This window comes from Nannospalax galili, unplaced genomic scaffold, assembly GCF_000622305.1.
Source record: "Nannospalax galili isolate Female #2095 unplaced genomic scaffold, S.galili_v1.0 scaffold809, whole genome shotgun sequence".
Taxonomy (NCBI): domain Eukaryota; kingdom Metazoa; phylum Chordata; class Mammalia; order Rodentia; family Spalacidae; genus Nannospalax; species Nannospalax galili.
In genome coordinates, this window is record NW_008360015.1 from 2682216 (window position 1) to 2734535 (window position 52320).

Sequence of the window (52320 nt, forward strand, 5' to 3'; positions counted from 1 at the left end):
CTTTCATTTTTCCGTGGGTATACGTTTAAAAATTTTATTTGTCCTTTGAAAATTTCATACATGTATACAATGTATTTTGATTATATCCAGTCTTTACTCCATTGTCCAACTGTCTCCAGAATCCCCATCACATCTCCCTCCCAAGTTCATGTCCTCCTTTAAAAGAACTATATTATTTATTATTTTTATGTTGTTCATGAGTGTATTGCCTGCATGTGTGTAAGTTCACTTGTGTCATGCAATGACCATGGAGGTCAGAAGAGAGTGTCAGATCACCTGGAACTGGAGTTAGGATGGGTTTTAGCCATCATGTGGGTGCTGGGAATGGAACCCGGGTCCTCTGCAAGAGCAGTGAGTATTCTTAACCGCTGAGCCATCTCTCCAGCCCTTTTATCTTTCTTTTTCTCTTTCTTTCTTTCTTTCTTTCTTTCTTTCTTTCTTTCTTTCTTTCTTTCTTTCTTTCTTTCTTTCTTTCTTTCCTTCCTTCCTTCTCCCTCCCTGCTCAAGCTGGCCTTGAATTACCTAATCCTCCTGTCTCAGCCTCCCTAATGCTGGGTTTTAAGCATGAGCCACCACACTCCCTCCATCCCTCCCTCCCTTTCTTTTCTTTCACCTTTCTTTCATTCACCCAGTTAGTGCTGCTCATATGTGCATGGGTGTGGGGTCATTCACTGGGGCATGAGGAACCTACAAGTGGTCATACTCCTAAAACAATGACTCCCCCCACCCCCAGAAGCCATCAGTTGCCAATAGTTCCTCACTCATAGGACAGCAATCTACATCTGGTTGACCTGATGTTTCCTGGTGATTTAGGTCAGTGGTTAAAGTCTGTACTTCAGTATATTCCCATTAATTTTGAGCATGCATGTGTTTTCGGCTACAAGGTGTTATGAAACTCAGCTTGGGCTTCCCAGGCTTGTAATCTGCTTTTTCCTTAGAGAGCCTGGGCTCCCACAATGAAAAATGGTATCCATAGGCCAAGAACTAGTTGTGCTTATTTCTGGTAGAACATCACTGTTGGGTAATAGGAATGTTTTTTCTCTCTCTCTCTTCTCTCCTCTCCACCCTCTGACATTTTCATTGACTACCTATTTAGAAGCACATGACTTTACACTGAAATACCCCATTCTACCCTGACTTCATAGAGGTTCATTCCAGTTTCTTCCTTTCTGAATTTGACTCCTTTTACTATGTAAAAGTCAGAAGCTGGGCTTCCACTGTTCTTTATTATTATTATTATTATTATTATTATCATCATCATCATCATCATCATCATCATCATTATTTTTGGTCTTGTGTATGAGCATATTGCCTGCATGTATGTAAGTGCATCAATGTTATGCAGTGCCAGCAGAGGTCAGAAGAAGGTGTTGGATCCCATGGAACTGGAGTTACAGATGGTTGTTAGCTGCCATATGAGTGCTAGGAATTGAACCTGGGTCTTCTGCAAGAGCGACTAGTGCTGTTAACTGCTGGGCCATCACTCTAGCCCCCACTATTCTTTTTTAAAAAATATTTTATTCATTTTTGTTTTGTTTTATTCATTTTAGTTGCTGTGATAAGAACACTGACCAATGCAACTTATAGAAGGGAGAGTTTATTTAGCTTACACTTCCAGAGGGTTAGAGTCCATCATCTGAAGAAGGAGTAGAAAGCTGTGGGATCACATATTCAAGCAGATACAGGAAGGAGAGAGACAGACAATCTGGCAAGCCTTAAAGAACTCTAAAAGGCCACCCCTAGTAATGTGCTTCCTCCAGCATGGCCAAAACCCCTAAAAGTTCCATGACCCTGCCCAAACAGTGCCAAAAACCATGGACCAAGTGTTCAAAGCCCGGACTATGGGGGAACATTCTCATTTAAACCACCACAATGTGTATGAATGGTTTGCCTGCGTATATGTAAGTGTGCCTCATGCCAGCAACACCTGCAGAGGCCAGAAGAGGGCATCCCTGGAACTGGAGTTAAGAACAGTTATTAGCTGCCGTATGAGTACTGGGAACTGAACCCAGGTCCTCTGCAAGAGTGGCTGGTGTTCTTAACCATTGAGCCATCTCTTCAGCCCCTGATCAGTTCTTTTTTTTCCCCACTGAATATACTCATTGCACTTAGTACTGGGTTTCTTAGGAATATGAAGTATATAACATACTTTGATCATGCTTCCTCTCATACCTTCCCCCTGTTCATAGCTCCCCTTCTTTTATTATCAATTCTTTTTTAAAAAAGATTTATTTTATTCTTATTTACGTGTGTGTGTGTGTGTGTGTGTGTGTGTGTGTGTGTGCATGCATGCAGCTGTGGGGGCCAGAAGAGGGTGTTGGCTCCTCTGGAGCTGGAGTTGTATGGGGTCGTGAACTGTCTGATGTGGATGCTGGGAACTGAAGTGCAGCAAGTGTGCCTAACCACTAAGCCATCTTGCCAGCCCTCTTTTTGAAAGTAATATTTTTTATTTATTCTGTGAAAATTTCAAACATGTATGCAGTGTCTTCTGATCATTTTTTAAGTTATTATTTTTATTTTGTGTGTATGAGTGTATTTCCTGCATGTATGTGAATGTACCCATGTCATGCAATGCTGCGGAGGTCAGAGAGGACATGGGATCCCCTGGAACTGGAGTTAAGGACGGTTCGTAGCCACCATGTGGGTGCTGGGAATCAAACCCAGGTCCTCTGCAAGAGCAGTCAGTGCTCTTTACCACTAAGACATCTCTCCAGCCCCTCTTCTGATCATTTTTATAGATCCAACTTCCCCCACCTCTTCCCACTCACAGATGCTTTCTCACTTAACCTGGGTTCTCGACACCTCACTGCAGCAAAAGCTGTTTGAGTAAGGACATCCCTCGTGTAGGCCAGGCCCCATCTCTAGACACCTTCTCCAACCTACTGAGTCTCACTTGGAGCCACCACGATTCCCTCTTCTACAATATGTGGCCATCTTGATGTGTTCTATCCAATGGTTTTAGACTCAGTGACTCAGGAAGGGAATGGAAGGATAGAATCTGAAAAGGAAGAACCCTGTGAAGCTTCTGATAGCAAAAGAAACTGCCTAACACTTCTAACTTGGCTGCTCAAGTAACTTATGACTCAATTATTTTTCCGTTTTCTGTTTTAGAACAGCAGAGCGTTCAAGATGGATTTTGTCTTAATTTCTTTTCCTGTTGTTGGGATAAAATATCCTGAAAGAAGGAATTGAAGGGAGAATGGGATTATTCTGGCTCAAACAAAGGGTACAGTCCATCATGGAGGGGGAGTCAAGGCAGCAAGAGCTTGAAGCAGCTGGTCACATGACATCCGCAGTCAGGAACAGAGGTCAATGAATGGTGCTGCCCAGCTCCCTTCTCCATGTACACAGCTCAGGGTCCCAGCCAGGGAATGGTGCCCCCACAGTGGGTAAGTCTTCCCACCTCAGTTAACCTAATGAAGAAAATTCTTCATAGGCATGCCGAGAGGCCTATCTACCAGGAGATTTTTACATTCTGTGAAGTTGACAATTAACACTAACCATCACAGATTCCAAAGAAGTGTAAGAAAACATGGCCGTCCAGAAATGTAAGGGGAGGGGAAGAAGATGATTGATCAAACCTAATAATAAGAATATTAGCACCTCACTTGAGTTATATTTAAAAATGTCTCAAAAGTGACAGAATTAAACTCTGAGTTTCTCAGGCAATGTGCCAAAGTGGATCAAAATCATCAAACTGTGACAATCAAATGGAGATCAAAATAGGCTTACACCAAAAGTGAATACAGTGATCAGATGGAGAGATGGTTCAGTGGGTTTGTTTTTACAGATACAGTATTTTAGTATTTACCTCCATGAATGTGTGTAAAGACATCATAAATTTCCAGAAAGATATATTTATTAATATTCTCAATATCATAAAATATCACAAAGAACGACTGGAGAGATGGCTCAGCAGTTAAGAGCACTGACTGCTTTTGCAGAGGACCTGGGTTCGATTCCCAGCACCCACATGACAGCTACGAACCATCCTTAACTCCAGTTCCAGGGGAATCCAAAGCCCTCTTTGGACCTCCTTGGCATTGCATGACACGTGCACTCACCTACATATAGGCAATACACTCACACACATGAAATAAAAATAATAAATAAAATATTTAAAAATATCATAAAGAACACATAGATAAACACTTACTATCAGAGTCACCACAGTTCTTCCCATTTTATTAACAATGACTGATAAAATTACAGAGAAATGCTTACTACAGTCAGAGCTCAGAACTGATGAAGCGAACCGGAATGAATGGAGATGATATCTTGAGAGGAAAAGAAGATGACTCTCCATATCTGCCATTGACTTCATCATTTTTTTTTGGTCTTTTTGAGACAGGGTCTCCCTGTAGCCCCAGCTGGCTTGGAACTCACTATGTAGACCAGGCTGGCCTTGAACTCACGAATTCACAAAGAACCGCCTGCCTCTGCCTCCCAAGTGCTGGGATTAAAGGCATGTGCCACCACGCCTGGCCATCATTCTTTTAAATCAACAGTAGAGGCTAGTCTGCACAGATACTGAGCAAGCTCAATAAATTACTGAGTACCTGATCATACATCAAAGGCAGTTGGTTAGGTGTATTCTATCTTGATTTCATTAAAAAGCAAATTGAGCCCGGCGTGGTGGCGCACGCCTTTAATCCCAGCACTTGGGAGGCAGAGGCAGGCGGTTCTTTGTGAATTCGTGAGTTCAAGGCCAGCCTGGTCTACATAGTGAGTTCCAGGACAGCTGGGGCTACAAGGAGACCCTATCTCAAAAAGACCAAAAGAAAAAAAAAAGCAAATAGAATTCTCTGGTGTTCAGTGACACAGCCTCCTTGGAGAACACAGCAGAAATCCTGAGGGGATATTCATGCTCCATTTGTGGTTTTATCTCTTGACAGCATGTTTAGGATGATGGGATTTTCTGGCTGCAAAAGTGGTTGGCTGCTTAATTTCAGGGGAATCTGCAGGAGAGGAACAAGCACAGTGAAAAACAATAAATATACTGCCAGCAATCACAGAGACAAAGCAGAAGAGACACATTAAGGACAAAGATGCCTTACAAACATGAACTATATCACATATTCGTGTCCTATATCTTGAATTCTTTATATGTATATATTCATTGAGACTGTATAGTGAAAACATCCCTTTATCTGTATATTCAATAAAATAGTTATTGAATATCTTTTGTATATAGAGCCCAAGAAAAAAAATCTCATTTAATTATGTTCTTTATTGATTCAAAATTTAATTGGAAAGTTTGAGTTTTTAATTTTTAGACCACATTTTGGGTATATGGAAAACCATTTTTGAAGGCTATAGGAAATTAATTTTATGTTCATTGAAACTTGCAAGGTAATCCTGAGTAGGTAGCTCTCACACATCTACTGGGAGGACTCCGCTTCTAAGGTACCTGGACACCATCCAGTTTAATGATGGGGAAATGCCTTTAGGAAGCACTGTGTGTTGTTCCCTTCCATCGTCTCTTAGCTTCCAAGGATGGTGAAAATGGGAAACTTTTGAGTCACTCTGTTTTCACTAATCATTTTGCCCCAGTCTCTCCAGTCTTGTGGAGATGGAGGAGCCTCCAAATGAGTAATTTGATCACAATAGTGAAGAGAAAGTAAATTGTCATGGGAAGAGTATAAGATTATGGGGGACCCAAGCCTGCCAGGTGTCCCAGAGGCCTGCTTGATTTTGAGACTAAATGCTCTGTCTGTTCGTCTGTGTAAACTCCTGCACATACTCACAGGACAGTTATCCTGCAGCCCTGGACCTATCCTCCTACCTCCCATGAAGAAAGACAACTGAACAAGAAGGGGCTGCATATTACATGCACAAGTCTTAGAGCCTATGCCTGTCTGTCAATATTTTATTTAGTATGTCCACTAATTAATTTAAGGACAACACATATTTGTCTTTAAGTTTTTCAGGGGAGATATTTCAAGACTTCCTCTAAATGTAGTCTCTTATTATTTCAAAATTTCCAACAACATGTATGTGTTTTCTCTGAAGATACAGAAAGCTATCTATATATATCCATATTCATATACACAAATGACATTAGTTAAAAACTTAAAAATTGATGGGTGTGGTGGTGCGAGCCTTTAACCCCAGCACTGAGGAGGCAGAGGGAAGGGGGTTTATGTAAGATTTAGGCCAGCCTGGTCTACAGAGCGAGTTCCAGGCCAACTGAGGCTATAGGAAGACCCTGTCTCAAAAAAATTAAAAATAAAAATAGATGAAAATTTGCACTTAAAAACACCAAAAACTGGCGAGCACTCCTTCAAGTACAACGAAGAATTTCACTTGTACACTCCCCAGCAAAACACCATTGGTTTACATAAGGAGTAAAATGAATGAAATACAAGGACTTTGAGGATTCTTCAAGCCAGAGCAAACAGAGAATCAAAGTGAGCAGTTTAGTGATGAAATATTGACTTAAATGATGAAAAGAGCCCTTGGGAACCAATAACGGGGAAGAGGAACAAATGGGCCCTGGTAAGATGGAGAAAGCCTCTCTCAGTGGTTTGGGCATTGATTTGAACTTGAATTATAGTGAAGAGGAGAGCTGGAAGAATACACATGAACTTATGAAAACGCAGAATGGGACCCAGTTTTTCTGAAGCAAAACCCTTGAAATGTGAGAGCAAAGGGTTTCAATTGCCTTGAATGGTCAGAGTTCTTCATATCTCCTAATACTCCAAATTAGTGATTCTCAGTGTCGGTTGTACATGGGAAACAGTGTGCAGTTTTTAGGGCCACATTCTGAGTGAAATAGTAAAACTCCTTGGTATTTTCAAAGCATAGCCAGTGTTTGAAATCTCTTGATACCTGAGGGCCTCTGTTAAGTCTTGGTGAAGGCCACCATTCATAAACCATGACAAGGTGATCATTGCATCTATGAGTGTGCACAACAGTCCCCCATGTCCAGGTGAGTTGTGCTCAGTTTCGAGGAGATTGCATACAATCATGTTATGCTAGTCTGCATCAACGGGGCATAATTTCTCTATTTGTGCCTTATTTGGGCACAGATTTATACCTCCAGAACAGAAGGAGCTTAAAGCTCATACCTGACTTCAAACATATTTTTTGTCCCATACATTATTAAACTGAATGATCAGTTTCTTTTCTGTTTAAAGGCTTAAGTTTAAGAAAAGCCGAAATATTATTTACAGAGGAAGTTTTCTTCCTCACCTCTGTTTTTTTACAAGGTTGAACAGAGAAGGTCTGCAGGACTCTGATGACAGCGAGTTTCATGTTCATGAGCGCAAACCTCATGCCAATGCAGTTCCGGGGTCCATTTCCGAAGGGCAGGTACACGTAAGGATTAGATGTTGTCCTTGTTCTTCTTGCTGAACCTGGGGACAAAAAGGCGGATGAAAACAAGTTAACAAAGATAAAGACCACAAGTGTTGCATGTTTGGAGTTGTCACTTACAACTCTCAGCCAAGATCATGCAGGGTACATTTGTGGGCCTGGCACTAAAACTCTACTGCAAGTATCTGACTGTAAGATTCGTAACCTGACATCCCTTCCCTCTCCTACCAAAATGTGGGAGCTCCCTACATTTTGGTTGAGGTGAATTCTCTTTGAGAGGAAACACATCTTTAAACACATAATTCCATTCAGCATGGTGATATGTTCTTGCTCTGAAAGACACACTGGAAGGAGACAAGTTGAAGGGACAGTGGGTGCCTCACGCTTAGGCTGGTCATTTGCTCACTGGGGAGAAAGTGAAGCGTCACTATTGAAATGCCGTTTTCCCTCCCCTTCGCCCCTCCTCTCTTTTCACTCCATTCTTTGCAGCTCTCCTCATCCTTACTCTCCTTGTCATCTTCCTCTCATTCCTCTTTCTCAGAATCTCTTTTGTTTTCTGTCCATTAACGTGGTCAAAGTCAGGTAGTTTCTAGGGTAAAGGAAGCATCTCTCCTGTATCACCACAACTGTCTTCCCATGTCTACCTTCTCCACTGAGCGTGTTGATTTGAATTAATTCAAATTCGACGTCCCATAAGTTGATTGTATAAGTGAAAAAAATAGATTTTGAAGTGGCAAGGACCTCATAATTGTGTGCTTTAAAATTTTTTGTACTCTGGGAAAATATGAAGTATTTACACATGATATAGTATGAAAGAGCATGGGCGTGGGGACAGTTTGGGTTGTGTGTGGATACGGTGCTCATATGGGTGGAGGGTTGCTGGGGAAAATGATAAACAGGAGATACATACAATGTGTGTACAGGGCTTGGGAGATGACCCACATGATAAGGCACTTGTATTGGAAGTGTGAGAACCTGAGTTTCATCCTGAAAACCCCCACAGAAAGCTGGACATGGTGGTGTGTGCCTGTAATCCCAGCAACAATCACATGGGAGATGGAGACAAACTGGATCCCTGGGTCTCACTGTCCATCTCCTCTAGCCTACTTGGTGAAGTTCAAGGCCAATGACAGACCCTGTCTCAAACAAAAGATGGAACATCCTAGGTTGTCTTCTGACCTCCAATACATACAGGTGCTCATCCATGTGTGGACACATGCCTCTATACATATGCACCCCCAAGAAACACACATAAATGTGCACCCCCTACAAACACACATGTGCACTCCTACAAGGGACTATAAAGTATTGTGATGTAGATTACACTGAAGTATAGGTCAAGTATTCTACACAGTGTTAACGCTCAAATTTCTCAATGATTGGTCCAGTCCTGACATGTGGTAAGCACTTACTGTTTGATGACTGCACGAATCATAGAGAACTACAGCCACAGGTCTCTGAATTTCAGTTGTGAACTTACAGGGGGTGGGGAAACTGAGGCTGGAGAGAACACACAGATTCTCTGGTTGAGAAAAGAGAGGAATCGGTCAACTGATTCCCAAAAGTATACTGTGCAGACATAAGGTTGGCACTAAGAACATCACTGCTAACAAGACAAGGCCCCTGACACATAGAAATGTAGGGTGAATGGGCAATGGAAGTCTGACTCCAAGTCCTACTCATCAGTCTTAAATTTTATTCCCTATTTTGCTTTCTAATCCAACAAGGAAACACCAACTATTTCTAAACTAAAACTGTGCCTGATGTCTGACCTTGACAATTACAAGAAAGCTCAGGTTGTCTAAAAGGAAGAATGTCTCAGACATCTAGAGGCAGGTGACCTGGGCTTTAGAGTCACCAGTCATGGAGATTGTTTAGAAGCTGGCCTGAGACAGGACTGGCAGCACCCATGGTCTCCTCTGTCCTTATGGAGGCTACTTGACCCATCTGGGAGGGGGACTTCAAGGTCTCCACATATACATTTACACTTACATTGGAGGATCCAGGAAGAAATTCCTAATCAAATGGATGATGGAAACATTTATTAAAGCTGATGATAGGGCTGACCAGATGACTCAACAGGTAAAGGTGCTGACAGACAAGCCTGATGTCTTGAGTTTGATTCCTAGGACCTACATGGTGGAAGGAGTGAACTGGCTCTCACAAACTGTCCTCTGACTTCCACACGTTATGTGCTATGACACTTGTGCACACACACACACACACACACACAAATGAATATCATTAAGATATTCTAAAGCTAGTGATAAATTCAGGGAGCTTGGGAATATCATAGAATCCTTGAAAAAAAAATCCACACTTCTAAAATTACATAGTGCTTAAGTAAATTACAGGAGACTAAGGTCACTAAATAAGATACAACTATTATGAGTTAAAGTAAATCACAGGAGACCAAGGTCACTAAATAAGACACAACTATTATGACATAGTGGATAGGGTATAATTCGCTTTAAGTAAATAGTGATTCAAAATACAACTAAAATTATGCTATACTAGGTTTCATAGACATATGTACATGAGGACCCACGCCACCTTATTAATATTAACTAATATTAATATTTTGGGACTCTGGGTGGTCATATATTTATTTTTTCTGGTCTTTTTGTTCAACTTCAACAATAATCATCATTTCATAAATTTTTAAAAAAGTTTTAATTCCAGGAGCTGGAGAGATGCCTCAGTGGTTAAGAGCATTTGCTGCCCTTGCAGAGGACCCATGTTCAGTTCCCAGCACCCAAGATGGGCAGCTCACAATCTCCTGCAACTCCAGATGCAGGGGCTCTGATACCCTCTCCTGGTCTGCACAGGTGCTGCACTCACGTGCCCATAACCATACATAGACATACACATAAAAAAACTGTAATTCCAAAAAGACAGATGCAAAGGAATACAAAATCACATGTATGTCATTTCCAGGAAGACATGCTAATAAGTTTGAACCTTCCTGTTCATGTGAGAATGCCCCTCCTGAGTCTCTGTACCTTTCAGGGCAGAATTCCTCAGGCTCGGGCCAGTACTCTGGGTCCCGATGAAGAGGATATGTTGGTATCATCATTACGGTCCCTTTGGGAATGAACACTCCATTGATTTCAACATCTTTCTTACAGACCCTCTCTAGTCTGTTAGCAATGGGGTACAGTCTGAGACATTCATTCACCACCATATCCAGGTACTCCATCGCCATCAGGGCATCATAGGTGACGGGGGCCTGGGAAGAAGAACAGATTTTCCTCATATGAGGTTTAGAATGAACATTTTCTTTTTGGTCTTCTTGAGAGAGGGTTTCCCTGTAGCCCTAGCTGGCCTGTACTTTCTATGTAGACCAGGCTGGCCTTGAACTCACCTGCCTCTGCTTCCTGAGCGCTGGGATTAAAGGTGTGTTCCACCACACCCGGGTGTAGAATGAACATTTAATTCAGTTTGTACAGTGCTGTTATATTGTTAGAAGCTCCAGAGTTTACCACTGATTAGTAGGAACTCTTAGTCTTAATCATTTTATATCTATAATGATTTTTAAATTTTTTATTTATTTTATTTTATGTGTATGAGTATTTTGCCTGCATGTATATAAGTGTACCCATGTGTACAAGGCCTGTGGAGGCCCAAAGAGGGTGTTGGATACCCTGAACTGGAGTTATGGTCAGTTGTTAACTACTGTGTGGGTCCTGGGAACTGAACCTGGGTCCTCTGCAAGAGCAGCCAGTGCTCTTAACCACTGAGCCATCTCTCCTGCCCTCAAGCTTGGTTTTTAACCTGAGTTCTGGGAATTTGAGCTCAGGTCCTCATGCTTGTGCAGCAAGCAGCTTTCACACTGAGCCATCTCCCCAGTCCCTATCATAACCTTTGACATGATCATAGCCCGTTGGGCTGTGAGGTATGGTTATGAATAAAGGAGACATCTGGGACAGTCCCCTGCCCATCCTTAAATCCCCAGCATTGTCACATTCTGATTTTTCTTGCCCATATGAGCATAGATGACTAACACATTACAATTACATTCAAGCAAAGTATACTAAAGTTGCTGTCTCATCTCCATAGAGACCATAAGCCTATAGCAAGGGAATATGTCACTGAAAGGAATAAGCTCCTTACTTATAATCCACATTAGGTTTTACAGTCGTGCTCTTAACCACTGAGCCATCTCTCCTGCCCTCAAGCTTGGTTTTTAACCTGAGTTCTGGGAATTTGAGCTCAGGTCCTCATGCTTGTACAGCAAGCAGCTTTCACACTGAGCCATCTCCCCAGTCCCTATCATAACCTTTGACATGATCATAGCCCGTTGGGCTGTGAGGTATGGTTATGAATAAAGGAGACATCTGGGACAGTCCCCTGCCCATCCTTAAATCCCCAGCATTGTCACATTCTGATTTTTCTTGCCCATATGAGCATAGATGACTAACACATTACAATTACATTCAAGCAAAGTATACTAAAGTTGCTGTCTCATCTCCATAGAGACCATAAGCCTATAGCAAGGGAATATGTCACTGAAAGGAATAAGCTCCTTACTTATAATCCACATTAGGTTTTACAGTCTCTGCTTGGTAGCTCCTTTGATTATAGGTGTCAAGGCCAGTTCAATGAAAATTTATAATGAAGAATTCTGGGTAAGATGGCAGACCTGGTGCTGCCTCCGTGTGCCCGATGAAGATAGAAACTTAGTATGAGAAAACAAACGTCTTCCAAAGATAGAAAGAGAGGAAGAGCTTCAGAAATTCACAAAGGAAGTGTTAGGACAGCTGACATATGTGACAGAATAGATGGATGACTCAGGGAAAAGGAGCCAAACTGAACACAGCTCCAGCTGCCTAGCTCCTCAGTTGGGGGACAGTAAGCCCCTCCACAAGGTAAACAAGCAGGAGCTGGTTAACCGAGACTGGGAGTCCTACTATCAAGACAAGCCCCGAACCCTCACATGCCTCAAAACCGATGCAGATTTGGGTGAGACAATGATTCCGCCAGCAATGGAGAGAATTGGGTCTGACTCAGAGAACCTATTGTTGGAAACTGAGCTCCTGATGGGGCCAGAGAATGGAAATAACGGCAAGGCAGGGAGCCTGAATTCACAAGCCTTAGGGCAAGAGTCAGCTCTGGGTGACAGATGTAGAGAGTGGGAGGGCCAGATACAGACAAACTGTAAAGTACAGGTGACAGGAGGCTGAGGAAGGACCTAGAGCAAGACCTCATCAACTGAGGATAACTCTGGAGTTTGACAATTCTGTGCTTCAGTTCCATCGTCTCTGGAGCCACCTTTCTACTATCCCCTGCTGTAGAACCCCAAACTCTAACTCCAGTGGTCTACTTGATAGCCATCTACAGCTGCATCCTTCCAGCAGGGGGAGACAATGCTCAGGGGGTATTGGAAACATACAAGCAGGTATTCCACCGAACAAACCAAAGTGCTGTGGCTGCTTCTCACAAAACGGAGGGCTAAAGTGGCAGTCACTTAGGGAATATGAACTGGAGAGTCTCAGTGAGGAGAGAACCCGACTAGGCCATAAAGCTATATTGGGCCAGCAGAGGCACTGGTAAGCAAGGGAACTACTAACATGATGGTGGCACTTGGGGACATCAGACTCCACTCCAATACAGCCTCAACACTAGCATAAAAACTGGAAAGACAAGGGTCCTGAAGTTCAACCGACTTCTCTGCTGTGCACACAGTGGGCTAACGGGCAGTCTCCAGTTTCTGAAGGTACAGAAAGATGCTCCAACACTATTTTTTGACTCTATCTGTTCCCCCTTTCTCTTTTTGTGACAGTTTTAGCAGCACTGTTTTCACGGCTTTTAAAAGTATGTTTTCCTCACAGATATCCAAACCCACATGCATAAACTGCATCATAGAAACAAAAGAAATATGAAAAAAACAAGGTAATACGACTCCTCTGAAGATCGTGGCTCTTGAACAACTGAATTCAAAGAGAGTGAAATAGAATAAAGTGCTGGATTAAAGTTTTTACTAGCAAAACTGATCAAGGATCCCGATGTGGATATTAACAAGCAGATGAATTCAGTCTAGGTCTTGGAAAGAAGAGTCAGCAATGAAGAAAAAAGTAGCAAAATGATGGTAAAAATCAAACACATATAGACACCACAGAAGAAAAATTTGGCAAGAAACTTGAAATTTTGCAAGCAAAAGAGAACTGTTTGAAATCAAATGGTTATCAGGAAAAGAAATAGTTGTGAATGCTGGTGCTGGTGGGATTATAAATTGGTGCAGCCACCACGGAAGTCAGTGTGGAGATTCCTCCACATACAAATACCTGAACTATCATGTGACCCAGCTTTGCTATCCCTGTGTATAAGCTGGAAAGACTCTAAGTCAACATACCACAGAGATACTTGCAAATATGTTTATAGTTGCACTGTTCACCATAGCTAAGATATGGAACTAGCCTTGATATCCAACTATAGAGTATATGAGCAGCACAAACTGAACTCAGTGTGTTATTAAAAACAACAAAGAAAAGAGGTCATGAATTTGGGGGCAGTGCAGGGAGGTAGAGGGTGGACCTGGGAGGACTTTTATGGGGATGAGTGGAGGGGTGAATATGATCAAAATACGTTATATAAAAATTTCAAAGAATTCACAAAAATGGCATAGGACTGGAGACATGGTTCACTGGTTAAGAGCACTGGCTGCTGAGGACCTGGGTTTGGATCCCGGAACGCACATGGCAGCTTACAATTGTCTATAACTCCAGTTCCAGCAGATCCAATACCTCTTCTGACCTCCACAGGCATTGCACATATGGGTGCAATTACATACATGCAGGCAAAACACTCATACACATAAAATAAAAGTAATACATAAAATCTTTAAAAATAGTATGTTAAGGGACTGGAGAAATGGGTCAGCAGTTAAGAGTACTTGTTGCTCTTGTAGAGGACCCAGGTTCAGTTCCCAGCACCCACATGGTGACTTAACCATATATTACTTTAGTTTCAGGGGATCTGATGCTTTCTGCTGACCTCTGTGGGTACTGCACCCATGTGGTACACTTATATACATGCAGGTAAAAATACTCACATATGCAAATAAAAATAAACAAAGATTTTGACTTAGGAATAGAGACACTGGCTCACACCTTGTTCTTCACTTCTGGCTACAGACCAGGAGGGCAAAGTTATTTGGAGCAGCACTGGGTCAAAATGCCCAGACCAGAGAATGCCAGTTGCATTGGAAACAACCAGGATAGAGCACTTCCAGGAATATCAGCACAGTTAAGTGTCCAGACACTTGAGTGACTGATGCTTATTCTTAAACACCACACAGGTTTTCTGGGTGTTTCTTACTTGGTATTATTGTCATCATAGGTAACAGATACACCAGGGCCAGAACTGTATTAAAAGGGCATACATTTCTGTGGGTAGCATTCATGTCCTATGTAAGCCCCCTCGTTTCTCTTTTTAGATTCCTGCTGACTGGTGGAAAAAAAAAAAACATTGCTTAGTCTCTCAGCAAAGACACTCAATGCAAGGATGAGACATGCTCTTGTCAATCCTTCACCCTCCCTCGCTCTCTGGGTACCATCCACTCACCTTATTGGGCAGAGCTCTATCGATCTCACCCTGAAGTTTCTTCTGCACATGAGGGTGAGTGGCCAGAAAGTACATAATGAAGGAAATGGAGGTGCTTGTGGTTTCATAGCCAGCGAAAATGAAAACAACTGTTTGTGCCACCATCTCTACATCAGACAGAGCTGAAAGGAAAAGAATATTTCAGATGAGTAGGATCAAAGGGAAGAACATAGAAAAGCAATTCAGAGTCACACTGGGATTGGTTTCCACTCTAATATCTGTCTGATAGGCTAAATTATTTTAACTCAGGATGTTTCAAGATCTATACTACTGAGGCGCATCTGTTCTGTTATGTCAAACTCATGTCGTGACAGACTCATACCACAGTGTTATCATCACATACACTGGGTAAACATAAAAGTACTGTGATGGTTAACATTGCTTGTTAACTTGACAGGACCTAGAACCACCTAGGAGACAAGCTCTGGTATACCTTTGAAAGATTATCTAGATTAGGTTGCTTTCTGGGTACACCTGTGAGGGATTATCCTTATTAGGTTAATTGAGGTAGGAGGATCCACCTTTTTTTTTTTTTAAAACAAAAAGCAAAAACAAGATTCATTTTAGTTTATAAATGTGCATGTATGTATGTGGATGTATGTCATGTGAGTGTGGATTCCAGAGGAGATCAGAAGAGGGAGTCAGGTCCCCTGGAGCTGAAATTACTGGGTACTGGGGATTGAACCCAAGTCCTCTGGAAGAGCACCAGGTGCTCCTAACCATTGAGCCATCTCTCCAGTTCTGGAAGGCCCATCTTAATTGTGGGCAGCACCATCCTGTGGACGAGTTCCTGAACTGACTAAAAAGGAGAAAGTGAGCTGAGCACCAGTATTCATCTCTCTGCTTCCAGAAGGGGGGTGACTGGTAAATACAGGACAAGTGATAGAATTGGAAAGTCATCATTTTGTAGCTGTAATAGCAATAATGGTTTTCATCACAAAACATCCATAGATGATATCATAAAACCAGTGGATAAAAGAATAAAAAGAGCCAGGGGTGTTGGCTTTAGTCCCAGCATTCTGGAGGCAGAGGCAGAGGCAAGTGGATCTCTGTGAGATTGATGCCAGCCTGGCCTATATAGTGAGTTCCAGGCCAGCTGGGGCTACAAGGAGACCCTGTCTCAGAAAAAGAATAAAAAGAACAGGATATGTATAGTTTCTCAGAATCTATTTACTTAGCTCAGAAATAAAAATAAATTGTAGATTAAACTTGCACACACTGGCACCGAGTCTGCCCAGTGAATAGAACTACGTGATGGGATATTCATATGCAAATTTGAATAGGTGCATATGCAAATTTCTAGGCAGAGGTTCTGAATCAGTGGTACTGGAAGCCACTGAGTTTCAGCCTTTGTCCTGACAGAGGTGATCCAATGCCACTGAAGACTTCCATGCATGAAGTCTTTGTTCATGGTTGTCCACAGGTCTTGGTCACACTCATAACAAGTACACTTCCAGAAACTTCCTGTGGGTACCATATATATTATCCCTGTGGGTATCTTTTTGAAATTTGACAGAAATGCTGTAGAGGCCTGGAAAACCCTCTGCTCATGACCAGACCACAGCCTCCCTCTGAGCTTCCCTGTCCTCATGTCATGAAGCATACCAAGTTACCTTTACAGGACTTGTTGTCTCTGGAGTTCTGAGTGTTCATCATTAGCTGGAGAAAATCCACTCGGTTCTGGAAGCAGAAGGAGAAAATTTAAAGATGGACACTTAGTTGTAATGTCCAACTTGAAAGAGGGTGCAGAACTTCACCTCCCTTCTGATAGTAAGGCCCCTGAGTCTACAAGTGTGACAAGTGTGGCTGGAGTTAGGCATGAACAGAATCATCTGTCAACAACCCTGGGAACAGGGTCTTTGTTCCCCTTATCTAAGTTTCTGTAGCTTCTGAGCAGACGTCTGACCAGAGAGCTGCTGGCTCCTTCTCACTCACGCTTGCTCAGGAAGAACCCTTAAGCTTAACTTCCTGTTGTTCTATCCAAATTCTTAACCAATAGCTTCATAGGCTGATCTAATCTCATTTCCCGATCTCATTATAAAGTTTTGTGTGAACATCTTCCGACACTCCCAGAACACTACAAAATCCTAAGTGACATCACAGGTGCCCATCCTACCTCCCTGACCTGTAAACAGACTTGTACTAGCACCCAGGCCACATGCAGCAAAGCTAGGTTAGCAACTGGCCAACTCATTGGAGAGAGAAAACACCCACCTACAGGCTGACTGGGCAGGTTTCAGTGTTACTGTCAAGAAAATACCCTAGTCCAAGGCAAGAGGGGCTCAAATTTAACACAGACCGAACTCCACCAGACCTGATCGTACCTTCCGTTGGAGAATGTGCCAAATAAGAAGCTTAGATATGAAACGATTTTTTCATAATATGAGCTTTAAGGGCAGGAGAACAGCATCGAATTCTTTTTTTTTTTTTTTTTTTTTTTTTTTTTTTTTTTTTTTTTTTTTTTTTTTGGTGGGGGTCTTTCTGAAACAGGGTCTCCCTGTAGCTCCTGCTGGCCTGGAACTCACTATGTAAACCAGGCTGGCCTTGAGCACTGAATATTTTTAAGCAGTGATTTTTATTCTTTGGCAATTATTCTGAAGGAGGGACAGTGGTAACATTGCTACTTCATCAATGCTTATGCCACGGCACACTAAATTTCATTCTTGGTAAATATGAAACTCTGTCTCTCTTTTATACTCATACCACCTTACCCAGATCTTACCTTCTTCTTCCCCCATAAAATGGAAAAATTCCCCTGCCCTCTCTGCCATTAACAAACACAGAAAAGTGTACAGCCTGATGCATGATCAGACCATGAGTATCACTTTCAAACCTTGAGCATCATGACCAAATTGTGAGCATCACAACAGCAGCACCACATTTTACCTTCTGGCTGGAATCAAGGCGATTTTCCTTTATCCTTTTCACAAAATCTTTGAAAAAGTTTGTTGACTGCTTTGGAAAAATGGACATATTTAGCATCTCATATATTGGAGTCAGGAATGGAAACACAACTACAAAGAAAAGAAAAAGAAAATAAAATGGAACGAAAATGTGGTGTTTTGTTTTTCCATTTTCATCTCTGTGTGTGGTATGTGTATGCATATTCACATGTGTGAACATACTTGTGTGTAGGTGCGTGCATGTGTACATGTATGTATGTAGAGGCATAAAGTTGACTTGAGAATAATTTTTAAAAATATTTTATTTTTTATTTTATTTTATCTGTATGCATGTATTGCTTGCATGTAGGTAAGTGCATCTGTGTTGTGCAATGCCCACAGAGGTCAGATGAGGCCGTTGGATCCCCTGGAACTGGCGTTAGGGACAGTTGTTAGCTCCTTGTGAGTGCTGGGATTTGAACCCGGGTCTTCTGCAAGAACAGTCAGTGTTCTTAACTGCTGAGCCATCTTTCCAGCCCCGAGAATCATTCTTGATTGCTCTTCTACCTTATTAATTGAAGCAAGGTCTTTCAATCAAACCCAGAACTCACTAATGTGTCTGGGCTCATCAGCTAACTTGCTTTGAGGAGCCCCTGTTTTTGCCTTCCAAGGCTGATGTTAAAGCGGGCTGCCATGCCCATCTAGCATTTATGTTTATTCTGAGGATCAGAATTCCAGTCCTCAGTCTTGTGTGGCAAGCACTTTAACCACAGAGCCATCTCCCCAGCGCCCCAGATGGAATTTTTCCCCTGGAATAATTACACTTTTCTGAAACAACAAGATTAAAATTCATCAGAATCTCTGTTGGGAGTCATTCCCTCTGTGACCTATGCTCTGGCTCTAAACCACAGGCTGAACAGTACATGTCACATATAGGGTCACCACCATGTAGTGGTTCCTCCTGTGGCACTGCAGTGACCAAAGGTGCAGGGTTAGTTATCTTTACTCTCAGCCTCTCATCTATTGGACTAGAGTCTTTGGTCCAAAACAGACCCTAGTCTTTTCCTGCAGCTAATTATGTTCTTCGGGAAAGAGCAGTCAGGATAGAAATAACACAGTGATGCTCCTCACCTACCTTGGTATGGAGCCAGAAATCAAGAATAGAAAGAAACTTTTCAGTTATGAGTTGGGAAGTCATAGGCCCTAGAGTAGAGCCTGCTATTGTTATTTTGCTCAATGGTCATGTTGTCAAATTGCCTTCTAAGTTTTCATGTTTATATCCATAGACCTGGGCTGCTCAACCTTGGTCAGAAAAGCATCTTTTTTTAGTGAGATGGGGGTGGGGGGAGTGCTGTGAGATGCTGTCTTTTGTCATGATATGATTGTTGCACTCATAAACTCACAGTAGCTGTATTTATCTGTACAAGATCTGCACAAGATCAAACTAGGCAAAATTCCAGCATGGATTAGGGGAGGGCTCATGAGGCCCCACTCCTGATGAACCACTGGTAGTTGATAACTGCTGGGGCTGCCCAAGGTTCAGTGGATGGCCCCACACCCATTGACATATAGATAGCATTAATTACACTTAATAGACTAATGTTTTTTGAGGCAGGGTCTCCCTGTAGCCCTAGTTGGCCTGGAACTTGCTATGTAGACTAGACTGGCCTTGATTTCACAGAGATCTGCCTGCCTCAACCTCCCAAGTGCTGGGATCAAAGGGGTGCACCACCACCATGCCTGGCTAGTAGGCTATGATAGTTTTAAAGAAGAGAACATGAAGTTGGGAGGGGGATGTGCTAGAGGAAACCTGGGGGGAGCTTGGGGGAAGAACTGCATGGGGATATAATTATATTTAACCTTTGACAGTATGAAATTCTCAAAGGATAACAGAAAAGCATGTTAAAAAGAACAGAAAGTAACTGGGGTGACCTCTAAAGAACTAAGGTACTAAAATAAAGAAAAACGGAAAATATGTTGAGACGAACATAGAATAACTTTTTTTTTGGTCTTTTTGAGACATGGTCTCCCTGTAGCCTCAGCTGTCCTGGACTCACTATGTAGACCAGGCTGGCCTTGAACTCACAGAGATCCGCCTTCCTCTGCCCCCCGAGTGCTGGGATTAAAGGCGTGCACCACCACACCCAGCAGAATAACTTTAAAAAAAGAAGAAATTTTGAGCTGGGTGTGGTAGTTCATACTGGGAGGTGCAAGCAGGGGGATTATCTTGAGTTTGAGGCCAGCCTGGGCTACATAGTGAGTTTCAGGTCAGTTTGAGTGAGCTACAGTGTGAGATCTTGTCTTCTAAACAAAAATAAATTCTGTTACAATGAATATAACACGAAGATGCAAATGCCAAACTTGTGATATGAAGAAAAAGCTGTAGTTAGATGGAGATTTAGAGCCAGCTTTAAAATTTTTTTATTTATTTATTACTGTTATTTTATACATATTGCCTGCATGCATGTAAGTGCACCTGTGTTGTGCAGTGCCTGCAGAGGCCAGAAGGGGATGTCAGATCCCCTGGAACTGGACTTATGGACAATTATTAGCTGCCATGTGGGTGCTGGGAACTTAACCCAGGTCCTCTGTAAGAGCAGCCAGTGCTGTTAACTGCGGAGTTATCTCTCTAGCCCCTCCAATCTTAAAAAGAAAAATCTCGAATAATCAAACTTTGCACTATAAATCACCAAAATAGAGCAAACTGAACCTAAAACAAACAGAAGGAAGAAATGAATACAGACTAAAGTAGAAACTAAGGAAACAAGCAATCAAAACACCATGGAAAAACCAATAAGATGCAAAGCTGATTCTTTGAAATTATCATAGCAAATCTTCACATAAATTCAAGAGAAAAAGAGAATATGCTAAAATTGCTGCTATCAACATTGAGAGATAGGAAATAACTACTGACACTGAAGAAATGAAAAGGACTATAAAATAATTCTATGAACAATTATATCACTAAAACAATTGTGCAAATGAAAAAAAATTGACAAAATGGACAAGTTTCCAGAGAATCAACAAATTCAGAACATGACTTAAAAAGGAATGGAAGGGCCGGGCGTGGTGGCACACACCTTTAATCCCAGCACTCAGGAGGCAGAGGCAGGTGGATCTCTGTGAGTTCAAGGCCAGTCTGGTCTACATAGTGAGTTCCAGGACAGCTGGGACTACAGTACAGGGAGACCCTGTCGCAAAAAGACCAAAAAAAAAAAAAAAAAAAAAAAGGAATGGTGAGATGGCTCAGTGGTAAAGGAGCTTGCTTCACAAACCTGGTGACCTGAGTTTGATTTCTGGAACCCACATAAAGGTAGACAGAGAGAATCAACTTCATAGATTTGTCCTCTCATCTCTGTATATGTGCTGTGCCTGCATGACTTCCTCCACATCATATGCACACATATAGGAATAATAAATAAAATTAAAAGGAAGAAATACAAAATATGGTCAGATTTATAACACACAAAGACCATGAACTTGTAATCAAACATGATCCATAAAGAAAAGCTCCATTCTAGAAGTTTTTTCTTTTTGATTACATGTGTGTATGCTGCATGTGCATGGGTACATGTATGTATGCAGGAAAAAGTATCTCAGGTCCAAGGACTATAAAAAGTAATGTTTTGAAAATGGAGGTATTATCCAAGTTGATCTATAGGTGAAACAGTCTGTGTGTCAGAATACTATTGGGCAACTTTGTAGAAATTGGTCAGTGGGGGCTGGAGAGATGGCTCAGTGGTTAAGAGCACTGGCTGCTCTGGCAGAGGACCTGGGTTCGGTTTCCAGCACCCACACGGCAACTAACAACCATCTATAACTCCAGTTCCAGGGAATCCAGTGCTCTAGTCTGGCCTCCTCGGGCATTGCATGACAAGGGTTTATGTATATATATGTAGGCTATACACTCACACACATAAAAAAGCAAAAACTGGCCAATTGTTTTTAAAGTTCACACAGAATGTCAAGGGATCCACAATATCTAAAGCAATCATGAAAGAAGAATAAATAGGACTTACATGTCTTCTTTTTTTTTTCTTTATTTCTTTTAAGACAGGGTCTCCTTGTGGCCCCAGCTGACCTGGAACCCACTTTATAGACTAGGCTGGCCTCAAACTCACAGAAATTCACCTGCTGTTCCTCCGAAGTGCTGGGATTAAAGGCATGTGCCAGCATGCCTGGCCTGACTTATCCTTCTTAATTTCAAAGCTTACTAGGAATCTACAATATCGAGGCCCTCTAGTACTGACATGATGATTGACAGATAGTTCAGTGGAACAGTGTTTAAACTGTAGAAAGAAACCCATGTGTGTACGGTCTAATGAAATTTGAGAGAATTGCTATGACAATTGACTATAGGAAAAAATTAACCCTTTTAACAAATGATGCTGAGAGACCTGCTTAAGTACTGTCAAATAATAAAGAGAGACCCCTACCTCACACTACATACAATATTAACTAAAAGTGGGTCAAATACATAAAGATCATAACTGCCTAACCAAGGTGAAGATTATTTGACAGTGGAGTCTTACACCTTAATTCAAAAACACATGGGTTGGAGAGATGGTTTAGTGGTTAAGAAAACTTGCTGCTTTTGCAGAAAACTGAAGTTCAGTTCCGAGTGCCCACATCAGGCAGCTCACAACTGCCTGGAACTCCAGCCCCAGGGAATCTTATGCCGTGGTCTGGCCTCCATGGGCACCTGCACACACAATCATATACATACAGAAAAATAAAATAAATCTTAAATAAGAACACAAGGAATGAAAAACCCACATAAATTATACATCATATAATTAAAACTTTTATACTTTGATGGACACTATTAAGAAAACGAAAATATGCCGAACAGTAGGAGAAAATTCTGCAAGTCATATGTCTGGTAAGGTAATCGTATTCAGGATACACAAATAAATCTTTACAACTCAGTGACAAAACCAAGCAATTCAGCTTGAAGAGCGGTCAGACATCTAATCTGACATCTTTATCTAATGAAGAGCATAAAATTCCAAAACTTCAGAGTACCATAGAAGGAGAAAAAAGCGAATTGAACCACAGTGCTAGCTCCCTAAATGTGCCTTTAGGTGGCAATAATAAAAATCATGAAAAACCCCCTCAAGTTTTGGATGGGAGGTAGAGAAAATGGAACCTTCATGAACTTCTGGCAGGAAAATAAAATGCTGTAACTACTGTCAGAATATATTTCTTAGTTCCTCAGTAAGTCAAACATAGAATTTCACTATAATTCAGTAGACATTCATCCATGAAATACCAAGTGTCCATTCAGAAAACACAAAAACAATCTTTTAAAAAATACTTTATTACTATTACTATTTTGTCTTTTTGAGACAGGGCCTCTCTGTAGCCCCAGCTGTCCTGGAACTCACTAGGTAGACCAGGCTGGCCTTGAACTCACAGTGATCCACCTGCCTCTGCCTCCCGAGTGCTGGGACAAGTATGTGCCACCACACCTGGTTCAAAAAATACATTATTTTTATTTTACGTATATGAGTATATTCCCTGCATGCAGGTAAGTGCGCCAGTGTTATGCAGTGCATCGGATCCCTTGGAACCGGGGTTACAGATGGTTGTTAACCACCATGTGGGTGTTGGGTACCAAAACCAGGTCCTCTGCAAGAGCAGTCAGTTAACTGCTGAGCCCTCCCACCAGTCCCTCAATCACAATCTTGCATGCAAATGCTAATGACAGCAGTATTCTTTTTTTTTTTTTTTTTTTTTTTTTTTTTTTTTTTGTTTTTGAGACAGGGTCTCCATGTAGTCCCAACTGGCCTAGAACTTGCTATGGAGACTGGGCTGGCCTTGAACTCATAGAGATCAGCCTGCCTCTGCCTCCTGAGTACTGGGCTTAAAGGCATGCGCTACCGTGCCCAGCAACAGCACTATTCTTAATACCCCAAATTTGAAACTAAGCTGAATGTCTATCAAATGAACAGATTGTCTACAGAACGTGGAGCAATGATAAATGTTCCAGTTTAAGCATAGTGCTAGGTGAAAGAAAACAGTCACCAAATTCCACACTAACTACGATATATTTATGTTATAGCTCTAGAGTGTACCCAGCATAGGCAAATCTACAGGATCAGAAAGTGATTCTTATGGCAAGGAGGATTGGGAGACAAGAATGAAAGATGAAATTTTCTTGGAAAAAATGCCCCCTAATTGGCAATGGTGATGGGTGCATGTACCTTTGATACACAAAAATTGAAGTACACATTTTAAGCAGGTGCATTTTTTTTTACATGTGAATTGTATTTCAATGACGGTGTTACTTTGCCTGCAGTATGGGAGGGAGGAAGAGAAAGACAGAAGAAATAGTCTACATACGGACAGAGAGAAGAAACGGCTCGAAGCGACGAAATTTTAAAATCTTCCTAGCATTTTGCACAAAAGGATCCTGGGGGTTGTTGAGAGAATCGATGTTGACTCCAAACGATGTGCCAGTGATCACATCCATGCTGTAGGCCCCAAAAATCCTGAGGAGAGAGGTATGAGAATTAACATCTCTTCCCAGTGTTCTGAAACAGGCTCAGCAAGGAGGGTGTGGCAGCTCAGGCAGCCTAGCAGCTCTGACAGAGAGACCCAAGTCGGAACTCCCTGCTGGACCATCAGCTGGGTGTGGGCTCCTGTCACACTAATCCCGAGGTCTTCGTCTGGTGTCAATGTTGCCTGTGTCCTGTCCCTCAGGTTGAGGGGGGCACTAAGGTGCTCGCAGTCCCAGCAGCCTCTTTCCCACTTACTCTTTTGTGTTGATGGACTTCCCTTTCTCTTCTTCTCGTCTCAAGTTTTTCACCAACACATCTCCATACCGCTTCACAATGGGGAACATCTAGGCAGAAAGCATCAGTAGCAACGTGGAAACTCAAGCCCCAGCAAGACAAAACATTCCCACTCACGAAGCAATAAGTGGCATATTATAATGATTCCCTTTTATGGTCTTTTTGAGTCAGGGTCTCTCTGTATCCCCAGCTGTTCTGGAACTTGCTATGTAGACCAGGCTGGCCTTGAACTCACAGAGATCCACTTGTCCCTGCCTCCCAAGTGTTGGGATCACATGTGTGTGCCACCATGGCTAGCTATGTTACAATGACTTTGAAAAATATTGTATTTATTATTTCTATTTTATGTGTATGAGTGTATTGCCTGTATGTGTGTAAGTGCCCCCGTGTCATGCAATGACCGAGGAGGTCAGAAAAGAGGGCATTGGACCTGGGACTAGAATTATGGATGGTTGTTAGCCACCATGTGGGTGCTGGAAATCGAACCTGGTTCCTCTGCAAGAGCAGTCAGTGCTCTTAGCCACTAAGCCAACTCTCCAGCCCTTATAATGATGTTTTTTTTAAAAAAATCTGGTTTTATTGAAATTTTGTGTATTTCATACAGAACATCTCAATCAATTTTAGTCATCTTTATACCCCTGTCCTCACTGGAACCCTCCCATAGCCCCCCAGCTGGAGCCCATACACTCTGACATCCCTGTTAAGGCCTACTGTGTCAAGTCAGTGTCCCCAGATGTTCCTCAGTACAAGTCCATTCACTGAGGTCTGGTCAGCCTATGTAGAGTCCCTTGTTTTAGGAAGATCCCTGGAACTGGAGTTATGGATGGTTGTTAGCCACCATGTGGGTGCTAGAAATTGAACCTCTGCAATAGTAGTCAATGCTCTTAACCACTGAGCCAACTCTCCAGCTCCTATAATGACTTTTATAATAGGTCCTCTGGGCATAAAGAAAAAAAGTCATTTTATAAAAATTGCAGCTCAGAGGATTAACCCTTGGAAAGGGACTATGAGTTATCTTCTGCCTGCCTGCAGAGTCATTCCTTTAAGTTTCCAATCAAACATCCTCTCTATTATAATCACCTCTTTGAGTTTTCCACTGGTGAAGGTTGGCGAGAGCAAGGTTCTTATTCTCTTCCATTCTTCATCCTCAGCTATGGTGATGGCCTTCTTCATAAATCCCACTGGACCAAATGGCTAGTGTCCAAACCAAAAGACAAGTTATCCTATGAGAGTTATGATGATTTTCACTATTGTAGAAAATTTACTAAACAATTATCATTTGCTTAACAAATATTACTATTAACTGGCAGAAGCTTACTAGATGGTTAACAATCTGTTATTGAAAATGCCTTGTAATCTATATCAGTGGAGGTGGCACCGATCTACCTGGCATGGCTTCAAATCTTTATTTATTTTTTGGTGTTTTTGAGACAGGGTCTCCCTGTAGCCCCAGCTGGGCTAGAACTCAGTATGTAGACCAGGTTGGCCTTGAACTCCCAGATATTCGCCTGCCTCTGCCTCCCAAGTGCTGGGATTAAAGGTGTGTGCCACCACGCTCGGCTTCAAATCTTTATTTTTAAAAAATTTTGTGTATTTTTATTTTATGTGTACGAGTGTTTTGCCTGGATGTATATAAGTGAACGTGTGCATGCAATGACCACAGAGACTAGACAAGGTCTCAGATCCTCTGGAACTGGAGTTATGGATGATTATCAGCTGCCATGTGGGTGCCGGGAACTGAACCCAGGTCCTCTGCAAGAGCAGCCAGTGCTGTTAACCACTGAGTCATGTTTCCAGCCTTAGCTTTAAATTTTTATATATTAATGTCTCATTTTAAATGAAAATCCTTCTTTTAGAGGAGGATTTTCTATTCTATAAGACTATACAGGATAGCTCTACAGCATCCTTCAAGACCATGCAGAGGAAAAATGGATTAGTGATAGACATCAATGGCGTTGTTAAACTGTTACCTTGAACAAATTCTGCATGTACATCTATCAAAAGCAGGAGCAGCTAAAGACAAGTAAGCTCTGAAGTGAAGCTTTTAAAAAAAAACTATGGATGTTGTAAATGATTAAATATTTGGTAGTTTCAAGAAATAATGCAATTATAAAGAAATCCTTATATCTTAATTCTTTATTCTGGGACACAATGAAAAAGAATCATATTTCTTTTTCTTTGCAAGGAATATTTGTTGATCTTTCACAAATACATGACATATATACATACATGTGGGTACACATGCAGACATGCACATGAAATATAATTAAAAGATCTTAAACAGCCTCCATTCAGCTTCACACTTATGAAAGCCTGAACGTTTCACCCTCCAGTCAGGATTAATTAAAAAATCTGCTCTCACCTGTCTTAGTCAATGTCTTCCTAGGAGAACTAGCCAGTACACTAAGGCAAGAAAATGAAATAGAAGGTAGATTGCAAAGTAATGAACAGAAATACTCTTTTTTTCTTTTTCTTTTATGTGTATTCATGTATTGCCTGCATGTAGGTAAGTGCACCTGTGTTGTGCAATGCCTGTAGAGGACAGAAGAGGCTGTCAGATCCTCTGGAACTGGAGTTACAGACAGTTGTTAGCTGCCATGTGGGTGCTGGGATTCGAACCCATTGATAGGACTAGTAAGTGAGTTTGTCAAAGTTTCAGGGAACAGTGGTAACACAAAATTCAATTGCATTTGCATATAATAGCAACAATAGGTGAAAAATATCAAGAATATTATGTAACAGTCAAGCATGTCTAGAAATGATATATGTTAAGTATAAGATCTAACAAAATATGTGCAGGTCCTTCAGCTGAAATCTATACATTTCTGATGCAATCAAAGGCAGAGACACAAAGTATTCATGGATTAGAATATTCCACACAGACAATGAATCTTGATGCTATAGTTACCTATGTGCCATTTTGAAATCTCATCGAAACCTCACTGAGATCTTCCTAAATATAGACAAACTTATTCTGAATTTGGATAGAAAGGCAAAGGGTTAAGAACAGTTCAAACAATTGTACAAAAATGTGAGAGGATGAGTCCATATGAAGTTAAATCTCAATTGTCAGGAGGATGCAATTCTAGAGAGAGACACAGGGATAAAAGAAATAGAATAGAGTGAGGGTTCCACATCAATAGACCCAGTAGGTTTTGACAGTGCCGCAAGAGGGATTTTACAAAGTGAACAGCTTTCCCCAAATGGCACTGGAACAACCGGGCTTGTGTAGAACAATGCAAATCTTTCCCGAACCTTTTTGTCTTGTTCAAAAAAGGACAAATATATCATAAATAGAAATGTAAAGTATAAAACTACATATTTCTATTGTTTTTTAAAAAAGTACAAGAGTGCTAGGCAAGGCTAAGAATGTAGCTCAGTTGGTGAAGTCCTTGCCTGGCATGCCCAAAGCCCTGGGTTTGATTTTCATCACTGCATAAACTGGGTGTGGTGGTACATGCCTATAATCCAAGCACATGAGAGGTCGAGGCAGGGATTCACAAGACCCTGTACAATCCAAAACAGAATCAAAACAAAAAAAAACAAGAAAGAGTTGTGGCAAAATATTGTCAGACTTGACTCCAAAAGCAAATCCATAAAATGAAAAATGGATCAGACCCTGTTAGAAAGAAAAAACAGGCTACCATGGTGACTGCAACACACTTGCAAGAGGTAAAGGGACAGTCATGTGTCTTGATGTACAGTGACCACAGAAATTTAGATATGTGACAAGCAGCAGAGAGCTACACACATACATACACACATACACACACGAGGGCAGGTAAACAGAGGAAATGTAAATAAACAGTGTCAATTTGAACCAACATGGCAACTTACAACTGCCTGTAACTCCAGTTTCAGGGGATTCCACATCTCCTTCTGGCCTCTGCAGGCACAGCACAGGTGGTGCACATACACATACAGAGACACACAGGTATCACATAAATAAAAAGCATATTAACAAGTATCAAAACTTACCTGAGTATGCTTGTCATGTTTTAATATGAGTGTACTAAATTAATTAAAATTTAATGAATGATAAAGATTTATATTTCTTCAAAATGGATGCCTACCCGCCTGTTTGTGAAGGTAGAATAACATTCTTTCACCAGCACTGCTTTGATCATCTCTGGATCCGTGATAGCCATGAGAGGCAGTGGGCCATCATAAATCCTGGTGGGAAAACAGAGTGGATTGAACCTAAGAAATCAGATTCTGCAGCTGGAGCCACACCGAGGAATCCGGACTTTGATCCCAAGTTCACACGAGTCACACCTGCAGTGGTACAATGCACAGCAACATATGTTCCTAGTTCAAGTATGGTATTCTGACTATAGAAGCCACCAAAGCCTCAGGAAATGAATGATGAAGCTGACACAGGGAAGAGACACATGGATAAAACATCTCTTGAAAGACTTCATATTTAGCATTAACACTGGATATAGAGGGGCAAAGGGGAATAATGGACTAGGAAGGGTTAAATGGTGTGGGGGATGGGAGAGAGGGCAGAGAGAATGGGAGGGGATAACTAATTCTAAAGGACTTTTGAAAAAGTCATATGGGTCTCCTCCTGTGAACCTGGGTCTGTGGTCCCCTCCCATGAACCTGGATCTTTGCCCCTCCTGTGAGCTGGAGCTGTAGTCCCCTCCCATGAGCCAGAGTTACAGTTCCCTCCTTTGAGCTGCCCTGAGGCAGAGCTGAGGCCCCTTTTGTGAGCTGGAGCTGTGGTCCTCTCCTATGAACCTGGAGTTGTGGCCCCCTCCCATGAGCCTGGAGCTTTGCTTCCTAACCATGAGCCACAGTTCCACATTCCTCTGATGGTAGGATGATGGCAGAGCAGAGTGGAGGATGAGGGACTTCCCAATATTGAGCAGCAGTTTCTGGACACGTCTCCAAAGGCTTTACAATTGGAGAGATGCATCCCAAGAACTCTGGTCTGGCTTGGAATTCGTGTGTATATGGGGTACATCGTTCTAACAAGTGTATTCCATAGAGGTTTCCAGAATACTCACCCCCATATTTTCCCATACTTTTTATAGCATTCTTCATCAAATTTCCATACCCCCTGGGAAAAGAAATAAAATAAAATCTGTTATTGTCCTACATGTATTGACCTGTCTCTATCAGGAGCACAAATGACTCAAATCCAACAAAATTGGGCTTACTGTCTGTCCCAGTACTTACCGGCAATTTTTTATTTAGAGGCATCTGAAGGGACAGGAGAGCGTGGGGTTATTTGAAATAGAGAATTTAAGGCTGCCTCTGAATTCTCTCAGAGTACTGTACATATTGAAGGGATTTTCTTTATCCATGAACTAAGCAACTGTGTGTATGAAGTGATTTTGAGTGAGTGTGTTGTCTTTGAAATCCTGGAACACTCTGAACTATTCCGTCTGCAAGCATGTGAAGAATCCTCATATACTCCTTCTGGCCCAGACTTCATGTCCATTTCCACTGAGCAGGCTTCAACCGGTCAGTGGAGGCTTCACTTAGACTTCAGGCCTGCAGTGAACTTCGAAATGTAAAACTAAGAATCTGACCAACAACTGGAGTCTTTGGGAAAGGAGATCCCACAGAGAGCAGCCTGCACAAGGGTCTGTTGATAGCTTTCAGGAGCTGAGCTCATTAATTTTGAGCCATGCATCAGCCTTGGGCCAGGAATCAGACCAGACTAGCCAGAAGGAATCAGCCAAAATTCACATCCACTGTTACATATATGTCATACATTCAGTGGCACTAATTTTTTGACAATTGTTGCTAAATCATACTTCTGTGGTGATTTTAGAGTGATTCTACCATTGTTTAGAAACATTTTATGTTAGAAACATTTATGTTGTAGTATCTGAAGATGATGATAGACAAGTACCACACTGTCTTAGCCATAGTCACTCCCTGCTCAGAGTCACCCACAGATGTTGCCTTTGAGGAAAACAATGCAGAACACTGTTAGTCTGTCAAACACTCAAAGATGCCACATGTAGTAAAAGATGAGGCAGAGCCATTGAAACAACTGTAGGGGAATTAAGAAATCCTGAAGGAGTTCAGGTATATGAAAATTCTCCAAAGGTAAACACACAGGCAACCTGGTAAACTCACTCTTCAGAGCTGTCCAGTAGGGAGACAAAAATGCTAGTCCTGAGTTCTGGTGTGAATAAGAAAGTTTGAATCTAGTGCACACAGGCTGGTGAGGTGCTACCGTGGGACCCAGTTGTGCTTTCCCACAAAAGCTACTTATTTATTTACTCTCTCTCTTTCTCTCTGTGCATGTGCATGCAGTCAGCACATGTGTGAAGGTCAGAGGACAACTTCTGGGAGCTGACTTTCTCGCCAGACTTAGAAGCAGGTGCACTGAGCCATCTCACTGGCTCCACAAGACAACTCTACCTTCCTTCAGTCTCTACTAGATAGATAGATAGATAGACAGACAGGGAGGCAGACAAACAATTCTTTTGATGCCTACAAAGTCTGAGCATCATGTCCTGAGCATCAAAATCTAATGTGTCAGTGATTAAGGGTTTTTAACCAGAACCAGCTGGAAGCTCCTAACAGTTGCTAATAACCATAAGAAGAAAAGAGAGCTCAAACACTACTCACATCACTGTAGGCGAAAGAATTGCCAATGAAGGGCATAGGTTTAGGCCCAGGAATTCCGAGTTTCTTAAAAACCCCATGTGAATAGGTCCCATATCTGTAAAGTAAAAGAGAAAGCAACGTTGCAGGGTCTGTGATTTTTATACATATGGGCATCTGCCAGTCATTGACTAGGGAATTGCAAGAATCAAGTCAGGGAGGTAACATCTGAGCAATGGATAACAGCAAAAACCGAAACAGCAACACAGTCACTCACCATCTTCCTTCCGATGTCCACTGAGAAGACCTGCCATAATTCACAGTGATTGGATGAAAACAGCTGAAGCTTTAATGCTCCCATTCCTAGAGTAAGTCGTTTGATAAAAGCCCCCAAACTTGAGTTTGAGTGTTTCTGAGAGATTAACACTGGAGGTTTTCCAGGCATTTTATCTGCTCATGTTCATTTAGGAAACCAACTCTTCTACTGAGTGGAGATTCTCATTAAGTATGTGGGAGAAATTTTATTTACATATTTGATTGTACTTAATGACACAGGACCACAACAGAGCTTATCTAATATTATTCTTACATGTTGGTCAGAGCCTCTTATGCTCTTCCTTTTCTATAAGCCATGAGCTTGTTAGAGAATCTAACTATTCTGAAAATTGCCTTTCCAGAAAGACCTGGGAGCCATCATGAAGTTCTTATGTTCCTAGAATGCCAATGAGTTCACGACCTCCATTGGCTTTAGATAAATTTCAGAGACACCCAAGCCTCTCTGTCAGACAATATTGTTGACATGCTGTAGGGAAGAATGATTTCCAATATGTGTCCTTAATGACTCTGTGCGGAAGAAAGAATGACTAAGGCCTCATTTGTAGTCCATTCTTCTCAGTTGATCTGAACCTTCACCTGGTGATGTTTATCTGATAATCACAATGTGAGCCAGGTTCTTATTTTTCAAGATGGTCAGTGTTCTAGCTTGTTTCTCCATTGCTGTGACAAAACACTCTGACTACTACCAACTTGGGGAAGAAAGGTTTTATTTGTCTTATATCTCTTAGGTCACAGTTAATCAGAGAGCCCAAGATAGGAACTCAGGGCAGGAACATGGAAGCAGGAGCACCGGAGCTGGTCATGAAGGAACAGTGCTTACTGACTTGCTCCCCTGGCCCCTACTCAACCTGCTTTCTTACATAACATAGGCCCACTTGCCTAGGGGTGGCACCACCCACAGTGGACTGGGCTCTCCCACATCACTCAATCAAGAAGATGCCCCACAGACATGGCCACAGGTCAGTCCAATGGAGGCAATTCACCAACTGAAGCTCCCTCAACCGAGGTGTGCCAAGTTGACACTAAAGCTATTCAGCACAGCCAGTCATAAAGCAATTAGTTTATTGCCTGTGTGCATCAACTGTATGTGCAAAAATTCAGTATGGAAGGTGTGACCCGGAAGTTCCTCTGACCCTACGACAAGTAATAGTCCTACCTCCTTCCCACGCTCTGTGGAAGGAGTCAAGCCCATTACCTCTCCCACCCAATTGGTTGACCTTAGCTGCATGAAGGGGAGGGGCTATGGATACATAAGCCGAGAAAACTAGGAGGCTGGGCTGTCTTTTTCTGTTAACAACAGACAAACACACAAACAACAGATAGTGTTAAGTGGATTCTCCATACTGCTAGATGAAAGACTGAGTTTCAAGAAGGAACCAGTGTTCCAGAGGAGGGTTATAGAAAAGAGAGTAGACACTGACCCCTCCCATCATGCCTGGAATATATTGTGGAACTTGGTGTAAATCAGGTTGGAGGACGGGAGAAAGGGGAGCAAGAAACATTGGCATCCACAGGGCACAAGCCTTACACACATCTCTTAGTGCCGATAAAAGAGAAGTCAAAGATAATGAGAAAAACGTCTGCACAACTTGGCTAGTCTCAGATTTTCCAAAGCTTGGGGTGCCATGGTAGCTGTTCTACTGTCATTTTGATCACTGTGACCAAACTCCCTGACAAGATGTGACTTAGGAGAGTTTATTTGATTTATGATTCCAGGTTACAGTCCCTCATTTCAGAGAAGTCAAGGCAGGAACTCTCATATCCATGCCTAGAGCAAAGACAGAACAATTGCATACTTGCTTGCTTTCATTTTACTTTCTCCTGTCTTATGTAGTTACAGACCTACTGTTTAGGGAATGATGTCACCCACAATGGGCTGGATCTTCCTATATCAATTAGAATTCAAGACAGTTCCCCACAGACATGCCACAGGCCAACATGATCTAGACAGTTTCTCAGTTTAAACTCTCTTCCCAGGTGCTTCTAGCTGTGACAAGTTGACAGTTAAAAATTGACCAGCACAGTGGGATTGCAAACTTATGCAACCTCTATGGAAACCTCTATGCAAATTTGTGCAACCTCTCTCTGTGGAGAACTCTTAAAAAACTAAAACTGCCAGGTGTGGTGGCACATGCCTTTAATCCCAGCACTTGGGAGGCAGAGGCAAGCGGATCTCTGTGAGTTCAAGGCCAGCCTGTTCTACATAGTGAGTTTCAGGACAGCTGGAGCTACAGGGAGACCCTGTCTCAAAAAGACCAAAAAAAAAAAAAACAAAAAAAAAAACCAAACCAAAAAACAAAACAAAAAAACCCCCTAAAACTGAACCTATCATATGACCCAGTTATACCACTCCTTGGCATATACCCAAAGGACTCATCCTATTGTAGAAACACTTGTACAACCATGTTTGTTGCTGCTCTTTTCATAATAGCTAAGAGGTGGAAGCAACTTAAGTGCCCCTCAGCTGATGAGTGGTTAAAAAAATGTGGTATATTTACACAATGGAGTTCTATTCAGCAGTAAAGAAAGATGAAATAAAGAAATTTTCAGGTAAATGGATGGATCCTGAAACTGTTATACTAAGTGAAGTAACACAGACTCAGAAAAACAAAGGACGTTTGTTCTCCCTCGTATGTGGATCCTAGCACCAAGCCTTTTAAATTCCAGGTCCTTTTAATAAGATGATGCTAGACAGCAGTCCCTTCTGCATGAAATAACTACCATTATCATGACTTCAGCTGAGACTGATTGTTAAACATAGTCACAATTGGGCTTGATGACAGTTATGCTCATTCATTAAAGGAGGGCCAAGCAGGGTCATTGGACCCTTACTGGAGTCTCCAGCCACTGTTCCCAGCCAACTGTATGTAATTTGATCCTAATAACACATAGCCTCCTGGATTTGGAGAGGGCTAAAGTATACAATCTGCAGAGGCTAGGAAGAGAAAGCATGACTCATGCTGGGTAAAGGCTATCCACTGTGCAAACCCTCAGGTCATACACATACCTCAGCAACTGCTCAGTTATCTCGGTGAGTAAGCTCAATAAATTCATTGGCTCCCCAGTAAAACTTTAATGAAATGTTGGCTTGACACTAGAATCTTAAAAGGGAATAAGCATTGCTTAGCATCCCCAGGAAAAGAAGTTTCACAACTGATGGAAAATTTATTTGTTAGTGTTATTATGTCTCATAATTATTTAAAAAATGAGAATGTAAAAGATGTTAAAAGGATATGGGAATGGAGATATTTTCCAAAATAGAAAAAATGAGAAAGCCTAAACAAGTGATGAAGGTCTGTTTAGGTTTGTTATGATATATAAAGGATAAGACAAAAATAATATACACATAATCTTAATAATTCTATGATCACAGTTTAGTCAACTAGTTTAAGGAACAAAATATATATCTAGTCAATGTTTATCTGAGAATATTTGGTTTTTTACCCAAGCCTTATCTACATAGCACAGGATAATTAAAATTACCAGACTGGTGGACCTAACCTTATTGGATGTTTAACAGCCATACTTTAAGGTCTATACTAATCTGGTCAGAGGGACTTAAAGGACAGTTTTTTGCCCCTTGCCCTCAAAGATCAACCAGTGCCAGGGGACGATGGAACACCTCTCAAAATGTCCTGTAACTGTGATGAGCCACCTGTCCTCTTGTTCAGGTAGGATATGGAGACCCCACGAGATGGACCAGAACCAGTGTCCAGTCTAGAAAGAAGAGGGTCAACTTAGAGGAAACATCTCATTCATGCTCCCAAATGAAGCCAGATGTGGTTGAACAGGACCTTTGACTTATCTTCACATAGATGGAACTGGTAAAAGAAAGGAGCCAGGAGCTCCTCCCAAGCCCATGTGACCCCTGAGGAACAGATCCTCAAATGACCTTAAGTGTAACAATAAATTGATTTATTTGGGCCAACTGTATGGTCTTAAACAACCAAAGGAAAGTGTGCTGGATAACTTTAGTGTCAACTTGACACACCTGGGTTGAGGGAGCCTCAGTTGGGTAATTGCCTCTATTGGACTGGCCTATGGCCATGTCTGAGGGCATCTTCTTGATGAGTGATGTAGGAGGGCCCAGCTCACTGTGGGTGGTGCCCCCGCAGGGCAGGTGAGCTGGTTTTGCATAAGAAAGCAGGCTGAGCAGGGGCCAGGGGAGCAAGCCAGTAAGCAGCATTCCTCCATGGCCTGTGCTCCAGCTCCTGCCTCCAGGTTCCTGCCCTGAGTTCCTACCTTGGGCTCCCTGATGAACTGTGACCTGGGATATGTAAGCTAAATAAACCCTTTCCTCCCCAAGTTGGTATTGGTCAGAGTATTTTGTCACAGCAAAGAAGAACAAACTAGGACAGAAATTGGTACCGAGAGTGGGGAATTGCTGTGACAGACCTGACCTTGGTGTTTTTGGGAAGACTGTGGAAGTGTTTGGAACTTTGGGCTGGAAAAGCCATTGCGTGTTCAGAGTTTGTTGCAGTGGAGCTTGGAATAGTTGCGCTGAAAGGGTTGTAGATGATGGAGGCCTGGCTTGTGAAGCTTCAAAGGGAAACAGAGACTATCAGGGCTGTTCGTGTGAGATTTTGGATTGAGAATCTGTGGGTTCTGGTCGGCTGGGGCTGAAGAATAAGCTGTGATTAAGAAGAGCCGGAAGACATCAGAAGATGGAAGGACCTTCCATGCTCGTGGATTAGAAGAATTAATATTGTGAAAATGACAATCCTATCAAAAACCATTTATAGATTCAATGTAATGCCAATCAAAATCCCCATGGCATTCTTCACAGAATTGGGAAAAAAATCCTAAGATTCATATGGAAGCATCAAAAGACCACAGAGAGCCAAAGCAACCCTGAGCTTATAAGAGCAATACTGGGGGAATTACTATGCCTGATTTTAAACTATATTACAGAGCTATAGTCATTAAAACAACATGGTACTTGTAGCAGGAGGCCTCCAAAGATGGTGCGGACCCAGAGCCCTGGGATTCAGCAAGAATTCACTTCACTTCTTGGTCCACAAATAGCCCACCAAAAGGAGCCCATGCCTCCGTACCCTGCTCGCGAGCCCAGTGACTGCTGACAGACTGCGTGGCACAGACCAATCACAAAATGCTACGCTGACTAAAGGGACTTGGGGGTGGAGAAAAGGGAAGTATAAGGCCTGTCACCTCATGCATTAAATGAGCCTGCAGCACCTTGCCTAGTGCTTGCTTCTACCCGACTCCCAGGGTCTGTGTGTCATGACTCTGTGTCTCCTGCCCCCCCTAATCATCAGGGGGCCCAATCTAGGTCAGGGTCTTCACAGCTGGCCTGAGGAGAACCTGCAACACCTGGTGCCTGAACAGGGACCTCCGCCCACAGTGTTGGTGACACCCAGAACCTCGGTTTGTTTGGCCTTGATTTGTCTGTTTCTTCGGCTGCTTGAGGGTAAGCGAGTAGCCCCCTCCTCTGTCCCCTCCACCCTGTCTGTCATTTTTATTGTTGGACTAGTTTGTTAGATCAGGGAGGCACACTCTGCCGCGTGGTCCTGAAGCCCACATTGGCACCTCCCCCCTCTCAGCTCGTCCTGGTGAGTTTACATAAGGGCTGATTCACCCCGAACTCAGAGCCAAGGCTTCGGGTCACCCTGTTGCCTGTCCCAGAGACACTATGTGAGCATATGGCTGGAGGGGACACAGCCTCCAGAAGTCCCTCACTGAACAACAAGACATTTGGGTCTGATACACTTTACATTTCGGGGCAGTTTACATCCGAGTGGCTCACAGTGCTTCTTTGCTTCCTTTGTGCCCTCTTGGTAGTCACCCTCGTCTTCTACTTTTGTGGCGATTCCCCTTCGCGAGACCCTCCCACAATGCCCTCTTGGTAGTCACCCTTGTCTTCTACTTTTGTGGGGAATTCCCCTTCGCAAGACCCTCCCACAATGGGCAATTTACCACCACAATGCAGGGAACCACAAACAGCAGCACTCAAGGTGCTCCTTAAAACCAGAGGGTTGAAAGTGAAACCAAAAGATATCGAACACTTTTGGGATGAAGCCACTAATTTGGCTCCGTGGGTCTCCCCTGAAAACATGTGGGACCCTGACATGTGGATGCGGGTCCTCTTCCTGGCCCAAAAAACGGAGGTTGGGTTAGGGATCACTCCCCCTACATCGTTTGTACAGATCCTCCTAGCTATCATTCCTAGCCTTAAATCCTCCTCTCCTGAGGAAGTTATCTTGGCCCACAACAAACACTGCCAGGAGCAATCTAGTGTAGATCCGGCTATTACCTTGACCCTGGACCTCCTGGACCCGGAGGTGGACGGTGCCTCTGTGCCCACTTCCAATAAGGAAGGAGCTCCTTTGCCTATATCTCAGGATACTCTCCTAGAGCTACCATGCCCAGAAATTCCCCTGCCCCATTACCTGTGGAAGGAGTTACTCTCTCCCCCCACATAACCATCCTGCCCCTTCCCCTGCTAACGTGCCCCTTCCCCTGCTAACGTGCCCCTCCCTCCTAGACTGCCCTTCTTAAAGCCTCACCCGCCTTTGCATTTCCGGTTAACATTGGCCCTGATGTGGCACAGCATCCATGGCTGCCCACTCCACCTGCTGACCTCATTCTTATCCTCAAGGCAGCTGAGCAATCAGGCCCTGACTCCCCATATTTTGAACAGGTTCTTCGCCAGTGGTTCTTACATTTACAAACCCACTATGATTGGTATAGTTTACTAAAGGCAGTCTTAGAACCCTCAGTCTTTCTAAACTGGTGTGCAGCCTATGATGATCAGGCTGAAAACCAGGCATGCTTCAATCTCCAATATGGCCTCAACATTACGTTGGACATGCTCACAGGACGTGGACAACATACTGACCCCATCTCACAGTATACTATTGGCCTCCATGCCTATTTTCAACAAGTTTCTGACTTGGCCTTTAAGGCCCTTAAATGTTGCTCCCCCCGTAACCCACAAGTCTTTTTCCATAATTTGATTCAACAGTCAGGGGAGTCCTTCACGGACTTCCTTACCCATGTCAGTAGAGCAGTAGAGCAGAGGGTGGAGTCTGGACCCACCCGAGAGTTGCTTATCAAATGATTAACTTGGGAGGGACTAAACATCCCTACTCATAATGCTATCATGCCTGTCCACAATGATAACATTCACAAATGGGTACTCGCTACTAGAGACTTAGACCCTAGGGTGGGCCCTATTGAGGCTTTGACTACCTCCTTAGAGACTCTTTTGTCTCAAGGAAAACCTGCCCACTTTGGTGCATGGGAAGGCTGCTGGAACTGTGGGGGGCTTGGCCACTTTGTAACCACTGCCCAAGAGGAAGAGCCCACCCCAAGACTCGCTGCCCCAAGTGCAAAAGAGGGTTCCATTGGGCTAAAGACTGTAGATCACAGTCTCAACCAGACTCCGCTCCTTTAAACTCCACCCAGGGCACCCCTCAGCCCCACCCACAAGAGGGGAAATGAGACAGATATTATGGACTCTCTCAATCCTCAACCACTCCCCACTAATGACCCTGTTATACTCTTTCCCTTATCGCTTCATTCCCCAGCCTACCCCACCCTCTATTCATCTAATTCTATGCTTGGCCTCCCCACCATGGACCCAGTTACTTCCTGGGAATCAGTCAATGGCTCCTGGCCCCTAAATAACTCTCTATGCTTCACTACCAACAACACATCCGCATGCATTGGGCTGTTCAACCTGACCGTCCAAGATTATACTGGCAGTGCCTTCTCGGGTTACATGCTTAAACTCCAGGGCCTTTCCCCTACCTTCGACAACAACGATGTAACCTTGGTCCTCACTGCACTGGGGACAATAACAACAGGGGAGGTGGAGGGGACTGCCACCCCTCCACCCCCATTTTGCCCTGCCATTCTATGCCCACCGCTTCCCAACTGCCCATGCATATGCTCCCTTGCACCCCTTTTCCTCGCACTCCCTATACCATGGCAGAGATGCCATCCTAAGCCCAAGCATACCATCCCTCCCTTTTGCTGCTTCAGCTGCTCCTCCTCTAATCACCCCCTAGGATCTTGGAGACAACTGGCCCCCACCTATCCCTGCAGCATTAAGATCTCCCATACCAACCGCGAATCAATACTCGGTACCTGGGACCTCTGTGGTCTGCATGCCTGCATGGACATGAGGCTGTTACTGGCACAACAGGGCCTTCAGCTTTCCAACGGCACTTACACTAACACCAATCCCTCTACTTGTGCCAAAACCAAAATCCTTACATCCATTGATCACACGACATCCTGGCCCCCACCCCCATTTGCGTGTGGCCCCTGTTTGCCTTATTGCTAGCCAATGTTACCTCTGACCCTTGGGGACAACTCAACTGCTCAGATACCAACACCATCTGTGTGCTGGCGGCCTGCTGAAACCATCCAGCTCACATAGTTCTCTTTAGGCATGAATCCATGGCCCTTTGGATTCCAGTCACCAATGCAACCCACTTTCATGCTGTCACCCTTATAGAGCAGACAGCCTTGTCACAAGCCCCCTGCTTAAAATGGGATTTCGGGGTCACTGCTGCTCTCATCTTAGCCATCATCCTTGCATTAGGGTCGGCCGCCACCACTGCAGTGGCTATCACTCAATCCTCCACTACTGTGGAGATACTCAACGAAGCCGTGTCCAAAACCTCCTCTACCTTTCACACGCAGTCCCTTATCAATCAGCGTCTTCACTAGGCAATTAATGTGTTACAACAACAAATTGATCTCTTAAGTGAAGAGCTGGCAATTACCAAAGACATGGCTCTGCTAGCTTGTGACCCTCACTTTAGGTCACTTTGTCTCACCCCCTATAAAGTACAGAATATTACTGAAGCGTGCCTACAACTTGTGCACTATATTCACAGCCACTGGAATCAAAAGTTTCTTAATTACTCTATATTACTAACTAATCAAATGATTGCTCTAAATTATACCTGCGCCCCCATGCTGGACATCAATTCAGGGTTCTTAGAGAAAATCTGGTCTAATCTAAAAGCACCGTGTGACCTGTCTTGGATCGTCACTTACCTACTCCTGACAGGCATAATTATTCTTCTCTTTCTACTTCTTAAATGCCTTGTTCTTTGTTCCCACAGTCAGAAAAAAGTCAGTCACTCAGTGTATCAGGCCCTCAGAGCAACACATGAAGATGATTTCAACCCACCCTATGCAGCCCGACAGACTTGGCTCGCACAAATGTACGAGGCCTCCTACAGATAATTCCCCACCTCGACTGATCCCCTGGGACAATACCCCTTGGAGGGCTGGTAGCCAAAGACGGGTAAGCTCCTGTTGGGCTGAATCAACCTAAGCCAGGACATGGACGTGTATGCCCATGCTCCAATGACGGGTAAGGTTCATGCCCGAATAGGACAACCTAAGACAGGCATAGTCCATGATCCTGGAGTCATCCCGAGGCAGAGCTGCCTACAGGCTCTCGCTGGACAGTCATTTTTAAAGAAAAGGGGTAGAAATGTAGCAGGAGGCCTCCAAAGATGGCGTGGACCCAGAGCCCTGGGATTCAGTGATAATTCACTTCACTTCTTGGTCTGCAAATAGCCTGCCAAAATGAGCCTGCGCCTCCATACCCTGCTCACGAGCCCAGTGACTGCTGACAGACTGCGTGGTGCGGACCAATCAGAAAATGATACGCTGACTAAAGGGACTTGGGGGCGGAGAAAAGGGAAATATAAGGCCTGCCCCTTCCTGCATTAAATGAGCCTGCAGCACCTTGCCTAGTGTTTGCTTCTACCCGACTCCCGGGGTCTGTGTGTCATGACTCTATGCCTCTTGCCCCACCCCAATCAGCAGGGGACCTGATCCAGTTCAGGGTCTTCACAGCTGGCCTGAGGAGAACCCACAACAAAAGTGTAGCTTCAGTTGCAGCAAAGACCCCAGAACTGAAGGGATCATGGAGAGATTCTGAGGCTTTGCACCCCAAGAGGCAAGAAGAGGCCATTGGTGAAGGTGCAGCCTCAGTTTCAGTGGAGACTCCAGCTTTTTGGAGATGCTGGGACCATGGGACAACCACCAAGGACAGCAGTAAGTGTGGAATGGAGCTGGCCTGGGTCTGCGAGACGAGCTGTTTGTGTGGTGGACGGCAGAGTCAGAGCAGTGGAGCTGCCAGTACCCTTTGGAACCCAGAAGATCATGAGTGAATCCCAGATATCCAGCCTTGAGCTACTTTGCTGGACTTTGGTTTTGCTTAGGTGTGCCCAATTCTTCCCTTTGAAATAAGACAGTACTTGTTTTTGATTTCATAGAAGCCCACCCACAGTTGAGACTTTTAAAAAGAGACTGAAATTTTATGTGTTTGGATTTTTTAAGGACTGTGGGGTTTTTAAGGTTGTACTGTCTTATGTTGTGATATTAACATAATATCTTGGGGACAGAAATTGGAAAGTTATGGTTTAATAGTGATGTTTGTGTGTCAAGTTGACAAGGGGTCAATTGTGTTGGATAGCTTTAGTGTCAACTTGACACACCTGGGTTGAGGGAGCCTCAATTGGGGAATTTCCTCTATTGGACTGGCCTGTGGCCATGTCTGAGGGCATTTTCTTGATGAATGATGTGGGAAGGCCCAGGCCACTGTGGGTGGTGCCACCCCTGGGCAGGTGGGCCTATGTAGCATAAGAAAGCAGGCTGAGCAGGGGCCAGGGGAGCAAGCCAGTAAGCAGCATTCCTCCATGGCCTGTGCTCCAGCTCCTGCTTCCAGGTTCCTGCCCTGATGAACTGCAACCTGGGAGTTGTAAGCTGAATAAACCCTTTCCTCCCCAAGTTCATATTGGTCAGAGTGTTTTGTCACAGCAGTGAAGAACAAACTAGGGCAGAAAGTATAACCAAAGAGTAAAGTCATCAGTATACTTCTTTAAGAGTTCCAGGGATTACACATCCCAGACACTAGGCTTAAGTCTATATAAAAAGTTATTTAGACAATTATTTCTCATTGATGATTTTGTTCCTAACCAGAAAGTGCTGCTCAGTTGTAAGACTTCAAATCTTGGTCTTCAATACTGTAGTGCCCACCTGTATCTAAGGGAGACAACTAGCTATTCTAAAATGACAGATAAATTTGTTTTCTCCCCCTATTTCAGAAGCCTTTGAGAGGGAACTGACACTGATTCTAACTTCAACAGCTATCAAAATACCTGAAAGCAAATCCTGAATCCATCACTCTAGAGTCCAGCCTTGGAAGACAAAAGGAAAATGAGGAAGAACCCAATAGAGGGATGCTTTTAGAAGCCCTTGTCAAGAAACTCCAATGGACTCTCATATGAACATTTGAAAAAAATTGCCCTGTTCTGACTTTTTTCTAGTTCCCTGTCTAGAACTTTGCCTTTACTTCTTCATATCTCCTATTCACAATTCAAGGGCTTTCTTTTCTCCTTAGAGATAAGAGTTATGCAATTTGGAAGTCTTTTAGTAGTTGCCTCACCCTGTGTCCCTGTTCAGCATGGAAGAAGCCAGAGCGGTCTACGTCCCAATTCTCTATTGGCAATTTGGGTAACCCCTTCAGAGGATGGTGTGATAAGAATAGGAGGTAGGAATTGGCTAAGCAGTTAGAGTAAAAAGACACCGAAGAAAAATAGCCAGTTTCTTGGCTAAAAGTCAAAATGTCCTTGGGCCTCTTAGCAACATACTCTGTTCCAAAGGCCAAAACTGTTAAAAGTATTTGGGAGCTTGTACCTAATCCTTAAAAGATTTTAGTGTTATTTCTTCAGAGGGGGGAATATTAGAGTTGCCAAAAGCAACTCTAATGTGTGGTGAGGCAGGCCTTTAATCCCAGCACTCGGGAGGCAGAGGCAGGTGGATCTGTGTGAGTTCAAGGCCAGCCTGGTCTACATAGTGAGTTCCAGGACAGCTGGGGCTACAGGGAGACCCTGTCTCAAAAAAATAAAAAAAAAAGAAAGAAAGAAGAAAAGAAAAAGAAAAAAGTCATGGGTAGATATGAGAGATGTTGGGGGGAGGGAGTGGGCATGGATTTGATCAAAACATCTTATATGCATGTATGAAATTCTCAATAACGTTTTTGTAAAAGTTAAAAAAAATTGACCAGCACAGTGGCAATTGTTTTTTAAAAATATTTTTATTTATTATTTTTATTTTATGTGTATGAGTATATTATCTACATGTATGTAAGTGCACCTGTGATGTGCAATGCTCATGCAGGTCAGAAGAGCCCATTGGATCGCCTAGAACTGGAGTTACAGATAGTTGTTAGCCATCTTGTGGGTGCTGGGAAGCAAATCCCAGTCCTCTGCAAAAGCAGCTAGTGCTCTTAACTGCTGAGCTACCTCTCCAGCCCTCAAAATTGTTTGTCACATCACAGAATTACTACTAATTGCTCAAGGTGCAGAGAGTCAACTACATCATCCCAGGAGCAAATCTTATCAAAACCCTCCTAGCCACAGGATTAGATAGTCTTTCCTGGGAAAGACTGTGTAGGATGCATAGGAACTACCCGTGTTTAATTCATGATCTCTTTACATCTTCTAACAGATAAAGAAAAAAGGGGCCTCAAAATCACCCTAACTCTAGGTACAGAAAGGAGAGGAGCCTGAACAGTTACTTACATGTAGAGAAGCACCAGGCTGGTAGCCAACAGCACCCAGGCTTCTATGGAAAGGTTCAGGATTGGGTCCATCCCAGCTTTCCTCAGTAATTCTGTCCTTGGAGTTTTCCTCCCAGCGGAGTCTTGCTAGGCTCCCCTACTGTGCCCACTTGACAGTCAGTCTGCAGTGCTTATCTTCTGGCAAAGGATGAGGAGCCAGGGCTGTAGTCAATAGAAGAGGCCGCCTGTTTCTGCTGGAACTTAGAAGTCTGAGGTGGCCACTCTACCTGGGCGTCGTCAAAAGTTAATGAACACCCTATGCTATGACCTTTGAAATAATATTCTTTGTAAGTATTTATTCTTTTGGAAACTCAAACAAATCCATTGGCATTAAATTTTCTCTGATTTTCAGTTGCCTTTTTGGCTTTTCTCATTCCAAATACATTAAATTCAAAGAAACTATATCTGTTGATCTTTACAAATGTGAGCTTTTGTTCCTATGAGGTCCTTATGTGCCCTGGAAGATCTGCAACAGCAACGTGGTAGAGTCATTCCTCACTAATCACCTCCAACAAGTGAAGTTACTTCCTACCCTGGACTTCTTTGTTCCTCTGGCCGAAATTCGATTATTCGCTCTACTCTTTAACAGTATTGGGTATTTCCTTGTGTGTTTTCCTTACTACATTGTGAGATTAGCATGGAAATGGAGAGGAGGTGGGCATGCAAACCTACCCTTAGCTGAGGAGTTACTGGCAATTGATTGCTGCTGGGAGGTTGACTACACCCCAGGGGATGGCCCCATACCCAAAAGTGTTTAAACAACACAAATTGTACTCCATGGGCACAAAAAAATAGAGGATATGAACTTGGTGGCTAGGGAGGTGGGGGTGAATCTGGGAGGACCTGGGGGAAGGAGGTAAATATGATCAAAATACATTATATGATGCTTTCAAAGAAGTAATAAAGATATTATTTAAGAGGGGAACAAACATCAAGAAATGATGGTGAGATTATGAGGAGAGGGATGATTATACTGGCTGGTTGGATATACTGATCCAGCTGCTATGGAAATCAGTATAAGGGTATATTGGTTACTTTTTCCATTGCTGTGGCAAAATACCCAACAAAAGTAACTTGAGATTCCATTCTCCTGTAGCACCAACATTTCCAATCTACCCTTCCCACCCCATCCCCTGCTATACAATTCCTCTGCCTCAGATCTCTGGACTACCTTCCTGGTCCAGACTAGCTAAACATTATAGCGTATAGTTTGCTAAGTCTGTCTTCAGGTTGTCCCCACCGCCATCTTCCCCTGGCTCCTGATCAGCCTGACACAGCCTGGCCCACCTACAAGTCTGGTAAGTCAGATCCTGTGCACCATGCCTCTATTCCATTTCCCTGTAGCCAGAACACTTTTTTTGGGGGGATAAATAATTGAATTTTTGTGTATTTCATGAAGAATTTCTTTTTTTTAACTTTAAAATATTTTATTTATTTTTAACTTAAAAATTTGAAGACAGTAAAGGATAAATGAGCAAATAAAGCAAGCTGAAAATTATACTGATTTATAAAAAACTGCTATGTTAAAGACAGTCATTATTTTAAAGGATCACATTCTACTTCCAGATAAACATGCCTTGAAATGGCTTCTAAAGAGTAAATTTTAAAGGTTTAGTAATCCCCAAGAATTGATTTCTTTTCCTCTTAGCTGCGGTTATCCATCCTCCATCCCTCCCTGTGTCCCTCCCTCCATCCCTCCGTCCCTCCCTCTGTCTTTCCCTTCATGTGTGTGTGTGTGTGTGTGTGTGTGTGTGTGTGTGTTCCTGTTTGTGCATGTGTGGATACAAGTAGTCAATGTCAGATATCTTCATATATGCTCTCCATAGTTTTTTTCTCTTTCTTCTTATTTGATTTATTTATTTTTATGGGGCTTTTGGCTACTCTAACATTCCCCCCTCTGAAGAGGTAACCCTAAAATCTTTTAAGGATTAGATACAAGCTCCCAAATACTTTTAACAGTTTTGGCCTTTGGAACAGAGCATGTTGCTAAGAGGCCCAAGGACATTTTGACTTTTAGCCAAGAAACTGGCTATTTTTCTTTGGGGTCTTTTTACCCTAACTGCCTAGCCGCCAATTCCTACCTCCTATTCTTCTCACACCATCCTCTGAAGGGGTCACTCAAATTTCCAATAGTGAATAGGGACGCAGGTTGCTCTGGCTTCTTCCATGCTGAACAGGGATGCAGGGTGAGGCAATTGGACTGCCCTTTCAGTGGGTCTATCTAAAAGATTCCCAAATTGCATAACTCTTGTCTCTAAGGGGAAAAAAAGTCCTTGAATCATGAATAGGAAATGCGAAGGAGAAGTAAAGGCAAGAGTAATTAGCATTACAAGTTCTAGACAGGGAACTAGAAAAAAGTCAGAACAGGGCAATTTTCAAATGTTCATATGAGAGTCCATTGGAGTTTCTTGACAAGGGCTTCCAAAAGCATCCCTCTATTGGGTTCTTCCTCAGTTTTCTTTTGTCTTCCAAGGCTGGACTAGTTGTCTGGGAAGAGTGGCTGGATACTCAGGTGAGGGTCCAGTGACCCTGCTTGGCAGTCCTTTATTGAGTGAGCATAGCTGTCGACAAGCCCAGTTGATATCATACCATCCTCTGAAGAGGTTACCCAAATTGCCAATAGGGAATCAGGATGCAGACTGCTGTGGCTTCTTCCATGTTGAACAGGGACACAGAGTGAGGCAATTGGAGTACCCCTTCAGTGGGTCCATCTAAAAGACTCCCAAATAGCATAACTTTTATCTCTAAGGGGAAAAGGAAGTCCTTGAGTTGTGAATAGAAGACATGAAGGAGAAGTAAAGGCAAGAGTAATTAGCATTACAAGTTCTAGACGGGGAACTAGAGAAACGTCTTTTCAAGGCTGGATTCTAGGATGATGGATTCAGGATTTGTTTTCAGGTATTTTGATAACTGTTAGAGTAGTTAGAATCAGTGTCAGTTCCCTCTCAAAGGCTTCTAGATAGAGGGGTTGCTGAGGTGTATGTATGACCCGAGGATATGCACACTGGATAGCCTTTACCAAGTATGGGTTATGCCTTCTCTTCCTAGCCTTTGTCAGATTGTATACTTTAGCCCTCCAGAAAGCCATGTGTGATTAGGGTCAAATTACATACAGCCACTCTTCCCAGAATCTTATCTTTAAATTATATTGGTAATGTTCTGGGAAGTGTAATCCCTTGAACTCTTAAAGAAATATACTGATGACTTTACTCTTTGGTTATACTTTCCTTTGGGGGTGTTTAAGACCATACAGTTAGTCCAAATACGTCAATTTATTTTTATACTTAAGGTCATTTGAGGATCTGTTCCTCAGGGGTCCCATGGGCTTGGAAGGAGCCCCTGGCTCCTTACTTTTACCAGTTCCATCTATATGAAGAGAAGTCAAATGTCCTGCTCTACCATGTCTGGCTTCATTTGGAAGCATGGATGAGGTGTTTCCTCTGAGTTGACCTTCTTCTTTGTAGACTGGACACTAGTTCAAGGCTATCTCGTGGGGTCTCCATGACTTCCCTGAACAAGAGGACAGGTGACTCATTACAGTTACAGGACACTTTAAGAGATGTTCCATAGTCCCCTGGAATGTAGTCGACCTTGGAGGGCAAGGGGCAAAAACTGTCCTTTAAGGCCCTCTGACCACATTAATACAGGCCTCAAGCTATGGCTGTTAAACATCCAATAAGTTTAGTTCCACCAGTCTGGTCCTCTCTCTTACCATGTGCTATGTAGATAAGGCTTGGGTAAAAAAAACCAAATATTCTCAGATAAACCTTGACTAGATATATATTTTGTTCCTTAAACTAGTTGACTAAACTATGACCTTAGAAATTTTAGATTATGTGTATATTATTTTTGTCTCATCCTTTATATATCATAACAAACTTACACAGACCTTCATCACTTGCTTAGGCTTTCTCATTTTTTTTCTATTTTGGAAAATATCTCCATTCCCATATCCTTTTTAACATCTTTTACATTCTCATTTTCATTTTTTAAAAAAATAATTATGAGACACAATAGGATTAACGAATTTTCCATCTATTGTGAGTCTTCCTTTCCTAGGGATACTAAGCAATGTTTATTTCCTTTTGAGGTTCTAGTGCCAACCCATGTTTTGTTAAAGTTTTACTGTGGAACCAATGAATTTATTGAGCTTACTTACTGAGATAACTGAGGGGTTGCTGAGGTATATGTACGACCCGAGGGTATGCACACTGGAAAGCCTTTGCACAGCAAGGGTCATGCCTTCTCTTCTTAGCCTTCCCCAGATTGCATACATTAGCCAAAATTTGGTATCATTTGTTATCTTGATCCTAGCCAGTCTGATTTGGGTAAGGTGATACTTTAGGGTGGTTTTAATTTGCATTTCTCTAATTCCTAATGATGTTGAACACTTTTTGAGATATTTCTTAGCCATCTTTATTTCTTCCTTTGAGAACTTTCTGTTCAGATCTTTAGCCCATCTTTTAATTGAGTCATTTGGTTTCTCGATTCTTTGTTTTTTGAGTTCTTTATATATTCTGGATGTTAAACCTCTGTCAGGTGCATCACTGGTGGTTTTTTTCCCCCATTCTGTGGGTTTTCACTTCACTTTTTAATTGTTTCTTTTGCTGTACAGAAGCTTTTTAGTTTAATAAGGTCCCATTTGTTGATTGCTGACCTTAATTCCTGAGCAAATTCTGTCTGATTTAGAAAATCCTTTCCTACACCTGTATCCTTTAAGGTTTTTGCCAATATTTTCTTCTAATAGTTTCAGGGTTTCCAGTTTTACATTGAGGTCTTAGACCCAGTTGGAGTTGACCTTTGTGCAAGGTGAAAGATAAGGATGTAGTTTCATTCTTCTACAGGTGGAGATCCAGTTTTGCCAGCACCATTTGTTGAAGATGCTGTCTTTCCTCCATTGTGTGTTCTTGGCACCTTTGTCAAATATCAGGTGGCTGAAATTGTGTGTACTCAGGTTTGGCTCTTCAATGATGTTCCATTGATCTATGTGTCTATTTTTGTGCCAGCACCATGCTGTTTTTATGACTATAGCTCTGTATTATACTTTGAGATATGGTATAGTGATCTACCCAGCTTTGCTCTTTGTGCCGAAGGTTGCTTTGGCTATCTGGGGTCTTTTGTGCTTCCATATGAATCTTAGGATTTTTTTTTCTGATTCTGTGCAGTATGTCATGGGGATTTTGATTGGGATTGCACTGAATCTATATATTGCTTTTGGTAGGATGGTTACTTTCACAATATTAATTCTTCTAATCCATGAGCACGGGAGGTCCTTCCATCTTCTGATGTCTTCCTCAATTTCTTTCTTTAACAATTTAACATTTTCATTGTAGAGATCTTTGGTGTCTTTGGTTAGATTTATTCCAAGATATATTATTTTGGAAGCAATTGTGAACGGGAACATTTTCCTGTATTCTTTCTCCAATTTCTTGTTATTGGTATGCGGAAAGGCTACTCTTTTTTTGTAGATTGATTTCATAACCTGCCACTATACTGAAAGTGTTGATCAGTTCTAGGAGTTTTCTGGTAGAACTTTTGGGATCTCTTAGGTATAGTATCGCATCATCTGCAAAAAGTGATAGTTTGACATCTTCTTTTCCAACTAGAACTCCTTTAATTTCCTTCTCCTGTCTTACTGCTCTAGAGAGTTTCAAGCACTATGTTGAACAGGAGTGGAGATAGTGGACATCCTTGTCTGGCTCCTGATTTCAATGGGAATGCTTCCAGTTTTTCTCCATTTAGAATGATGTTGGCTGTGGGTTTGTTATATATGGCTTTAATTATGTTGAGGTATGTTCCCCCCAGTCCAATTCCCTCTAGGACTTTGAAAATAAATGCATGCTGAATTTTGTCAAAAGGCTTTTCTGCATCTATTGAGATGAAAATGTGGTTTTTGTCTTTGAGTCCATTTATATGATTAATGACATTTATTAAATGGGTATAGTGAACAGCCCTGCATCTCTGGGATAAATCTTACTTGATCATGGTGAATGATCTTTTTAATGTGTGTCTGTATGTGGTTTGCAAGTATTTTGTTGAGAATTTTTGCATCTATGTTCATTAAGGATATGGGTCCATAGTTTTCTTTTTTGGTTATGTTTTTACCCGGTTTGGGTATTATAGTGATGCTGGTTTCGTAGAAGGAATTTGGGAGTTCTCCCTCTATTGCTATCATTTTGAGTAATTTAAGTAGTATAGGTTGGAGGTCTTCTTTAAATGTCTGGTAGAATTCTGCTGTAAGTCCATCTGGGCCTGGGCTTTTTTTAGTTGGGAGGCTTTGTATTACTGTTTCAATTTCCTTATATGTTATGGGTCTGTTTAAACTGTTGATCTCTTCTTGGTTTAACTTTGGAGGTTCCCATGATTTCAGATATCCATCCACTTCTTTTAGATTTTCAGATTTAGTAGCAAATAGGTTTTTAAATCCAGGTTTATAATGACCTGGATCTTTTGGGTGCCTGTTGTGATGTTTCCCCTTTCATCTCTGATTTTGTTGATTTGGATTTTCTCTTTCTTTCTTTTGGTTCACTAGGCTAAGTGTCTGTCTATCTTGTTCGCCTTTTCAAAGAATCAGCCCTAAGATTCATTGATTCTTTGTATTGTTTTCTTTATTTCTATTTCATTAATTTCTGCTCTGATTTTGGTATTTCTTCTCTTCTGCTAGGTTTGGGTTTCATTTATCTTACCTTTCCAGTGTCTTGAGTTGAAGGGTTAGGTAATTTATTTGGGCTCTTTCTAATTTTTAATGTAGGCACTTAGAGCTATAAACTTCCCTCTTAGGACTGTTTTTAATGTGTTCCAGAGGTTGTGTTGCCTTGTATTATCCTTTTCCATGAATTCCAGGATTTCTATTATTTTGTTCTTAATTTCTCCTTTGACCCACTCATTGTTTAAGAGTGTGTTGTTCAATCGCCATGAGTTCGTGTAGTGATTAGAGCTTTGTCCAATGTCGATTTTGAGCTTTATTGCATTGTGGTCCAATAGAATGCATGGAATTATTTCCTTTTTTTGGTATTTGTTGAAATTTGTTTTGTGGACCAGTATGTGGTCAATTTTTGAAAATGTTCCATGGGGTGCTGACTAGAAAGTATATTCTTTCATGCTTGGGGGGAATATTCAAAGGGTACCTGTTAGGTCCATTTGATGTATGGTATCATTTAGTTCAGACATCTCTCTGTTTATTCTTTGTCCAGTTGACTTGTCTAAAGGAGACAGTGGGGTGTTGAAGTTCCCTACTATTACTGAGTTGGGGTTAATCTGTGCCTCAAAGTCCTTTAGTGTTGTTTTTATGAATTTGGGTGCACCAGAATTTGGTGCATATATGTTAAGGATTGTAATATCTTCTTGGTTAACTGTTCCTCTGATCAGAATGAAGTGACCCTCCTTATCTCTTCTTATTAGTTTTACTTTGAAGTCTATTTTGTCAGATATTAGAATTGCAACCCCTTCTTGTTTCTTAGTGCCACTTGTTTGGAATATTCTTTTCTATCCTTTTACCTTAAGGTAGTGCCTATCCTTGAAGGTGAGATGAGTTTGTTGCAGACAGCAAAGAGATGGATTTTGTTTCTTAATCCATTCAGTCAGCCTGTGTCTTTTGACTGGGGAGTTCAGTCCATTAATATTTACGGTTATTATTGAAAGATGTGTATTGGTTGCCATCATTTTGATTGTTGTTTGTGTTCTCTGTCTAATTTTGTGTTTCCCCAATTATACCTTTATTTTCCTTTCTTGCCCTGGGGTATAGTTGTTTCTCTCTCTGCTCTCTATATTTCTTCAAGTATTCTTTGGAGGGCTAGTTTTGTGGACATGTAATCTTTCAGACTGTTCATGCCATGGAAGATTTTTCTTTCTCCCTCAACTATAATAGACATTTTTTTTGCTGGGTAAAATATTCTAGGCTGGCATCTATTGTCATGTACAACTGGAAATACCTTGGTCCAGGCTCTTCTGGCTTTCAAAGTTTGCATTGATAAGTCATCTGTAATTCTGATGGTCTTTCCTTTGTATGTGACTTGTTGCTTTTCTTTTGCTGCTTTCAGCATTCTTTCTTTATTCTGAACATTTAGTGTTATTTTTATTATTTTATTATTTTTATTTTTTATTTATTTAAAAAATTTTAATTTAATAACCACATGATTAGAAGAAGCATTTCATTATAGCTTTAACATATTCAGTAACACATTCCAGAGCAAGGATACATCTC

At 42.3% G+C, this 52320-nt stretch overlaps 1 protein-coding gene across 1 annotated transcript; it reads right to left on the minus strand.

Annotated features, from left to right (window-relative positions):
- Positions 1-4740: 4740 nt before the first annotated feature.
- On the minus strand, positions 4741-44323 carry LOC103726480 (cytochrome P450 3A25-like). Its single transcript, XM_008824075.2, is given in 14 exon segments — positions 4741-4958; positions 7195-7329; positions 7331-7358; positions 10320-10546; positions 14881-15041; positions 16533-16599; positions 17806-17933; positions 24147-24295; positions 24560-24648; positions 25679-25792; positions 28672-28771; positions 29611-29663; positions 31193-31286; positions 44080-44323. Coding segments are annotated over 14 exon segments (1512 nt in total). The 5' UTR covers positions 44151-44323; the 3' UTR covers positions 4741-4862.
- Positions 44324-52320: the final 7997 nt, after the last annotated feature.